Source organism: Mustela lutreola, chromosome 7 (assembly GCF_030435805.1).
Source record: "Mustela lutreola isolate mMusLut2 chromosome 7, mMusLut2.pri, whole genome shotgun sequence".
NCBI classification, from domain to species: Eukaryota; Metazoa; Chordata; class Mammalia; order Carnivora; family Mustelidae; genus Mustela; species Mustela lutreola.
The window spans coordinates 4039511-4109205 of NC_081296.1; the positions used below are offsets into that span (position 1 = coordinate 4039511).

Sequence of the window (69695 nt, forward strand, 5' to 3'; positions counted from 1 at the left end):
CATCCCCCCGCACCCCCCGGAAAAAACTGGCAGCTTTTATTTTCTGCTCTGAACCTTCCAGCCCTTGTCTGTACCCAGACGTATTTTTCCTGCAGCAAGGGTGACATACAGGATCCTTTCTGTGGTTGTAAATACAATGTATAATAAACCCGATTCTCTTTCAGAGGTCTTACTAACCGTCTTTTAGTGGCTGAAGGTCATGGCCTGCAGGCAGGTGACCCCAAACTCCTTCCCTTAACCCTAGAAACTCTTTCCTGAGGTAGATGAAGCTGCTGTGGGCATCACTATGGACAGCTTTTGGGAAATGTTTCTCTTGGCTTCCTCCTCCAACGTTTTAGAAATCGGTCTTAGACTTCTCAGCTGAGCCCAGACTCTGGCAGCTGGGAGTGACGTCTCCAGTCTTTGGCCCGCTTCCTGCCTGCGCATCTGGGAAGGAGGGCCTCCTCCTTGAGGGGACAGGCTTCTTGGCCAAAAATCCTGGCCTGCGAGGGTCGGCTGCCTGTCCCTGGATGCTCCCAGTGTGCCATCTCAGCGCCCGTGTCCAGGGGCTGCCGGTCTCATCTTCCAGGGGGACCAGAGTTTGCGGGCAGTGGCGACCGTCTCTGATGGGGTCGTTTCCTTCAGCTTTGTGGGACTGCAGAGACATGGCCCAGAGCCTCGTGCAGTCTGACCTTCAAGGCAAATCTGGGGAAGGGGAGGACAACCCACGATGGAAATAAGCCAAGACACTGGGGGTTGTAAAATGAGAAAGGCGAGAATAATTCTAAAAACGTACCTCTGCCTGCCCTACCCTTCCCATGGCGGGACAGACTCTGGGCACGGCGGCTGGCCCGTGGGGACACCGTGGGTTTGCGAGGGTCCAAATCCAGGTTTGTGCAGGCCGAGAGCCCATTCGTGGACAATGGACATCCCCACCCCCCAGTCTGGGGTGGCTTGGGACACCGGGGAACCTGGGATACCCTGTCTTCCTGGGACTCTGTAAGGTGCCCCTGTGGGCACAGGGCAGCCAGGCCGCACACATGTAGCCCTGACGCCTTCCGTGGGCTCGCCCGGCCGGTCCTCCTGCAGAGAGGCTGCTGTGCCCCCGGTGCAAACTCGCTTCTACACAGGGCTGCTTGCGCCTTTTCTGCCTACTCCAGACACCAGAGTCTGGGCTACAAATACCTTTGGTCCATACGGCGCAGCCGAATCTCTAATAATAATGAGAAGGTGAGATGCACAATTTGGGGGATTGTGAACGCGGGCGTCCGTCTAGTACAGTGCAGACGGGTCCCAGGGACCACAGCCGCGCGGGTCTCCTTAGCCACCAGTCAGTAGTTGCTCCTTCCGGGCACGGCTTTTCTCAGCCAGAGCACCTAGTGTTCCTGCCGGCGTCGTCTACGTGGGAGTCCCGGAGGCGGGATTCTCCCCCAAGGCTGGAGGCTTCCTGCTGGAACAGTGCGGTGGTGGTGGCGTCTGGCCGTGGGCGGTCTAGGCCACCTGCAAGGCCGGCTTCCCCTTCCCTCCTCCGGGTGCCCTCCCCTGGAGGCTGCAGCTGCACTTAGGAATTCTCTGCTTGCCGTGAAGCTCGCACAGCAGCACGGGGACGCTCCCTCTCCTGCACGGCGCGGGGTTCCCCCCATTTTCAGAAGCGTGGAGCAGGGACACCGTGGGGCCACGGAAAAGGAGCTCGGTCACCAGGGTTAAAAGTGGTTCTGGTAGATATAAATGCATGTGTTGGCCAGGGTCGGGGGGCATGGCGAGGGGTTCCGGTGTTGGACATCTGCCTTCGGCTCAGGCCATGACCCCGGGGTCCTGGGGTCGAGTCCCACGTCGGGCTCCCTGCTCAGTGGGGAGCCTGAGTCTCCCGCTCTCTGCTGCTCCCCCCGCTCATGCTCTCTCTCTCTCTCTGACAAATAATTAAATAATAAAATCTTAAAACGATAAAATAAATGCCTGTGCCGGACCGCTGCAGAAGAGTTTTGCATGTGGGTTTGGCAGTGCTGGGGGCGCCGCTGGTCTGCACGTTCTGTGGAAATGAAGACGCACGGTGGTCCGCCGTGGAATTCTCACACACTCTGTGTTAGTGTCGCCCGAGTTACTGAGGTCTGGCTGTGAAGCCCGGGGCTGAGGCAGGGATCCCGAGGGGTAGGACCCGTCACCGGCTCTCCTTGGACGTCAAGGGTGGGGCAGCTGGGGGCTGCGACGGGAACATGGGGTGGGAAGCCTGGCTTTGGAGGTCACGCAGCTGCACTGGAGTATAAATACAGGATTTCAGAGGGAAAGGTCAGAAAGAGCCTCTCCCCAGATTCTTCATTTGCCCGAGAAGAGATGGAATCAGGGAGGTGAAACTGTTTGTCCAAAGTCAGCAGAAAAGCCGGGTCAGAGGCCCAAACAGATGTTATTTAGATACGATGTTTAGGTTGAAGCTGGCTCTTCAACCTCCTGGTCGCCTCGGGAGCATCCCTGGGTGCTGTCGGTCTCAGATCTGGGAGGGGCCCTGAGAGTCGGACACAGAAGCGGGGGCACCAGGTGGGTGCTGGTGCAGAAAGGGGGGCTGGCCCGAGGCTACTGTCGGGAGGTGGGGGAGGCTGGGGCAGCGGGGAGCCTGACCCACTGGGGGGACCATGTAGACCTTCTCCTCTGCCCACAGGCAGCAGGAATGTTTTCCTCCAGTGGGAATAGCAGACCAGGAAGGCCGGCAGCCCCTGGGAGGGCAGAGGACGCTGGTGTCCAGAGGCCCTCGAGCCCGGTCAGCTGAGCCAGTCCAGCAGGCACAGTGCGCTCCGTGGGGACAGGTCCTTCCCCTTCTCCCAGGCAGGTCAGGTGACTGGGAGTCTCAGCTAGCTGGACGGGCACCCAGTTCAGAGCCAGCAAACATTCCAGGAAAGCCAACCCCTGCAAAAGATAGGAGGTTCAAAGCAAGGAAGACACAGCCCTGAGGTGACCCACCCGGCCAGGCTGTGGCTTCAGATCTGCTATAGATTCTTGTCCTCCCCTCTGTGGGGAGGGCCATAACGTGGGGACAGGCTGGCTGGGGCTCAGAGGCAGAGCAGCCCAGCATCCGGGTGGTATCTGGATAACACGGAGGCCCGGGGGTGGGGCAGGGTGGCTCCTGCAGCCGATGAGCCTCGAAGCCACGTGACTCAGGATCGTCTCCACGGATAAGCAACCGGAGGGGAGACCCCTCTCAGGTGGGGCCCGGGCGGCCTCGGATCCTGCCCGCACACCTGCGTCCGTTGCCGAGAGGGGGCTCCCCTGTGTGGGTCCACAGCTTCCCTTCCCCCTCACCAAGAGTGGGTGCGCTTCTGACACGAGAAAGAAAAGCAGAACGAAAACCCTGTAAATAAGAGCAAGATCTTAAATAAACCCCCAAAACGAGCGGAACAGTAGGATGAAAAGCATAGAGGCACGAGTGACCGTAAGGCTGAACTGAGGGGTCCCTCGGACCACGGGGAAGGGGGAGGAGCGCACAGAGGGAGACATTCGGGGACACGAGGGATCCATGCAGAGGTGAGGGCACCATCGGGGATTGGTGTGAGGAGTGGAGAATGCAAATAACGGGCCAGGGGAGCAGGATCTGGAAGCCAGGACAGCCCTTCCTACACGGGGCAGACATTCCTGCTCCAGCTGGAAGGCAGATTAACAAGCGAGCCCCCCAAGAGCCGCTGGCCGGGTGGCAGCGAACCGTCGAAGCTGCAAGGGCACAGACAGAAAACCGTAAGGACCCCCAGAAACAAAGACAGAGTGTTTGTGTCTGAACGACAGTCGGATTTGCCGCAGCAGCACCGGGTGAGAAGGACTGTAACGTGCTGGGAGAGGAGGGGAGATTTTGGTGCCGGAACTTTCTATCCAATAGAGCATCATCTGGCTGGGAGAATGAAATGCAGGCGTTTGTGTAAGAACGCAGGTCAACGAGCCTCCCATCCACTCCAGAAAGAATAGTTACAGGATATATTCCAGCAGGAATCTGGAAGATCCTCACAGGAAAGGAAAAAAAGAAAAAGAATCGAGCATGAACATTTATTTGCACATTAATTGTGTAATTAAGGATAATTTTTGTAAGACAGCTTTTAAAAGATAGTTTTAGTTACATTGGAAATCTCAAATACGTTTAACAGGAAAGGAAACAACTGTACATTTGATGCTAAAAGCCTCGGTAATGAAACTTGGAAGCAAAATGTTTCTGAAACACAGGCACGAAAGTGCCGGTCGGTCTTCCACGGGCTGCCCACTCTGTACCCATCTGTCCCGCGGGCATGGACTGCTGGTGAGCACCTGCGGGCACAGACAGAGGGGGTCGTGTGGAGGAGAGTGGGGGGCCCGCGGGGAAACGCGCTGGAGATTGGGGGGCGGGGGCCTGGCTGGCGTGAGTCCGCCTTGTCTCTGGAAAGGAGCCCCGGTGACAACACCCAGTTACAAGTTTCGCTCAAGGGGTTTAAGCAGAGAGGTTGTCTCCATCCCAACTCCAAAATATCTTATTTATTTTTCAGGAAAGGTATTCATAAATCGGGTTCTGTTCGCAGGCAAACTAGAAGGAGATGCTGACGCAGAGTTAGGTGTTCCAGCAACATTTTGTCTTGGGGAATGAATGCCTCTATGCTACCGCTCATGCGGTAACCGCCAGCCAGACATTTCAGGTATCAGACCAGCTAACCAAGAGCTCTCAAGGGATTTTGTGAAGTGTAACCAGTTATGTAAACCTAAGTATTGTTACTGTGCAAGCACCATTTGAAAATAAAGTACTTTTATTCCTACTATATGTACGTTTAGGCGTACATACACGCACAGGTGTATGCATGTGTGTCCGTGTGTTAGTAACGTGTACTGGTGGCGATACACGGACACATGCATGTAAGCACGTGCTCACGTGTGCTTGCCGGGGGCATGGGGAGGAAGGTGCAATGGGGGAGCTCAGTGAATTTTCTGTGTGATGCTGTCATGCTGGCCCATTCTCCTACGGCCCTCTGGGCCCCCCGAAGGAGTGGCCGATAGCAAGGCTGGGAGAGCTAAGCGCTGCGCCGGCCAGGGAGTGGTGGGCTGGCAGCCGGAGCGTCCATCAATATCCAGAGTCCATGGTCCCGTCAGTGCACGACTGAGTAGAGAAATCGGTGCAGGAGAATAGACAAGTTTCTTCGTCATGTGGGAGAATTCAAAGTGTGGGCCGCACAGGGTGACCTCTTCCAAGGAATAGGGCTCCGAAACGGGGGAAGTAGAGTGACTTTGTGGTGGACAGATCTGACAAATGTGACCGTGGCAGGTGCCCCGAGCGGCACCGGTGGCGAAGCGTGCCGTGTCCCCGTGGTCTGATGCGATGGGAAGGGCAGGTCACCTCTGTGGTGTCCTCCCCCAACCCCAGAGCCCCAGTACAGCCAGGAGGAAAATACCTGCCACCCGCCCTGAGGGACGGTTTACACCATCCCTGACCCTCAATCCTCAAACTGTCAAGGTCATCTCAAGCAAGGGAGGTCTGAGAAGCTGTCCCATCCCAGAGGAGCCCAAGGGGACACAGCGAGGAAACGTGACCCGGTGTCTGGATGGGGTCCTGGGATAGCTCAAGACCGGGGCACAAACCATGGAACCCGGGATGACGTCGGCCCTCCTTGGTAAGGGCGCACGGGTCATTAAGTGGGACCCGTGAGCCGAATCTGTGTAAAGACGTGAACAGTAGCCGAGATCAGGTCTGGGGTCCGGGGACCCTGTGCGTACCATCCCCGCAAATCTCTGTGACTCGAAAACTGTTCTTTAAAGGAAACTTAGTAGAAAATATAGAGCTCAAAAAAAAAAAAAAGCCTGTTTCACTTGTGGCTTTCTTTTATACTCACTCAGATAATAAAAATGCAAGTAAGTTACTACATAAATACACAAGGAAACAAGCAAGAAGCCCCGTATGAGCTGCCGGCGGTGTCTCCCCCTCCCAGTGTCCCGGGTATTTGGGGCCTGGGCTCCCATGGAGGACGTGCGGGCTGGTGCCCGTGCGGCCTGCAGTGACCCTCCCGTGGGCGTCTCAGCGTCGGGAGCGAACCATGGGATGAGTTGTTTGCTGATGAGGGCCTGGGGACCGGCCATCCCGGCACCTGGATTCACGGAGACTTCTGCACCCCGTGCTTCACGGAACAGGGACGCCAATACGACCTTCGGATTGTGCTGTCTGCGGTTCATAGGAAATTTTCCCATCCGATGCTCCCGATCACCGCGGACGTGGGCGGAGGCTGTGGGCTACCCTGCTGGTCCCCTAACCCACCCCCTGCTCCAGCGGTGGTTGCCGCGCAAGGACAGACAGTGCACGGGCCGAGGCCACCCGGGGCAACACGGCCCCTCTCGGCAGCTGCCCCCGACCCACTGTACTGCCCTGGCCCCCGGCTCCAAACCCTGCTCGTGGACTCTGCCTGCAGCCACCAGCTTGGTCGGACTGGCAGGCTCCCCCCTTGGGGACATGGGACCACGATTAGCACTTGACTCTTAGCCTTGCTCGCTCCCCCAGTTTTAGCATCCTGAGTTGGGGTCCCCATCCCGCCTCCGCCGGCCTCATGGAGCCTCCCCCCGGGGAGGGCTGGGCATTTCTCGGACCACTCAGTGTGAATGACCAATTGTTGATTTCTGTTCCCACCCCCCCAATTTCCATTTGTTTGAATTAATACTTTTACACAATAAAATCAAAATAAATTATTGGGGAGAAAATAAGGAAGGAGGCAGGGGAGGAAGAGGGGAGGGGGAGGGGAGGGTCCTTTGAGCAGCCAGACGAAAAGACCAAATCACTTACGAAAAGAAGAAGTACAACCGCCTCCGACTTCCTCAGAAAATGTCGGTTCTGAAAGGCAGCAAAGTGAGATACTCCACAAGAGAAAACATCTGAGGAGTCCGTAGGCAACGCTCGGAGCTGTCGCTCGGTGGCAAGGCGAGAGAGGCGGTTTACTACGGGAGAACACAAGGTCTATGGTTTCCACGAAGCTTTCTTAAGAGACTTCTGGAGGGTGGACTTTCCCTGCACAAGAGATGCACAGAGTGAGTCACTACTAACCAGCACAGCTCGGGGTGGAAGGAGTCGGTTTATGGGACAGCAGGGTGACGGCCAGCGCAGGCGGGGGGACGGCGCTGCGGGGTCCGAGCGCGCAGGGCGTACGTCCTGGGGACACGCGTATTCCGTTTCCAGTAACACCTGTGGATGGGAGACAGGATTGGGGCCAACGACATGATGTAAAGCCGACGATCACGTCATGAAGATACGCACGTCTCCCCCCACTTCGCAGAAGCTGGCGTGACCCGTTTCAGGTTGAAGAAAGACATACCTTCCTGCCTGTTCTTGCTAACTGGGGAAACCCTCTTGTTTTTTTCGAGAAAGGCTGAAAGCAAAACAAACCAAAAACAACGAAAATAGTGTTCTGTGCTGGTTTTGCTGCCTACAGAGCCACCACCCCACCCCCAGCCAAGGAGCGGCCCCCACTGGCTGCAAGTGCCCCACCAGCCACCAGCGCCCCCTCTAGATGCGAGCACCCCAAGCCCCAAGCACCCCCACCAGCCACCAGTGCCCCCAGCCACGAATGTCCCCCAAGTCCCAAGGGTCCCCACCAAACCCTGAGCACACTCCAAGTTTGAACGGCCCCCAAGGCCTCCCCAGCTATGAGCACCCCCCAGCCACAAGTGCCCCGAAGGCTTGCTCATACCCCCCTCCCCACACCCCTACCCGAGAGCCGCACGCAGCACAGCAAGTCCAGCACCAGAGTCGGGAGCCCGTGAGCATTCGAGCTGCATCTAAGCTCAGTCCTTTAGGAAGATGTGTCCTGAGGTATCAGAAAAGCCTAAGAGAGGGTCTTTTTTGGGTCTGGGAATGCTTGAAGCTTTTCTCAGATAAATGGATGGGGATTGCATTTTTGCTAATTGTCAAATTGTCCAAAAAATGGAAAACATACAAATAACTTTTTCTGATCTGTTGGGAGTGTGCATTGTTATAACCTCACTGGAGAGTAAATTTTTAATATCAATAAATTTGGTTGCATATACATTTTGACTCATCAGTTCTACTTTTCAGGATTGATCTTACAGATGTTTACTCTTAAGTGTGTGTAATAACACGTATGAGGTATAGCAATTGCATTATTTTTATAATAGCAAAACTTTGTCAATGACCTACATATCCATTCGTGGGGACTCATTAAACATATCATGGTAATTTGTGGAGTGGAATATTATGCAACCACAAAAAAGAACAGGCCAACCACATGCAAATCTACATATATCTCAAAAATAAATTTTATCTGAAATAAAAAATAAGCAGTCTTACAAACACTGATAAGAGTGATCTCCAAAATATCTTGTAGATGATGAAAAAAATTCGTAGGGTAATGTGGGTAGAATGTTGCTGTTTTGCAGAAGAAATCCTGACACACTTTTGCTTTTATAGTCTGTCTCTGGAGGAACCGGGACGGCAGGTGTCTCTAGATCGGGTAACTGGTTGACCTCTTTAAGCTACTGTTACATTTTCTACATTGTATATGCTACTAACTCAAAACAACACAATGAGCAATTGATTGAACCATGAACAGAGTGGCACTCCTGTGACCTGGGCTGGTCTGGCCTCCCGAGCATCCCCAGGCTGTCCTGTCCTCACTGACCACCTGAGCTAGAAGGGCTTTCTGGGCCCTCGTCCTTCCCATGGACAGTGAGACTCGGGAGCCAAGCCCCACTCGACTCTGTGGCATAAAGACGCTCCCCCAGGCTCGAGAGCCAGACGGCCCCGGGCAGCTCCGGCTCCGGTCCTTATCAGCTGTGTGATCGCAGAGAAGTGACTGACCCTCTTGGCTCTCTGATTTCCCGTTCATACAACGGGACCAGCAGCAGTGGCCCTGTAGGATTTCTGTAAAGCTTAAGCAAGCTAAGCCTCAGAACACACGCCTGGTGTGGCGGGAGTTCTTTACGCTTGGCAACGTCTCCGCTTTTGGGCGCGGCTCCCAGGGCCTGGCCATCGTGGCGCTCGGTGTCCCCACAGAACAAGCAGAGGCGTCCTTCCCCGTCATCCGGTGCTAGCAAGGCTGTCTGCTTTCTGCTTACCTGGTAGATGGTTCCGGGTGATTCAGCCCAACATGCTGATACAATAAAGGAGAGGGTTATTTCTGCAGAAACCTGCAGGCGTGCCCGTTCGCCAATGCTGAATATTTTTGTTTATCTTAGGGGTCCAGAAATCCTGGGAGCTCAGAACGAGAGGCCAGGCTTCTCTGGTTGCCAAAGTGCCCGCACGGCACGGGCAATCACCAGGCAGCCTCAATGCGCATCGGTGGGCACTCTTCTCCCGAGCCTCCGCGAACTCTTCCTTGTCCGGCGGTATCCCGCGGGCACACTGAACAGAGATCCGCCTCCTGTCGGAATCCCGTCTCAATGGGAATGTGCTAGATCAGGGTGAGGGAATGCCCACCTCCTGAATGGCCTTGGCGAGGTCATTGCCCTCTCAGGGTTGAGGCTTGGTTCTCTGATCTGTCCAGTTTAAATTGTCCAGTGATGGCGGGAAGACACATGCAGAAACCACACCCCCACTCCAGGGCACCTTGTGGGTGTTGGGAAGTTAGCGTCGAGCTTGGGCTGGAGCTTCCCAGGGTGAACTGCCGGGAGACAGAGATGACTCTGCAAACGCATGGAGAGAACCTACTGTGTGCCAGCCCTCGCCTAGAAAAGGTTTGTGTTATGCCATGTTTGTAAGGACACCCAAGTTGTTGGGTGTTTCCTGAGCCCCTACCGTGTTCTGGGCCGTGTCAGGGGTTGGGCTCCACAGGATCTTCTCCATTTGCTTCCCGAGTCCCTTGAGTGCTGTTGAGAGAACTGGGAAGGTCTAGTTCCTTCTGCTGGGGGCTCATGCATCATCTTCTAAGGTCAGCAATGCCCCCTGGGGATCCTATAGGCACCATCGCATAGTTATGGTCTGAAGAGGAATCATGGTTTTTCTGCAATAAAGTGCAGAACAACAAGAAATTCGGATGAACGTGTCCCCCCAACGGCAGTGCCCAGGACTTACGGACTCCCCATCAGCTGGTCCCGGTAGCACCCCTCATGCCTCTCACACCCCTTGCGATGAAACTGAAGAACTCAGAGCACGACAAAGCTCCTACTCCCCGCTTTCTCCCCCTGGATCTCCTCCAGCAGCGCATTCCAGAGCCCCCGTCATTGAGAGGCAAGTGCTGAGGTGTCCCTTGGTTTGCAGACTCTCCTGTATGCATCCCAGGGTCCTGACCGCCACGCCAGGGCGACAAAGTTCTCCAGGGACAACCTGATGCGAACTCCTTCTACATGAGGAGGAGGAAGCCAGACCTGGAGGGTACAGCACCGTGGCCAGGTGCCCGAGCCCGGGGGGAGGGCGGCAGGATGAGACACCGCCCCCCTCCCGCCGTCACCCGCAGCTCCCCTGTCGTCCACCATGGCCTGTACCTGCCGAGAAAGGAGAGGGGGTTGCAGGATGTGGCCTTGCCTGGTGAGCTCAGCTTTGGTGACCCTGGACACTCTGAGCTGGGTCTCATCCTCATCTCCTGTCCAGGATGTCCAGGCCATGGGGATATCCACACGGGAAACCAGCCTCTCGCTGCCGGTCAGGAACCTGGGTTGCCAGCACCAGAGCCTGACTCTGGTCTACAGAGAGGCCAAGGGAATTTGCTGGAAGCATCCCAGGAGCTGACTGAGTCTGTGGGGAGGCCAGAGAGCCAGGCTTGGAAAGTGCACGGGCAGAAGCCGGTGGGGAGGGCCTGGCATCCCCGTCAAGGTCATGCCAGAGGAAGGGCTCCATGAGAGCCCCCAGTGTTCCCACACGGGGCCTGGATGCCACCGCCACACGTGATGAGACACTTTCCCAACTGTCACCGGAGTCTTCGGCTTCAGGCTCTGCCAGGGTTTGGGAGGAGAGGGGACAGTGAAGTTTCAAAATGGCAGCTTTCTCCAATATAAGCGGAGCATTTAGAATCTGGGCAGCCGCAGAATAACAATGTCCTTTGCACCTGCTGAGCATGGTCCCGCATCCCCGGCGGCGTCTGCCTGGAGACGGCCACGCGCACAGTGGAGGAGCAGAGGTCGCGGGTTCACATGCACCGGGGAAGGGTCCCACCTGGAGCCCGGCTTTCCGGAGGGGACCACGGGGCTGCTGGGCTCATCTCCGCCCCAAGAGACCCCTAGTTTCCAGCCTCGCCCAGAGACACTCCCCCAACACACAGCATTTCTGCGACGGGGGCCGTAGCCCTCCGCGGACACCAAGTGAGGACTCCCAAGAGCTTGGTCCGGTTCCGATCCGGTCCTAGATCAGAGCCAGACGAGTCTACAGTCCCTCCCGGGGCGCACGTTCACACTGGGCAGCCTGCGAGGGCAGCCTCCACCCTCGGAATGCATCCACAGCCGAGGGGTTATGGACGTGGAGAGGTGTGGACCCCACCTCACCCTGAATTTGCCCCCCGGAACCTATTACTGTGCCGGAAGTCCCCACACTGAGGAAATTCCTCCAGAAGAGGCAGCGTGTCACAAAGGCTTTCCTTGGGAGGTCGAGGGTAGAGGCCGCTGTTCTCCTACAGTTTGAAGACCAGAGTCCGATGGTCTCTGACATTTGCTTCCGCTTGGTAGAGACGTCTGGATGAGTCCGGGATGAGAGCCCAGACGAGCGAGGTGGTGTGGCTTGGGATCCAGAAAGCCCCAGTGCGGGCTGAGACTTGTAAGTGCTCCCTGGCAGGTGACCGCCGGGGGCGCACGGAAGCAGCACAGTGCAGAGTCTTGGACCGCTCCAGGAGAGTGAGGGACAGCACCCGTGCCGGGCCATGGCGCTGTCCCTTCGAGCCGCTCACCGCTCACCGTTTGTCAAGTCAGCAAAACGACGCCTCCCCCGAAAGGAGACTGAGCCCGGGCTCGCAGCGGGCTCGCAGCGCAGAGGAGGGAACAGGTCCCCGCGCTTCCCGTCCTTGTTCACGGATGCGGTAAAGCTTTGGCCGCCCAAGAGGACATCCTCACTCCTCCCTCCCTCTCTCTGGTTCTTCCCATCCCCCACCCTCCATCCTTCCTCCCTCTCTTCCTCTCTTTCTTTCTTTTTTTTTTCCTCCCTCCTGTCATCTTCGAAAGCCACAACCGAATGCCTGTCACGATGCTCACACTGTGCGTTTGCTGTGTTCCCAGCGGCCCCGCGCAGGTTCCCACCCCAGCTCCAGACGGCGAGACTGAGGGCAGCCGAGGTTATAACGCGGTGTGAAGTGCACGCGGACAGCCGGCGGGGGGCGGGAGACCAGTGCCTCCGGCTGCCGCGCTACCCGCCGTGTCCTTCCTAACGCTTCAGGAGGCCCAGACGCACCCGAGGGGCCCGAGTTATGATGGACCCGAAAGTGCCCTCCGTGGGCGTTCACGGCCTTCTGCCTGCGCCTGTCACTGCGGGGCGTTCCGGTCCCCACCGGTGTGCCCCCTGCCCCCGTGGAGCGAGGATAGCAAACGCAGGGACCTGATAAAGTAGATGGGAAGGGAGAGAAGCAGAGATGCGGCGGGGGCAGCTCTGGGGGAGACAGAGACAGGGTCGGAAGCAGTTGAGGTCAGAAGGGATGACGAAGGGCAGAAAACGATGCTGTCCCTGAGAGACTCGGACAAAGGACCTGATGACGGACGCATCTCTTTGGGCTGCTGCACCACATTTCATCGAAGGGGCCATGTTGCCGAGACTGGGTCCCATGGCGCCCCAGAGGCTCCCCAGAGGTCTGTTAGCGTTTCGCACTCGGATTCTACATGATGGAAACCAGCCGTGTGTTTCAGCCCGGATATTAGACTTAAGCAAAACCCAGCGTTTCAAGTGTTAAAGGACGGAAGAGAAGCTGGGTGCTTTGTCTGTGTTCGCTCGCTGGTGCGTACCGCTTCGCAGATGTCTGCCATCGGATCTTCCGGTTCCAAATTCATGCCTTTCTGCCCACTCTGCACTGGGTTCTGTCCCGTTTATGAATGGTATTACGAGGTAGGATGGGGGGGGGGTCTGGGAAGGATGCCGTCGAACGGGGGCTGGGGGCTGCTTCTGTTCTTGCCTCCCTGGTCTGGTGCTCGTCTTCCACCTCAACCTCTGTCTCCTGTTCTCCAGACCAAAAAAACAAAAACAAAGACAAAAAAACTACCACCAACAAAAAACTTAGCTTATCCCGGGAGTATAATCCATGAATTTCTATCATTTCCCCCCAGTCTTTCTGTGTTGGGTGCATAGATCAGTGGGCATGATCTGGTGGCACTTTGGGCGCAGGGATGGTGGACAGAAATGACTCTGGAGGGCGCGGGCTCTGTCCCGAGGGGCCGGGACGGGGCGGCTCCAATGACATCCTCTATGAGTGCAGAAAAGTCAAGAGAGTCCCAGAAGGACTGCCACTTCCCAGAGAAGGACACCGGCACCCGTGTCTCTCCTGGGGACGGGGAGTAGCCACACAGAAAGTGGGCGGAATTTGTCCCAAGGCTTCGAGGAGGGCTTCTGGGACAGGCTGAGGGAAGACCTGGGAGACACATACGTTGAGTTCTCTGGGACTTTGACCAGCAAGAGGAAACTTCTGGCCAGAACCCAGTGATGTTAGCATCCGAGGCCTATACTCTGCATGTTTGTTTTAGGCGGTTTTAAATTTAAAACATTGTTTTCCAAAATGGTTTCTCAGAAGAAAAAAATTAAATAACCCTCTGACGGCCTCAGCTGAACAAAGAGGGAAAGAGCGGATCTGGGGTCGTTCCGAGCTTTGGGAAGCTCAGGTCTTCCTCCCAGGACCTCTGTGCCGGCCCTTGGTGGAGAAACCATAGGGAGAGTGAGGAAGTAGAACTTAGAGCCGGGGAAGGCAGACGCCTCAGGACTTCTGTCTGACTGCTCTGCAGGGGGCCACCGTGCTCATTTTGGGGAGAAATCCATCTGCTGTTGCTGAACTCTCAACCTGTGCTCTGAGGGCAAAGGTTTGGGGGTCTCTGGGGGGGGGGGCTTCAGGGCTCTCCAGCTACCACCAGACTCCTCACCTTGACCCCTTTATTCTTTGGGGTTATGCCTTTGTTTGTCACAAACCACATCCAGACAAAAGACAGAGGCTGTGCCATTCAGGAACTGAGTCCCTGAGCGAGGGGGGGAGGAAGGGGGCGCACTTGACTCCCAACGCCCCGGTCCAGTCCTTTCCTGTCCTCTGCAGTCTGGTTTGCACCTGCCTGGTGAAAAGATACTGAAGGCAAATGCGTTTAACTGCTAAAGCAGAGAGGAGCTCTGGGAAGAATCAAGCTCTCCGCACACAGCACTGGGGTCAGGCAGGATTTAAAGTATCTGGTTCTTAGGGGGCTCACTTTCCAGGCCGCGCAGGGAGGGTGTCTGTGCGGGAGCTCTGCGACCCCCACCTCCCTCCGCATGCACCCCCCAACCCCCCCCCCCCCACCCGCCCCGCTGTGGCTCAGACCACAGGTAGCAAAGGCCTTGAGGGCATCTTGGCTGTGCTCCGGGGAGAGCCACCGACTGCAGCCCAGGGAGAGGGCCCCGTCCGGCGCCCCACGGAGGTACCCACACCCGGTGGGGGTGGGGGGACTTGCATTCCTTTTGAAAAGGGATTCCATAGGTCTGAAAGGAAGACTTTCTTGTGCTGTTCTCGCCAAGGGGGCCCAGAACGCTGTAAGATGGGAGCCCGCCCGGCGGCAGACACAGGTCTGTGTAGACGGTGGCACGAGAGGCAGCCGCCACGTCTCAGCCCCGCTGACTGCAGCGCGCACGGTGACTTGCCAAAGGCCGCCAGCGCTGATCGATGTGCCCAGTCTGACTCTTGCAAACCCGCGCGGGTTTCGTTGGGCTTGGGGTGTGTGCAACTGTGAGTGTGTGTGTTTGTGCGTGTTTGGGGAGGGGGTAGTCACATGACCTCCAGTCTCCAATCTGGGTACCAATTAAGCCGAGACCCGCCAAGAGGGAAAATCGATGAGCCAAGGGACCACTTTGCCGGGGCCTTGCCAAAGACTGCGGAGCCGGAGGCCCGGAAAGGGCGAGCCCAGTGCACCCGGAGGAGAAGCGAGGACACTGTTCGCCCCGGCTCGGCCACTGGGGGCCGCAGTCACCTTCAGCTCCCGGGAGCCAGGAGACGCGAACCCCGCTAGCGGCTCCCGCCGCCGGGCCGCCTCCAGCGCGCAGCCTCGGCTCGCTCTCCCCCGGCGCCGCGGCCGCGATCCAGGACCCAGCGACGTCGCCGTCCCCGAGCTCTGGCTGCGCCCCCACGCCCGCTCTAGCTCGCCGCAGCCTCCAGCCGCGCCCCTGCCCGGGCCCGCCCCTCCGTCCCCGGGGTGCGCGCAGTCCCCGCCCGTGCGCCCCGCCTGCTGCGCGCCCCGGGCGGGCGACCGCGAGCCGCGAGCCCGGCTCTCTGCCGCCGGCTGCCCGGCCCGCGCGGCTCTCTGCCCCCAGCCCGTGACGCGGCGCGCCGGCCGAGACAAAAGACCGCGGCCGGGGCCGCCTGGGGCCATGCGATCCCGAGCCGGCCGCCCCCTGCCCCGGTGCAGCCCGCGCGCCCGCCCCGGCCGCCGCGCGCCCGCCCCGGCCCTGCCCGCAGCCGGGTGGGCGCTGCGAGGCTGAGGGCGGACCCCCGGGCTGAGTGGCGGGAGCTGCAGCCGCCCCGCCCCCAGGCGCGGACCCCTTACTGCCCCAGGAGCCCGGCCGGGGGCTCGGAACCTTCCCGAGGCGCGGCGTTGGAGGCCGAGCGCAGCGCCGCGGGAGAGCAGAGGAAGCCCCGCGGGGGCCTCGGAGGTAACTTCGGAGAGCCCGGGACGAGCGGGGCAGGGGCGCACGGGAGCGGGTCTGTGTCCGGGAGACGTGGGTCCGCGAGTGCCTGCGGTGGGGCCACCGCGCGCGGGGGGTAGATGGGGACGGCGGGCGCGCCCCCCTTCTTCGGCGGGGCTCCCAGCTCTGCGGGCCGCGGGGCGCTTGGCGCGGCGCCCTGGGCTTGGTGGAAAAGGTGTTGGGGTGGGGGTGGGGACTGCCGGGCTTCACCAAACCTGGCGGTGAGGTCAGGGATCCGGGAAGGGACCGTGCAGTTTGGGGCAAGTTTTCACGGCTGAAAATTCTCTTCTGGAAAACGATATTTGGAGGGTTAAATATGTGAGCTGGGTGGGCAAAAAGCCTGACACATCAGAGGCGCAAAGTAAGACGGAAAGCCGGACAAGACCCAGGTGGACCAGCCCGGGCACCTGATCCTTACATTGACGTTTCCAGTCACGTAGAGGTAGAAAGCGATCGTTGTTCCTCCCGGGGAGATGAGAGGTTCAACTTCACCTGCCAGAAAGCACAGGAGCCAGGCCTGGGTGGCGGGCAGTGCGCCCTCACATACCGTCTGATCCGTGCGTATGCAGAGCAAGGACACGAGTGTCCCCGCGGGATCCGATCCAGCCAGAGTAATCATCTGTCTGTTCCCTGGGGGTGCCCGGAGCTTCCCGTGGCATCCGGGAAGCTTGACTGTGACCGCGCTCTGTCAGCACTGCTCCCGGGGAAGAGTGTAGCTGTTCAACTGCTGTTCACACGTTCACCGAAGCTGAGGGAAAAAGCCAGAGTCTGGGCTGTAAACAATAGAGGTCTGTCTTAAAGAGCTTTCAGCCCATTTCCCTTGCGGAGGGGGTGATTTCATCAGGAGGGGACTGAGTGCCGCTGCCCCCAGGGGCTGTGACCTGGAGCTTCTGGGCAGGGCTCTGCTGTGATTTTAGGTGTCATGTGAAGACTTGCCACGAGCCCGGCAGCAGCTCCTGGGGCCCTTAGGCTCCCCTTCCTCCTGCAAACAAGCCGCTGCTATCCCCTCTCTGGATGGAGAGGGTCAGTAAAAGCCCCTGCCCACCCCCCCCCCCCTTTCTGGAATCCACTGGGCCTCCCCTGCGGGTGGGAGCCAGCCGAGGGCTGTGGCCACAGATGGCTTTTGGAATGAGCTCTGGGCCCCTGGCTCCTTGTGAGCCTGGCCGCAGTGTTCTGAGCAGCCGAAACGCGAGAAGACAGTAAGAGAGCCTCGGGCTCCTGGCACTGTAGAGGGACTTGCCCGACCCCGTTAATGGGCTTCCTTCTTGTGTAGCAGAGGAGAGCAGAGGCAGGAGCAAACTTACAGATTGTTCGTAGCTTCCTGGAGCCTGGAGGGAAAGCCGTAGCTGTCTGGTAAATAGTCTGATTTTCACCGTGTGTGTCTGAGGTTTGTATAGATCAGGGACTTTATGAAAACACACATCAGTTGCCAGGGAAAGATGAGATCAAACAGTTTCTTTGCATTTCTGATGATTTGGTGAGGAAGTGTTGTAGAGCACTTAATACTTGGAGGACAGACAAAGTGTTCTTTGTTGCTGGTATGTTCTTTCTGAGTTTAACATACATAATGTCTTCTTTCCCTGGCTGGCACTAGAGGCAACACTGATGAGACTTTGCGGCTTCTAAAAGCCTTTGGATTTATTAACTCCCTGATACTCCGTCCGAGGGCAAGGCCCCGTCGAGGCCAGGCCGCCTGTCCTGTCTCGATCCACAGCACACAGAACGGGTCTGGGGGTTCAGGGGTCCCCACATCAGCCCTGTCTCGAGTCTTGACAAATGTGAAGCAGAGACCAGTGTTGCAACGAGGGCTCTGCGCCTGCAGGGCAGGCGTCTGCAGGGTGGCGGGGCTGGGAGAAGGGGAGGGCCCTGCTCCCCACTCCAGCCAGGGGCTGATGGGCATTCTCAAACTAGCTGGGGGAACCTTCCAGATTCCTCTGCAAATCTGTGGCTAAAGCAGCCCCGCGGATTAGCTCTTCCCACTGACATTTGGATCGCAGTTCTGGGAGCTTACCTGCAGACTCAGTGTCCACTGACATGAAAGAGAAAATAAGGGAAAGAAGAGGAACAGCATTACGGAGTTTAGAGATGCGCCAAGGCAGCTAGGGCCAGACTCTACTCCCGCCGCCTCTCACTCTTCGAATGACCTTGGGGAGCTCCTTCACTCCCCTGCTCTCCTGTTCTCCTGTGTCGGAAAGGAGAGCGCACCAGATCAGATCATGGATGTCCCCCCTCTGTTTCTCTTTTAAAATTGAACTTTATATGACTGTTACGTATACGGAACAGATTAAAGAGTGGGAAGCCACCCGACGGCGGCTCCCTCCCAGCCTGACTCCAGAGGGCCCTTCTGGAACCGCTAGCGGCTCCCCAGAACACACTTTGAGGGTCCCGAAAGGCTTCTCTCTAGAACCTGGCACGTCTCCTCCCGAGTGTTGGAAGCAGACACTGTGGTGATTCCGTCCTGTGTTGTAAGTGTTTCCCTGGCTCCGGCTCCTTCCAGATGGCTGGCGGTGTCCCCAGCACGTGAGTCCCAGAGGACCCTAACTGTTGCAAGCCCTAAATTTCCCGGGTCTACCCTGTGCCCAGTGGGTGAGCGGCTGCTTGTGGGTCCTTGCTGGATGGATGAGCAGATAAGGAGCTATTTTGATGGAACTGTGACCGATGGATGGCTGGGCTCCGGAGCCGCATGAATCATGAGGGGGACTTGGATTTACCCGTTGCTCTCTCCAGTGTCTAGGACACCTCATGGCGCATTGTAAGAAAACCTTTCCTGTAGTCGGAGCTGCTAAGGAGCTTTTTCGAGTTCCAGCATCGGGGGTGGGGTCCTGCACACGCACACACGTGGTTCCTTCTGACGGCAGCTGCTGGAGGAGCCATAGGGCTCACGTCCTGGTTCCTCAAACTTGAAAGCTCTTTGAAAAAGGGCCTGGGAGCTCTGCTCTTGGGGTTGTATGGAGTCTTCATTACAGAGTCATGATTGGCTAAGTCGTGGGCCATTGGCTCAAGCTCCAGTCCCTGTCCCCTCCCTGGAGACTGGGGAGTGCCAACCCTCTAATTACGTGGTTGGGCCCCCTTTAAGGTGTGGAAGGGAGCTCACCCGTTTCCCCCTTTCCCTCCACTCCAGTGACAGGGAGAGCTCTGGGAGGTGGCTGCCCCCTCAGTCTGAGTCCCCGATCAGAGATGACCAGGAGCATAGACCCCAGCTTACTCACGGTGGACTCGTGGCCTGGAGAAGAAGTCAGCTGTTGGGGTTTTGAGCCACTGCAGTCTGGGGACTGTTTGTCGCTGCAGCAGAACCTGACCTATCCTGGCAGGTGACGGCCTTGGGTTGACGCTGCCTTTGGATCAGGACCCATCAGGGGGCGGGTGGTTGCTGAGACGGCGTTTTATGGGGAACTGCCCTGGGGTGTGGACACCGGGCTGAGGACATGGTCACCGTGAGCTGGTTGGAGAGTGTATACCCTCGTTGTTCTTCTAGAGAAGGACCACGATGACCAAAAGCCCAGGGCTTGAGCCATAATGTGCTGGTTTAATGGTTCAGGGGAAGAAAGTGAGTCTGATTAATGTGTTCCCCGATCAGGGAGGCTAGAGGCCAGGTAATAAGGGAAGCTCTTTTGTGACATTGGAATTAGAGCAAAGGGTTCTGTGGGATGAGCTGAAAGACCAGTGACACGTGGCTGTGGCCTGCTGATGTGTCCTTCCTCATCCGGGGTGGGAGGTTGCCCTCCAGCTGGGCTACGCGCGTGTGCTCGTGCCTCACTGAATGCCAGCCTGAGGGCGTGCGCTGCGGCCGTGCTCACTGTGGGATGTTTCTGGGGCTCTGGGGTTTGTTCGTGCACGCCCTCCAACGAGAGCTTTTCCGACAGCCTTCTCCCCTGGTGGGACAGTGGGGACCGCGCTGAGCCCGCCCACATCCACTTCGCCTCTGTGTGTGTCCCGTCTGCTGTGTCCTTCCCTCCTGCTGCTCCCGTTCTGTGCTGGGGGCCCTCGTGACCCCCCCGTGGCTGACGGGCAGGGACGGCTCCATGGAGCCTCTGTGAACATTGGGATTTTGAGAAAAGAAAGGTTTTTGGAGGAAGCTACACACGCAAGGGTTCTGGTGACTTGCAGAGACTTCAGCAAACAGCTGAGAAAACAAGCTGAGAAGGTCAGCAGGGCAGTAGGGACGGGGGGGGGGGGGCGTCCTGTGAGGACGAGGGGCTGCAGCTCTCCTGGAAGCCTGTGGGGCCTCAGCAGCGCTGAGAAGCGACCAGGAGACGCGGGGTGCGGGCGGTGTGTGGAGCTGAGGGAAGTGGGAAGTCATTCCTCAGTGTGAGGGGCAGGGGCAGGGGGTGGGTAGGGGGACAGTGAGGGGACAGGGGGCGGGCGATGAGTGGGGTGGCCAGTGGGCTGGGTGGGCATGAAGAACAGGTGTGGGCAGTGGGCTGTGAGCCGTTCCCCTCTGTCCCCATCGCCGTGGCCCTTCTGCTGGTCTGCTTCTCCCCCTGGGTTGGGAGACCCTGGGGGGGGGGGCGGGACAGCCCCCGTCACCATGTTGCCCTGGGACTGGCACGGCGTCTGGCACAGTCTGGATAGATCGGTGCGCACTGTCGGTGAGGGAGGGACTGATCGGCCTGGCGTGTGACTCACAAGGTTCTCTGTGGGGATGCGGAAGGCCTGATTCTCCAGCGGCCACAGGAAGAAAAGCATCGCGATTCGGTATCCCCACAAGCTCGGTCTGAGTCCATTGTGTGGCGTGGCCACTGGAAAGATCGTCAGGTCCAGGCTGAGGGAAAGACCTGTGCTCTGCACGCCAGGATAAAAAAGCTCCTCGAGAAGCACATGTGCCAGTCGGGAATTATTTAAAGAAGAACCACGGGTCCGCGGCACCGAGGTGCGACCTGTCCAGAATTCGCAAGCAGCTGCCAACCAACCCAGAGCCTCCTGGGATCTTCATGAATATGGACTTCCCGGCTTTGCCCTGTTGGAACGTCTGGGCTGAGAACCAAGCCTGGGTTTACCCCACATTTACAAGTGCCGTGGCCAGTCACGGGAGGAAGGGGCACGGAGAATTGAGCCAACACTGTGAGTCACAGAATGTTTCCTGCAGCCACATCCCATCAACAGGGAAGGTGCGGTGGCTGCGGTGGCCTTGGAGCCAGGGGTGAGGGGGTGGGGGGGTGGGAGGAGCCACCCGCATATCCCTGGAGGGCTGCCTTCTCCCCTGCCTTCCCCAGGGCCCTGACTTCTGCCTGGCCCCTGGGCCCCTAGGGAAGGGGGAGAGGCTGCCTTCTCTCCGGGGGGCCACCACGCCCACTGGCTCGGGGCAGGGGTGCCGTGAGCTCCAGGAACGGGGAGAGGGATGAGGCCGTGTGGCCGGCCATGGTTCCGGGATTTTAGGATGTGTTCTGGATTACGGCCCCGGGGAGCGCTTAGTCCCGCGCCAGCAGTAGTCTCATTCCCCTCGCGTGCCTGTCAGTAGAGGTTCCCTCTCTATTTTAGGTTGGACTTTATCAACTGGGGCAAAGCATTCGCCTTTGGAGAGGATGGCAGGCTTCCAGGGACGTCTGCCGCACGTGTGAGCGAGTGGAGGGGGTGAGCCTTCCCTCCCTCCTGGTGCTGGGGGGGCCGCTGTTTCAGGCCCGCTGCTCCAGGTCCCGGTCGGAGGCCCCGTAAGGAAGAACCCCCAACGCTGCCCTTGGGCTAGCCCCCCAGACCCCTGACCACATTATGTCACATGGCAGAGGGGGCTTTGCAGACGTGAGGCAGTTGAGGACCTCGGGAAGGGGGTCATCCCGGCCGTCTGGGTGGCCGGGGATCATCACGACAGCCCGTAAATGGGGAGGCGAAGGCAGACGACTCGCTGAGGGAGCCGTAGCCACTGGAGCGGGGCTGGGAGCCTCGTAACTGGTGGCTTTGGAGATGGAAGAAGGGGCTGAGGGGCAAGGAAAGCCGCGTGCAGGAACCAGGAAGAGGGAAGGAAAGGGATTCGTCCCTAGAGCGCCAGGGAGGAACGCCGCCCCGCCGATACCTGGGTTTCAGCCCCGTGTGGCCCGCTGGGGGCTTGTCTCCTCTCTCAGATGGCAGATCAGGGCGGGCGGCGAGCCTCTGTGCTTGGCGTGATGTCGCAGCTGCAGGGGAAGCGGATACAGGACGACGTCCGAGATGATCTGTGTCTGCCACGGAAGTGCAGGGAGGCTGACCCGGAGGCAGAGCTTGATCTGACTTCTGAAGGGTCTGCACCGATCATCACGTTGGTCGGCGTTTCTCAAATCCCAGAGTTCTGCCCTCTTGTAATGGCTGAACCCATGGAGCCAGGTTTGGGAAACACGGCAACAAAAGTTCAACATCATCGCCAAAGCACTCAGGCTCGGGAAATGCAGCGCTAGACCCGGCTGTCAGGAGGCCACACACGAGATCTGGGATGTGTGTTTAGACTTATTGCTGGGCTGGAAACAAACAGTTAACTCAAATTAAAACAAAACACAGAAGTCATCTGGTCCAGGGCCTCACCTCTCCCTGGATGGTCAAAGGGAGGAGGCTGGTTTGGGGATGATTTCAGGAGAAGAGAGGGAAAGATAAGGGACTTCCTACTCATTATTAATATTTTGCCCTAAAATGAAACATGAATGATGCCTGAGCGTTAGGAAGCTATCTTTTGGAGACATTTTGATAAAGAAAATAATCATTTTGGAGCAAACTATTATATCAGAGATCATACAGTAATACATATTTCTTTGCACACCATATTTTATAGAATGCCTCCATGGCCAGCCAAACATGCCACTCATGCTTCTGCCCCAGGGCCTTTGCACGGGCTGTTTCCTCCACCTTTCCACCTCATGGAAAGAAAGGAGGCACGTGATTTGTTTCAGACATACCTGGGGACTTCGTTCAGACACAGTCTTTCCTCTGAGGACTTCTCTGACCATCTTTTTAAAATTGCGACCCCCATCTGCCCTGTTCTGTCCTCCTGTCTTTCCCTCCATAATGCTTTCTACCTCTACTCTCCTACACATTGTACATTTATTTTGCTTATTATCTATCTCCCCACCTAGAATATAAGCTTACTAGGGTATTCTCATTTTGTTTTAATCTGCTCTGTATCCTGCTGTATTTCTACCTGTTAAACTAGGGCCTGGCATGTGCCAGTTACAAAATGAGTATCTTTTGAATGAAGAAAATGAATGTCTCATTTGAGCCTCTTAGTGATCCCAGGAGGAGGAAGTGATACCTTCCCTTTCTAGACGAGAAGGCCAAAGATCAGAGGTGATAATTTACTCCCCAATTTCCATTTCTGGGATCTGCCTGTATATCTTTTCCTCTTCATTTTTCATTAGAAAATGAGATACGCAGAACATTTAAGAAACACAGACCTGAAACAAGGAGAAAACCCACCCAGGGACGGTCATTACTAGTTAGGGTGTGTAGAAGATACTATATATAGACGATTTTTATAACGCATTACAATATGTCATTTAGTAGCATGCTTTTTAACTTACAAATATGCCATTAACATTAAATGTGTCAATAATAAATATTTGCAACATGATTTATTCATGGCTGCATGGTATTTCAGCATACTGATGTGCCGTAATCTTACATGACCAGTTGGATACAGAGTTTATTGGTGAAAGTTTCTTCTTAGGAGCAATATTGAAGAGAAAATATTTGTAGCATTTTTTTTTTCTTTTTATACTTATCCAGTGTTTCCCTTGGAGCTGTACTTAGGAGTATGGATTTTTAAATTTCAAATTAGGTATAGGGGCGCCTGGGTGGCTCAGTCGGTTAAAGCTGCTGCCTTCAACTCAGGCCATGGTCCCAGGGTCCTGGGATCGAGCCCCACATTGGGCTCTCTGCTCAACATGGAGCCTGCTTCCCTTCCTCTCTCTGCCTGCCTTTCTGCCTGCTTGTGATCTCTGTCTGTCAAATAAGTAAATAAAATCTTAAAAAAAATAAAATAAAATTAGGTATATTTTCATTTTAGGTGTTAAGTTTTATTTTAAACTTTACTGCTGATTACTTCCTATAGCAGTCACACGGGTGTGTTCCTCTCCAACGACAGATACATGGGGCGCCTTCTTTTCCACTGTCGACCTCTCCCTTGATAGCAGTACGAGCCTTCCTAACCATTACCAATCCAGCAAGCAAAAATCCCATGCCTAATACCACTTCCACACCTCATAAAGAGAATATCATTTTAGATACTTTCTTTAGATTTATGAATTATAAGTTAGTCAAATTGCTGTTTTAGTTTGCTTTACTGATTATGATGTACACTATTTTCTTTGCCTTTCTTTTTTTGTAAATTCAGTATTTTGGGGGCTGTTCCTTCTTTCCTATTAGTATTCAGAGATTTCAGTAAGAAGCTAAAAGGTTCTGCATTCCAGTTTTTTCCCCCAACTTTTGTGACCTTTATTAGTGTTGTAAGAAAGTGATTTCCATTTATCCCAGCTGATCAGTCTTTTTCTCCATGATTTCTTCTTCTTCTTCTTCTTTTTTTTTTTTTTTTTAAAGATTTTATTTATTTGACAGAGAGAGACATCACAAGCAGGGATAGAGAGGCAGGCAGAGAGAGGAGGAAGCAGGCTCCCGGCTGAGCAGAGAGCCTGAAGTGGGACTTGATCCCAGGACCCTGAGACTATGACCTGAGCTGAAGGCAGAGGTTTAACCCACCGAGCCACCCAGGTGCCCCTTATCCATGATTTCTATTTCTGCAATTTCTGAATCTTGTATGTACAATGCTTACATGACCTCACATTATCTGAATCCTGACTCAAATTTCCTTCTTTTTATTTCATTGGCAATTTCCTTTTGGCATGGCAAAGACTGAGAGCGAACTTAATTTTTCACCAATTAGTGAACCAATCATTCCCATAATACTTAACTATTGATGCATTTGCATTCTGCAGAATACACTGTTGTTTTCTCATCGACTCGAAAGGCTACCTTCATCATGTGTGCAGTCCTTACCTTTCCAGTCCGCTGCGTGTCTGTCTTGTCTCTGGTGAGTTAGCCATCACATTGTAAATGCAGGAGCTTTGTAGCAAGTTTTAATATTTGGCTATCCAAATAGATTGACATTTGACCAGAACACTTCACTAAGTATCTCAAAGCAAATACCTTGATAGGGTTCCCTCCAGCACACAGGACCTCTCACTGCAGAAAGGCAAAGACAATGAAGCATGGACAACAAGCAAAACACCATCTTCTCGATTTTCTTAGTTACTCACCTTGACAGCCACATTTATAAGAATTTTCTTTGGGGGGGGGTGCCTGGGAGGCTCAGTCGGTTGAGTCTCTTGACTCTTGATCTCAGCTCAGGTCTTGATCTCAGGGTCTTGAGTTCAGGACCCACACTGGGCGCTACACTAGGTGTGGAGCCTCCTTAAATTTGTGTTCTATTCTTTTGCCTCCCTTTTGACAGGCGTAAGTGGAAACTTGTTTTCCCAGTTTTTAAAATGTACTTTACCTTTTAATTAGTACATCTTTTTCAAAGTGAATGAAAGGGGGCTCCTGGGTGGCTCAGTTGGTTGAGCGTCTGCCTTCAGCTCAGGTCATGATCCCGAAGTCCTGGGATCGAGCCCCACATCTGGCTCCCTGCTCAGCGGGGAACCTGCTTCTCCCTCTTCCTCTGCCTGATGCTCCCCCTGCTGTGCTCACTCGCTCTCTCTTTCTGTCCGTCAAATGAAACACTGAACATAACCCAACTTGGGAGTTCACATTTGATCATTTTTGCTTCCCTGCTTTTTTTTTTTTAAGGGAAGAGTATGTGAAAGTTCATGTTCTACCTGCTGCTCCTTGTGTTTCCCTCACCTGCTCCTCACCGCGCTAGAGGGAGGACTCCCTCCCTAGGGTTATGGGGATGGCCATGCACTGAACACCTGATGTTGGACAGATGAAATCGACGGCAGTTTATATATCATGTATTCATAGCCCAGAGGAGGAGAACACGGGGCACACAGGGTTTGAACTTGGCTCCATGTGAGGCAGGCATTATGGGACAAGAGGGTGAAGGGACCCCTGGATCCTGTGGGATGTTTTGATTGGCTTGTTTGTGATTGGTTTGTATTGTGATTGTTCCTACTACTCAGGAACAGGTAGGAGCTGTGCCTGACCCCCTTGATAAGGAGAGCTGATTGGCTAATGGGTCTTCTCTGCAGGAGCAGAGTGTGGAGGCCCTCCTGGTTTGACCAGATGTCAAGGCAGCACAGAATGCCGGGCCTTCATTTTAGGTCTTAGACCACATCTTCCTTCCTCCCCTCTCTTTCTCCAAAGGAAGCCATCATTTCAAACCTGGCATGTTTCATTTCCATATATGTTTTCATACTATCCTTTTTATCTAAACATGCCAAAACAATCTCTATATTTTTTTTCAAGTGACATCAACGATAGGATACATCCATTTGCAACTTTCCTTTCCATGCATTTTTGCGTTTTTTTAAGTTTATCCTTAAATTTATTATAAATAAATTCATTCACATTAGCTGCTGTATAATATTGGTGATATGATAAACCCATATTTATCTCTTTCCCACTTTACTTCTTTACTATTAAAAAATGTTTTTAATAAGCAGTTTTGCCGGGGCAGCTGGGTGGCTCAGTGAGTTAAAGCCTCTGCCTTTGGCTCAGGTCATGATCTCAGGGTCCTGGGATCGAGCCCTGCATCGGGCTCTTGCTCCGCAGGGAGCCTGCTTCTTCCTCTCCCTCTGCCTACCTCTCTGCCTAATTGTGATCTCTGTCAAATACATAAATAAAATCTTAAAAAAAAAATAAGCAGTTTTGCCACCTTGTAAACCCATGTGAATGTTTATCTTGCTAGATAACCAGAGGTAGATTTGGAGGGCAATAGGATTTGCCAATCTCGAGCTATATCTGTATTGCCAGATTTCTTACTCTTTGCCAGGTACTCGTGCATATAACTCAGTCATGTGACATTGGTACTAGTATCCTCCCCATTTTCAGCTGAGGAAACTGAGGTGCAGAGACTCCTAGTGCTCAAGTCACCCAGCTAGTAAGTGGAAGAGCTTGGATTTAAATTTGGGCAATTTGGCTCCAGAGTCTATGGTCTTTAACTAGTGTACCATTCTGCCTATAACAAATGTTAGCTGTATTCTGATTTGGTTTTGATGGCTATGCCTTGTTTTATCTTTATACTTACAACCTTTCTGTGACAGCATGTTTAGGTATATTTCTCATAGGTGGCATTTGACTGCAATATTTTTTTAAAATCCAATATGAGAGTCACAGTCTTTTGAACTGTTAACTGTAGCCCATTTACATTTATTGTGATTTGATGTATTTGGAAATGTTTCTGTCATCTTGTGATTTTTGCTTATCTTAGTTTTTCATTTCTTCTTTATTTCTCTTATTCCTGATTTTCTATTAATTGATTGAGATTTTATTTATTTGGTTTTCTCTATACTAGTTTAGAAGTTCTACATTAAGTTCTATAATTTCTTCCTGTTCTATTGTTGGCTATCCATAAACTGTTTTGTAATATACATTTTTTTGAGTTAACATCTAAATTTATTTAACATCCTTTTCCTACTCCTGAGAATACCTGGTAATGCTCAAGAAGTTTTAACCCTGATTACCATCCCCCATTCATTGTAGCTAAAAAAAAAAACAGTCACTAATATGGTTTTATACAATTGCTACATGTTTAGAATTAATTATATGTTTATTACTTTCTTTTTTCTAAATTTGCTTTTTTTCCCCCAAAGGAGCTTCTTTTCCCTTACTTTCACAGTAAGAAATGTGTCTTCAGTTTTAATTTTAATTTATGAATAGTGGGGTTTTTTTCAGGTGATATAATTATGAGCTGTAAGTCACTTTTCCTTAACACTTTAAGAATTTTGTGTCCATGTCTTTTAGTTTTTCTTTTTAACTCTAAAAGGACCAAGAATTCTGGACATCTTTTCACAGAATATACACAAAATGTGGATTTTATACATAGATCTCAGTTTATCTAAAAAAATGCCCCAAATTACAATCTCATCTTTATAAAACAGAATTGTCCCTTTTAGGTTTTTTTTTTTGTAAAGATTTATTTATTTCAGAGAGAGGGAAAGCAAGAACATGAGTGGGAATGGTAGAGGGAAAGGGAGAGAGAATCCCAAGTAAACTCTGTTCTAAGCACAGAGCTGGATAGGGGCCTTGATCTCATGACCCGAGATCATGACCTTAGCTGAAACCAAGAGTTGGACGCTTAACTGACTGTGTCATCCAGTTGCCCCTGTCCCCTCTCCTTTTTTTTTTTTTTTAAATTATTCCTGAAACACCCGTTTTTTGTTTTATTCTTTTCTCGGTAATTCATTCCCTCTCCTGACGGCCTCACCCACTTTCAGGCTTTCTCTCTGCTTCTGGTATTCTTCAGTTTCAATATGGTGTGCTTTGCTCTTTAAGGGTACATTTATTTTTATAGGTCTTATTTGCAGTTTCTATTTGGATTTGAGGACTCGCGTTTCCAATTTGCGAACATTTCTAGACATTGTTATTTTGATCATTGACTTTACACCATCCTCTCTTATCTCTCCTGGAATTCTTGTTAGGCATTTGTTAAAAGTTCTCCTGTGCTCTATGTCTTTTAACCCTGATTTCATATTTTTAAAATCTTTGTATTTCTCTATGCTGCATACTGATAGATTTCCTTAGATTTGTCTTCCAGTTCACTGTTTTTCTCGTTACTTATGCTATATGTTATTTAATTTGTGATTTGTGATATTGTGATTTTTATTTCAGTGACTATTTTTATATTTCGAGGGGTACCGTTTGGTTCTTTTCCAGGTTTCTATGTTCTTTTTTCACAACGTCCTCTTTCATTTGGATTTCCAAATATTTTAAAATATCTTTCCTTGTTTAAAATATACTTACAGCTTTTTTAAGATTGCCGTTCCATTTTGTGACATTCTTTTTTTTTTTTTTTTTTTAAAGATTTTTTTTTTATTTATTTATCAGAGAGAGAGGGGGAGAGAGTGAGCACAGGCAGACAGAGTGGCAGCAGAGGCAGAGGGAGAAGCAGGCTCCCTGCCGAGCAAGGAGCCCGATGTGGGACTCGATCCCGGGACGCTGGGATCATGACCTGAGCCGAAGGCAGCCGCTTAACCAACTGAGCCACCCAGGTGCCCCTTTGTGACATTCTTAAAGTCCTAATGGTCCTGATTATTTTGTGTCTGATGACTCTCACTCCCTGTTGAATATTTTCTCTTGTGCATTGTAATTTTTTGAACCTTTACTCAGGGTCAGTGCATGTGGCTTCTTACCTCCGCAGGGTGCCGTGGATTGACCAGAGCAGTTTCGCATTTGCCTTGCTTGCATCCAGGGGTGTCACCAGTGTGAAACTGATATCATATTAATTTCTCAGCTCGAGAGTTCTTGAACCCTGTGGTAGCATAAATTTTGGCCCCAAAGCATTTAAGGCGTATCCCTGCTTTACAATTCAAGGAGTAATCTTTTCCTCTATTTAACTCAGAGGCCAACAAGCTTCCTTGTTTCCTGAGCTCATGAACAGATTTTTTCTGTATTTCCTATTTTCACGCAGAGTTAGAGAATAGTCCTTCAGGGGTCCCAGCCCCAGGCAGACATCCGTGTTCCCACTCGCCATCTGGTGGAGGCCTCTTGTCTCCTAACTCAGTGGGAACCACCTGCCCACCTTCCCCACAGCAGCCACATTACCAATGTTCCCGCTCACCCCATGATCTTCAATCCTTTCTCTGTTTCTGGCACCTGGACATTCACCTGGCTCTCTCCCAAACTTAGCTCCACACGTTTAAAAAAAATGTATTTTATCCAGCATTTGTAGGTGTTCATAATGGAAGGTTTCTCACATTTTCTAAGCTTGCCTTCTCACCAGACCTGGAAATTGCTTCATAATGTCCTGGTTTCTTAGGCAAGGGCTTTGCACCACGGTTGAGCTTGGGGTGGGGGACTCGTCTGGGCAAACAGAAGGGTAGCTCCTCCCAGCGCTGGTCGCCGTCTTCAACAGACGGTGTGGAGGAGAGCTGCCTGCGAGAGGGAAAGGGGTCTCCATCCAGCGGGACGTTGTGTTGTAGGCGACGCAAGGAAATGCAGACTTTCCAGATCACACATCTCAGAATGCTCACTTGCTGCCTCCCTTTTACAGTTTCCCTCAATCTGTACTGAAGTCACGGCAGTGAACACTGTCCTGGAAGCAGACAACATCCAAACCACAAGCCGGCCAGCACTCGGGCGGGAGCCACACGGGGGCTGCCGAGGAACTGTGCGGCAGCGTGTGAGCCGGACCGCCGCGGCCACATTTCATCGCTGCCATCATATTGGCTTCTGAACAATCAGGATATGACGGCCCGTGGGAAAGCCTGAATGAGAACCCTTCGTAACAGTTTTGCTGATCCGAGTGAAGGTTTGTGTCATTCGTTCCCACCAGATCTGAGGGTTGTTGGCAGAAAGGAGACGGAGTCTGTAAGGCAGGTGAGGACAGCTGAGTCCGCCCAGAGCTTCCCACAGCAACCCCACGAGCCCCCAGCACACCCCCGCTCTTCTGCTCTGTTTCGGTTGGCAGCAGAGGTCAGCACCAGGAGCTCTGACAAATGCGTGAGGCTGTGAGGGGTGAACCTTCACTCCAGCCGCAAGGACCAGAGGGCAGCAACATCCATCACGGCCAGAGGGGGATGCGTGAAGGGGCGGGGAAAACATCAGACGTCTGGGGCCTGCGCTTCCCAGAGCCACAGACTGGAGGCCGCCTTGGATGGGAGTGGGGAGAGCCTAGAGCAGGCTGTGCAGATCGGGAGGCGTTCAAGGGGCAGATGGTGTGGATCTGCCTGCGCATCCCGTGGGCTAAGAGCTCACCCCAAGCTGCACGCCTGGTGTTCTCCGCTCCCACTAGCGCCAGAATCAAGTCCAGATGCCCCCCCAGCAGCCCAGCACCCACCTGCTCCGAATCCCTGCTTGTGCGGCTCCTCCTCCCTCTCTCCGTCTCCCCAAGCGGACTCTGCCCCACCACCCCTTCGAGCCTCCCGCCCTCTGCCTGGAACCCCTGCGCTGTCCCCTCCCTGGCCATTCGTAAGCCCCCAGATCTCACTGTCAATAAAAGCAGAGTCAGGTGAACCAGATCCCACTCTCCCCAGGATACACGGGGCCGCGCCCTTCCTAATGCCGCTTTTGGGCTGGGATGGAGATTTTCAGCCAGGGAAGTGGTATAGGGCGTGGCGAGGTTCTCCCAGGGGGGCAGCGTCCTGTGGTCCCGGGAGCCGCAGGGGTCGGCTCGCTGCGGCATGGGGTTCCCTGTGGCCGCCCTGTGTCCCCCATGCATGCTTCCTGTGGATCAGGGCAACCGTAGAAGTGCTTGTTGGAAGAATCCAGCAGCAAACATCCCAGTACCGTGTGCCCCGCTCACCCTTCCCTCCGTGCGTTCATTCGACGCCGCTCGGATTCCAGTGTCCCTTCATTTACTTGATGCCCCAGTGCAACAGGCTGTCCCCGCCTCTCACCGATGCTTCCACAGGGCGGGCTTAGTGGCCAGGCAGGCCTGGGCAGGAACAGGACCCCTCAGAGCTGTTGTCTCTTCCGCATGGGAAAATCCAAACCGTGGGCCCTACATGTCCTTGCAGACACGTGTCGGGGAGCTCAAGCCTGAGCCAGGAGCCCCTGGGGAGGCTCCCTCGGGAGGGACGGAGAACCCATTGCCAGGAGCACCGAACTCTAACCCGGAGAAAAGACACCATTCCCCGGGGAAACGGGCTGAGCCGACCTCAGAATCAGCAAGTCGGCCCATCTGAGTGCCTTTCCAAGCAGGTGTGCCGAGGGGCGGTGTGTGTGTGTGGCGGTGCTGTGGGCAGACCTGGTCCGTGTGTATTGATGCGCTCTACTGCTCTTGTGATGTTTCGTGGAACTCTGGGTTTAGTGTGTTTAACTTGTCCATCAGGATGGGTTACCATTGCTTTCCCTCCGTTTCGAAGTAAGGCTTACTATCGTTATTACGGTGTGCAGATGACAAGTAGCACATGTCAGAATTTTAGAAAGGACGGGAAGTCTCAAGGAGCACGTGACGGTACCCAGGCCACACGAGAACACGGTGGGTGGGAGGGGGGCTGGGAACGCTCCGGGTCTTCCGGGGGTTAGGGTTACTGCACGAGCAGGCACATTCATCAGAGCTTCAGCAAACGCACACTCAGGGTTCGTGCATGAGGATCTGATCCTCAAAGGAACACCGTGAGCGATGATCGACCTCGGGTTAACGATGCACGTGACGGAATGTTCAGATGCCCGCACTCTACTTCAAAGTGCAGTAGAAGAAACAAGAAGGCTTGATGAAGGGTAGATAGATCGGCCTGAGAGGGACAGAATATCGTGAAACGTTAGCGGTGCAATCCAGAGGGCGAGTACACGGGTATTTGCTAGAAAAATTCTTCCAGCTTTGTTCTACGTTTGAAAATTTGCATCATAAAATACTGAAGAACAAAGATTCTTCTTCAGGAAAAATCCATATTTATCACCCAAACATAACCACTGCTAATATTTCAGTGTACATTGTTTTCTTTCATTTTCATCTCTAAGAATATATAACTTCCTGTAATTAAGAGCTTCTGGCTTAAAACATTTATTTTCCTGTTTTTCCCCCTCTCAGTACTGCAGCATGGTTTTTCGGTGTGTGTCCCCAAAAGTCCTCCATGTGTCATCTTTCAAGGAAGGTGTAATGGACGTGCAAGAAAACTCACACGTGTGAGCGCGTGGTCTCCTGAGTCAGTCGGGGAAGCCCCCTGCACCGCTCACAGCCAGCCCCGAGGCCGTGGGTGTGTTTTCTAGAATGTGATCAGAGTTGAGTCCTACGGGACACAGCCGGCGACTCTGGCTTCTTCAGCTCGAGCGTCACGCCTGTGGGCGCCGTCCACATCCTTGTCTGTACACTAGTTCATGCCTTTTTTTCTTTTTAAGATTCATTTATTTGAAAGAGAGACAGCGAGAGAGCGGGGGTGGGGCAGGCAGAGGGAGAGACCCCCCAAGCAGACTCCCCACTGAGCACGGAGCCCCACATGGGACTCGATTTCATGACCCTCAGACCGGGACCTGAGCAGAAACCCGGAGTCATTGGCTTCACGGACTGAGTTGCCCAGATGCCCCAATGAGTTCCTTTTTATGGACGGGTCACATTCCATCGTAAGGATGTGTGTGGCTATCGTCGTAATGCCTGTGGAAAGTCGTCCTGTATGATAGTTTTGTTCACGCATCCCTCGGTTATTGGAGTATTAAAGATGGTTTATTTTTTTCACTGTTATAAATGCCATCGCAGCGAACATCTTTATCCATAAATCATTGTCATCGATTCCCGGGAAGGGAATTACAAAGTCGTGTGTTTTAAATATTTTCAAAGCTGATAATACATTTTTCAATTAAGAGGGCTCTCCCTGCATGTCTCTGTGTGGTTCGTAACAAGCTTGGCTCCCAGCCCCACCGTGTTTGTGACCTCCCTCCGATTTTTGATGTTGTCCCTGTAGAACGGACTGGAAGACCGCGACGGCAGGAGCCTGTGACGTCCGAAGTCATGGAGACCAACCAGGACACCTCCCTCTTCCTGATGAAGATCTTGGAGGAGCTGGACAGCAAGCAAAACACCGTTTCCTACCAGGATCTGTGCAAGTCCCTGTGCGCCCGCTTTGACCTCTCCCAGCTCGCCAAGCTGAGAAGCGTGCTCTTCTATACCGCTTGCCTCGACCCCAACTTCCCGGCCACGCTGTTCAAAGACAAGATGAAATGTACCGTGAACAACCAGCAGTCCAAGAAGATCATGGTGGCCGCGGACATCGTGACCATATTCAACCTGATCCAAATGAACGGGGGCGTCGCCAAGGAGAAGCTGCCCACCGGCCGGCAGAAGGTGCGCAAGAAGGAGGCGTCCTTCGAGTCGTGCCGCTCTGACACGGAGGTCTGCACTGCCGCCGCGTGTGAGCCGGTCGGCTGTGAGCTGAGCGAGAGGCCCTTCCACCGGGGCTACCCTGCCCGGCAGTCCTCCCAGGGCCGGAAGGCTGACCGCCAGGACTGCCCGCAGTTCGTGCCCACCTCGGAGCCCAACTTCCTGCTGGGCGTGAGCAGAGAGCTGAAGGGCCGGGCGGCCTCCCTAGACCGGCTGCAGACCCTCGCCCCACCCTACTCGGTGGCCAGCCCCCAGCCCTGCGAGATGCAGAGAACCTACTTCCCCATGAACATCGAGAACGAGTCCATTTCGGACCAGGACTCCCTGCCCGTCAGCCAGGGCATCAAGGAAACCTTCATTTCCAGCGAAGAGCCGTTCATGGTGCCGTCTTGTGTCCAGAAAAGGAACATCTTTAAAGAGGATTTCCATAATCTGATGACCGTGTCCCCCACGTTGGTTGGCCCCGCTAATAAGGCGGAGGCCCAGCACGGGGAGCCCCAGGGCCGGAAGGAGCCCCACAAGACTGCCTTCTTCAACCACAGCTTCGAGGTGCCCTACAGCAGCCAGTACCTGAATCCCATGTACTCCCCTGTGCCCGACAAAAGGCGCGCAAAGCACGAGAGCTTGGACGACCTTCAAGCCTCCACGTACTTCGGACCCACGCCGGTGATGGGGATGCAGGATGTCAGGCGCTGTGCCGGGAGGCCGGGCAAGCAGATCCCCTGGCCGGCCAAAAGCTGGAGCCTGAACACCGAGGAAGTCCCTGACTTTGAACGGTCCTTTTTTAACAGAAACCCCTCTGAGGAGAAGCTGCGCTACCCTAATCCCAGCAGCCAGAGCCCCGGTTTCCCTACCCCAGACAGGTGCCCCACTTACCTGGTGCCGAAGGACCAACAGCCCATCCTGCCCGTTGGCTACATGGCGAAACCGAATGCGCTCAGGTCTAAAGAGCTCTCGTCCCCGGTTGAGCTGGAGAAGCACGAGTCGGTCAAGAAGTTCAAAGACAAGAGCACCGGCTGCACCAGCGGGCAGCTCAGCTCGGACACCAGCAGCGTGGGCACCCAGACGGAGCAGCACGTGCTGGAGGCCAAGAAACGCAAAGACCTGTGCGCCTCGGGGCAGACCACATACGGCGACAGGCACGCCACCAAGCAGTCCGACGACGACTCGGAAATCATCAGCGACGACATCAGCGACATCTTTCGGTTTCTGGATGACATGAGCGTCAGCGGCTCCACGGGCGTGATGCCGTCTTCCTGCTACAACAGCACGGGGTCCCTGTCTCAGCTTCACAAGTCCGACGGCGACAGTTCCCCCGAGCACAACCTAACCAAAACTGCCAATGGGCTTCCCGGCAGCAAAGGAGAAAAGGGCAACCGGCCTAACAACAGCCACCCCTCGGACGAGGAGCTGAAAACCAGCGTGTGCAGACTGGTGCTCCGCATCGGTGAGATTGAGCGGAAGCTCGAGTCACTGTCGGGGGTCCGCGAGGAAATCTCCCAGGTCCTGGGCAAGCTAAACAAGCTGGATCAGAAAATGCAACAGCCTGAGAAGGTGAGTGTGCAGATCGACCTGAATTCCTTGACAAGCGAGGCTCCGTCGGACGACAGTGCCTCTCCGCGCATGTTCCGCGCGCCCGGCGGCCCCCGGGGACCCAAGCTGGAGAACGCGGCTGACTGGTACTGCTCGGACGCCAGCGGCAGCAACAGCGAGAGCCTTCGCGTCAAGGCCTTAAAGAAGAACCTCTTCACCCGGCCGTCCTCCAGGTCCCTGACGGAGGAGAACAGCGCTACGGAATCCAAAATCGCCAGCACCTCCAACTCACCCAGAGACTGGCGCACCATCACCCACGCCAGCCGCGGGGGCCTCGGGGAGGAGGGCAGCAAGGACAGAGGCCCCGGGGAGAGCAAGGACTGGCACCGCAAGGCCAAAGAGGTAATCTTACCCGCGCCCATGAGGCCGGGCCCGCACACCTTCCCCGTCCCCGTGCGCAGAGCACGGGTCGGGAAGGAGGGCTTCCCTCCGTGCGCTGGCTCTCCTTCCAGATTTGTGGGCTTTCCGCGTTGGCACGGGTGGGACGGCTCGGGCGGGTTGTCTGTCCCGCCGGCTCGAGGAGCGCGGGCTGCCAGGCTGCCCGTGGGCGAAAGTGGGGTCTGGATGCAGGATGGGTGGCCGAGGTCAAGTCCTCGTGATGGGGGACGTGGTGCAGAGGCGGGCGTTGCCCAGGGCACACCCTGTTCCTTCTGGGATAGCGGGGTGCAGGCAGAGGGAACGGGGTTGCCTTCCCGGCGTGCGGGGTCCCGGGTCCCTTCCCTGGGCCTCGTGGATTCACGGTGCTCCTCTTGGAAAGTTTGTCTTTCCATGGTAAGATGGGTAGAGGGTGAGTAGGAAAAGCCAGACAAATAAGGAAATTGTTCCCGGCGCCGGCGCCGGTCCCCGAGGACAGCAGCTCCCCATTCGGCCCTTTCGTCTGTGTGGGCTGGAGGGAGCTCAGGTGTAGGTGCTCGCGTCCCCTGCAGTGGGGTGACAGGTGTCGGGGTCATTCCCCACCCCCGCCCCAGCTCCAGGGACCGTGTGCTGCCTTCTCAGACCCCTCCCCTGATTCTGAAGGTCGGGGACACACCCGAGGGCCCGGGGTCCAAGAGGAAGTGACGGCGGCGTGGGCTGCCGACACACAGAGCCCGGTGGGAGGCCGGGACCCTCCCATGGTGCCAAGAAGGAGAAACTCCGAAGACAGGCTCTCGGCGGGTTTTCAGTGTCCGAAGTCAGGGGAAAAGAGTAAATAAAAGCAGTGATTTTTTTTTTTTTTTCTGATCCCAGAGAATCATCGGTGTCCATGCTGGTGGCTGCTCTGTCCGTCCGCAGCTGCGGACGGCTGGCGGGGCTGGAGAGGGGCCGGTGGAGGCTCGCTGGCCCGGTCCCGGGCAGGGGCGCACACGCGCTCGCGCCGCCCGTCCCTCCCTGCCCCACCGCCCCTCACGGTCCGGTTCTCCCCTTTTCTGCACCAGGAGCACAGCTGCCCGTGGTTGGGGGTCGTGAGGGTGTGGGGGTTGGTCAAGTGTGGGCCTCGGCCAGGCCGGCCGCATCGCGGCTGCTCCCGGGGAGCGGCGTCTGCGTGGGAAGCGGTTCTGCCCGCGGCTGGCCTCGGGGCCCGGGGAGGTCTAGCAGGAGGGAAACCCTGCAGCCCCCGTGCCGTCTGTCTGGACCTCTCTGTGCCCCACCCCCCGCAGGCGGACAGACAGTACGACATCCCCCCCCAGCACCGACTGCCCAAGCAGCCCAAAGACAGCTTCCTGGTGGCGCAGGTGTTCAGCCCGCGTCCCCACCCCGCCTCCCTCAAAGCCCACCTGAAGAGCAACCCCCTGTACACGGACATGCGGCTGACTCAGCTGGCCGAGGTGAAGCGGGGCCAGCCCTCCTGGACCATCGAGGAGTACACGAGGAACGCGGGCGACAAGGGCAAGCTGACCGCCCTGGACCTGCAGGTGAGCCTCGCGCTGTCCCCACCGGGCGTGCGGGCGGGGGAGGGGCGGCGGGGGAGGAGCCCGTCCCCGCCCGGCCCGCGCAGGAAGGACCCGGGATGGCCAGGGCCAGCCCGTCCCGGCACCCTTCAGCTCCCCGGGCCGCCGCCACGGAATTCGGAGCTTTACCGGGCCGCAGAGCGGAGATGGTAACCAGGGGAGCGTGACGTGGTGTGACTGGCGCCCTCGCTCGGGCCGCACCATTGCTCACCGCACGTTTAAGGCTTTGCGCCCAGTGAAGCTCCTCGTCTTTGCACACGAGACCTGAGCCGAACTGTTTAGTGAGATGCACGCTGATCTCTCCTTCCACACGTAGCTCGTGGGATAAGCACATTTGTGGGAGCCGAGCTATGGACTCTGTTTCCATACGGAGCCGTCCCCAGGTAAGGAGCGCCCCGCGAGCTCTGCGAAGGCCGTCGTGGCCGGCGGGCATGTGTCTGGTCCCCACACGCGGGGCTGGGGCCCGGGCCCCTCGCACGTGGGTGGGCAGCTCCACCCGCTCCCGCTGGCCCCACATCTGACTGTGTCCGTGTCACTGCGGGACCCGGAGGCGCGTGTCCCCACCTGCATATTAGCTCTGTGGGTGGTGGGGCCGGACCTCTGGGTCCCAGGATGACCGTGTCACTGAGGGGCAGTGGGAGAGACGCCAGGAGGGGCTGGCCCGGGCCCGAGGCAGGGGGTGGGGGGGCGCGGTGTGGCCGGAATGGACTCCACGGGTCCACGGCAGTGTGGGGCTCCGGTCCAGGGCTCCATTGCCATGAGACCCAGGACATTCACGCCTCTGCTTGAGCGTCCCTCCCCTCGGCTGTCCGGTGGGCACACGGCGCTGTCTCCCTTGCAGAGTCATGGTGAGGAATTTTGGAAAGAAGGTACTTAAAGCACCGCCATTAAGTGGGCACTGAAACGGATTTCGGGGCCAGTCCGTGATGCTGAGACCCGTCAGTCCCCCTCGCAGGGGCTTTTCACGGCAAGCTGCAAGCTCAAGGCACAGGGACAACTGTGGTCACCTCCAGCTTCCCAGTGAGGAGATGGAGAAGCTCAGCCCAACAGTGGCCTGGGCCCTTTCTCCCGCATGTCCTTTCCTGTTGATGGGAGTGTCCAGGAGCCTCCGGCCCCTGTCGTGACTGCTGTGCAGTGACATTTGTTCATACTGGGCCCTAAGGGACAGCAGTTAGGGGACGCTCCCGGAGCTCGGGTCATGTGCGAACAGCGTTAGCGTGGGGATGGTCTTCACGGGGTCCCCTCGTGGGCACATGAGAATCCCTGTCGGTAAGGCCTACTGGAGGGCAGAGAAAGGGTGTGGGCTGGGTTTTCCTGGTTTTCCCTGCTGGAGTCTGGTCACAACAAGGTTCCTCACCTGCATCCCTGGAAACCTCAGTGTCACCGTTTCATCTGTTGTCACTAGAGTTTCCGCTTGCTAGAAAAACTCGTGAAAAATAGTTTATTTCATAGGCTGTCCCCCAGCCCATCAAACACACGTACAAGAAAAGAAGCTGATATCCTTGTGTTTGAGCCGGAGGGAAGAAGATACCGGAAGTGGGGTGTGTTCACAGCTTCCCTCCTTGGCAGGTTCGGGAAGGAGGGGGACTGGTGTGGCTCACGTGGCCAGAGCTCGTCCTCAAGGTACACGGCAGGAACAGGTGCACCAGCCCTCGCGGGTAGCCCCCCACCACTGCGGACCAGTCTCCCAGCCAGATGCGCCCACCCTGGATCCGTCTGTCCCATCTGCTGTCTGTGTGATGGCTGAGGGGGTTGGTGGCCGAAGCCACACAGCCCAAGGGCCCACGGAGGGCAGAGCTTGGTGGGGAAGGAGCTCTGGCTGAAGCGTGCAGATGGGCGTGTGTCCAAACAATGGGAGTGGGCAGCTCGGAGAGGCTGCCGTCCCGGGGACCCTGGTGGAGCACGCTGTAGGGGGCTCTTGCCAAGACGAAGCATCCTGAGCTCAAGGAGAGGGTCCTCTTGCCCAGGATGGACATTGGAGTGGCTAGCGCTGCTTCCCACCCCGCAGGGGACAGGAGCCCGTGGATGTTCTGTCTTAGTGGGGAAGGGAGTCTGGGGAGTTCTAAGGACCCTTCAGCCCTGTCCTTGCCATGATGTAGTGTTGTACAGAAGGCACTAGAACAGGGTTGCAAAGGAGGCTGGTGACCAGTCTGGGCCTTGAGGACTCTGGTGTCTGTCACAGCTGCCGGACTCCGCCCCTGCCCCCTGAAAGTGGCTGCCCCCTCCCTGCGAACGGCCGGGCATGGCTGGGATTCCACGAAGCGTTATTGTGGGCGGAGAGATCTGAATTTCATATAATGTTCACATAGTGTGAAATAGTCCTCTTGACTTTTGTCAACCACTGGAATGTGTAGGGACTGTTCTCAGCCTGGGGGTTGTCCACGGGCAGGTGGCGGGGGCTGGACGTGGGGCCGCAGCTGTCCACTCGGCTGGCCCGCCTGTGGGGGGGTGGCCTGCAGGTGCGGAGAGCAGGAGCAGAGGCCGGGCAGCCTCTGGGGAGCCGGCGCCAGTGACAGGACGTCGTCACCCGGGGGTCTGAAGCTGAGGCAAGGGAGCTGCTCTGCAATCCACCGAGACCCACGGCTCGGGAGCTGGTGCCTGGTAGGGACCAAGAGGCCCCTCATCCCCTGACCGGGCGCCCCCGGGTGGTCCCGGGAGCCAGGCTCCTGGGGCAAAGAGCATGGCGGGAAAGAACAGGGCTCCTCTGCAAGGTCAGGTGATGATGAGTGAAACGGGTTCGAATCACCAGCGCTCTCCCAAAGCCACAGTCCGACTCAGGTTTAGAGTGGTTTGGAGGGGTTTGTTTTGTGATCTCATGTGCGTGAGACAGACTCTCGTGTGCCCGGGTTTTGAGTATGAAGCAAGCCGAGGCCATCTTCAAAACGGATGTTTTGTTTGCATTTCAGAGAGCGAGGGGCCCGCACTTGGAATCTTAACGTGTTTGCTTTCATGTGACACTGTGTTATCAAATACTTGCTGCCAAATGAGAACGCTGCCTTTTGTGACGGGGGGTCGTAACCATCCCCGGGAGTGGGGCCCTCGGCAGGACAGGCTCGTTCTGGTGTTTTTCCTGTGGATGGTGCCCCCATCTCGGGGAGCCAGGAGACAGGTTCCATGCGGCTTCTGCCCGTGGGGACGCAGCCCCAGGCCCGGGGATGGCCTGCGCACGTCTGTAGACCCTGACCCTGCGCAGGGGCCTGACCTGCTCCGACAAATGTTTGACATGGAAAGAGTTTCTATTTGGTTCGAGCTGCTTATCGGGAGGCACTTTGAGTTTTCAGTGGAGGCTTCAGGGAGGAGCTGGGAACGGAATCAGAGTGAGAGGACAGCCGTGCCGCAAAGGGCCCTGCTCCCGGGGGGCTGCTGGGGAGACCCCTGGTCAGGGGTGGTCGCTGTTCCTCCAGCCGCGGGGACAGCCTGCCCGAGGCCGCAGCCCTGTGTGCTGGCTGCTGCGGAGGAGACCCGTGGTTTCCCCACGTCGGGGCCGTCGGCACACAGGCAGCAAGGGTGGGGCACGTGCCCGCCGCCGCCATGCCAAGGGGCCTGGGCCCTCAGCAGCCCATCCCAGCCTGGCCCGGCGACGGCGGCAGATGTCACGGTCAGCCCGGACAGCCAGCGGCGGGCCGCACGGGGGACCTTCGGGAACTGGTGTTGGTGTCTCTAACCGCTTCTCCTCACTTCCAGACACAAGAATCTTTAAACCCAAACAACCTGGAGTACTGGATGGAAGACATTTACACGCCCGGCTACGACTCCCTGCTCAAGCGCAAGGAGGCCGAGTTCAGACGGGCCAAGGTCTGCAAGATCGCCGCCCTGGTCGCGGCCGCCGCCTGCACCGTCATCCTCGTCATCGTCGTGCCCATCTGCACCATGAAGTCCTGAGCGCAGGGCCGCTGGCGGCGCACAGCCCGCGACGGCCGGCGGCACCCCCGGTGGCGGGAGGGCTCGGGGCCGGTGCGGCCACGGCTTGCCGGTCTCTGCCAGGGCGAGCAGGGTCTGGGACGGGTGCATTCTCCGGAGACACCCGCCTCCTGTTGGCTTTGACTCGGTGACGTGCGGATGCTTTTGGGAGCCGTGCGATGTCTTCTCCTACCGAAAGAACGCTCTGCGCCACCGGTGGACACAAACTGAATTCCAAGCAAAAAACAGAACAGAACAGAACAGAACAGATGATAGTTGAGGGGGGTGGGTTACAGGAAAGCTATTTAATACCTGCCCGCGGGGGAGGCTACGGGAGATCACGAGTCGAGAAGGAAGACAGTTCTGTTTTCCGTCGCGTCCAGTCTACGGCAGGTGCAGTCATGGGGGTCGTGGCCGCGGAGGAGGTTTCTTCTCTGCTGACTTTCATCAAGGGCTACTGACTTTCCATTCTCGCCCTTCGGTCGTCATTACGATCTTCACGGAACATTCCGGACCGTCCTCCTTGTGCTCAGTGCAGGGAGGAGCTGGACTGCCTTGACCAGGCATGGCCCGGAGTGCGCTGCCTCTGCCTGAGAGGCTGCGGTGCTCAGGCCGGGAGACCTTCCTGTCCCCGCCCAAGGCCTGGGGGAGCCGCTCGCCCCCGGCGTAAGGCCAGGCTTTGAGAGTCCCAGGCCACCCCCCACCCCCAGAAGGGCCTCCCATGCCTGCTTTGGCTCCGCTCCCTGGTCTTCTGTCTCCTGGAAGAGCTTGGAACGTTTCTTTGTGCCTTGAAGAGCAGAGAGGCTGGCTGGACTCGCCCATTTTAACCATAAGCTGTGGCTTCCGTGTGCCCCAATCCCAGCCATTACCGGGGGCTTTCACAGGATCTGGCAGGTTCGCCAATCATACGACAAAGGTACCCGGGTGTTCTCACGCACCACGACCCCAACTCGTGTTCTTGTCAGCAGTGCAAAAAAAAAAAAAAAAAAAAAAAAAAAAAAGAAAGAAAAAAGAAAAAAAAAAGGAAAAATCTCTATTTAACCGTTTATCTATTTATCTATCTATCTATATGTCTATATGTCTATCTAAATACCTAGTCTGGGGTTACGGTGTCCTCTGTTAAACAGCGCGAGAGCACGGTTTCTCCAGCGTGAAGGAAGCGGCTGTGACTCGATCGGATTTTGGTCTTTGCTCCCACCTGTCGAATGGTGCTTTGACCCAACCGGACAGAAAGAATCCTTTCCAGCAGCTGATCCTAATGTCTGATTACAGGTCGGAGAAAGGTGATCGACAGATACTAGCCAGCTTAACCTTTCTGAGAACAAGGTGGGAGCGAGAGGGTTCTCTTGGACGGCAGAGGAAGCTCCCTAAGGAGAGGTTAGGGGCGCGTCTCAGATTTTAAAGCAATAGGATTCCGGCATCCATCCCAGAAACCTCCGTGTAATGCTTCTCTTGCTCTGTCTGACCCTGTAGTGCCCCGCACAGGGCGTCCGAATGTCTCCCGCCGTCGGCGAGTAAAGCCAGGGTGCTTCCGTCGGGAGTAAGCCTTCGTCGTTAGGGGTCTCCACGCAACCTGTTTCTAGTCTCTGGTGGATGGACTTTCTTCTAGGTGACTGGGATGAAGCCTTAGTATGAAGAACTGAGGATTTATAATTGAAAAATTTAAAAATATATCTCTATCTCTCTCTATGTTACTGTCTGTGGTCAGAATGTTAGTCTCCTAGTGCCGTTCCTGGTTGGGCACACTAAATAAGGTCGTTTCTTTCTTCCGGAAGGGAATGCACAATTTGCACCCACAAGATTCGGGCGTCCCCGGACCAGCTCTCCCATGCACAGGGCAGCGGGGGGTGGGGTGGGGGTTCCGGGACAGGTGGTCCCTGTTATCATAGATTAAACCAGGAGAGCCCCAGAGACAGGGAGTTCCCAAGGTCTCCCTGGGATCTACAGAGAAGTGGAGATAAGATAACATCCCGAGATCAGAGAAACTTGGTCAGATCCCCCTGCCCCCCAGCTCTCCCTGCCAGGTAGGACCACAGGGGCTGGACCAGACCCCTGTTGTCACTACTTTTGGGTGAACCTGTTCCTAATGGGCCCTGCTTGAGCCAGTGTCTGGCTACCACGGGGGGGCGCGTGACCGTGAGCCCCACCGCATGTGTGGAGGAGACTGGACTCTCTAGATTGTTCTTCTACCCTTCTCCTATCTGAGCAGGTGGCGAGAAATTTCGTCTTGCTCTTAGTCCAGTGTAGCCTTAGAGTTCAAGCTGACGCCATTGCCACATAATGGACAACACCCAGACCTGCCAGTGCACTGGGAACCCAGACGGCCCCAACGGCAAGTTGTTTCCTATGCGGATGGGTTATCCGCAGCCTGATAGGAGGGAGCACGCGATCAAGTTAAGGATCCTTGCTGTGGCTTGAAGCTGGTGCATGCTTGGGGTCCTGGGGACCGGGGAAGAGAAGACGTAGCTCATGGTTGGGTCTTGTCTCTTCACTGACCCCAAGCCCGTGCCAGCCTTCTCTCCCTGGGCCCCAGACTCCTCCATCCCTGTATTTGCAGAACAGGGCAAGGCCAGAAACAGGCTGGGAAGGAGACCCCTCCCCCTCCCTCTAACATTGCCTCTCCTTCCCTGCTGCTGTGATCTCCTGGTGGGTGACGGACAGGTGGACTGGCCGGCCTCCCGGCCACCTTCTACAGTGCTCTCTGGCATTTTCCCACGAAGTACAATTTCTTACACCCGCGCCTCAAATCCACTTCATTTCTCTTGCTTTTAAAAGAGGAACCATCAGAGGAGGTTGCTTAAGGGACGACGTCGAACTCGGGTCCCCTCAGCCCGTGGTTCAGTTCAGGATCGTTCCATTTCTCTTCGCTAGTCTGGTCCGCTTTGATCGCAGCCTCACAGAAAAGGAAAAAGGTTCCCAGCTCGGTTTTCTGATGTCACGCCACGAGCCCCTTCTGCAAACTGCAAACACGGTAAACAAATCAGATTCCGACGGCCCGTGACTAGCGGATCATGAACCGTTAGGGCGCGGTTGTGTGACCGACACCCACAAGGGAGTCCCCTTAGTAGGTGTGGGAACTCACCGCCCCGAGTCCCCAGACCCTTCTCGGGATCCAGGCAGGGCTGCTTCTGTTTACACTGGATCAATGTAAGAGCAAGGCACCTCCTTTTCTTTGTTTTAAACAAGAAATCAGTTCTGCCGACAGTCAATGATGCTGTTCAGCGGTATAAGAATCTGTGAATGTTGAAGTTCAACCTGCTCCGTGTCATAGCCAACCTACAAGAATGCTGTGGTCAGTTGTGTGAACACCACACCAGTACGTACTGTATACCGTACTACGGACATTTGTGTTGAAAGGCAGAGACACTACTGATTGCTGGTACAGTTGGGGGAAAGGGTATTAGATATTTATTGACTCAACGAGAAATGCAACCAAATTCCTTATTTATGCCTTATGAGTAAAAGGGTGTGGAGCGTGAGGTGAAGGTTTACGTGCGAGCCTCAAGGAATGGTATTTTCGAGGGCAGGGGTCGTCTTTTCTACGTTGGCTCTGTACAGCTGTCAGCACACTCTTGGTGCTTGATCAATGTTATATAATACCAATAACTAAGCACATTTTTAGATCCTTTTTCCAATGGCTTGTGTAAAATTTGGGCAACGTACCATGGTTGGTTGGAAGCTCTTTGTGTAAAGTCTGCCTCTCCAAATATAATCAAAAATAAACTGAAAAATTATACGATCTCTTGCTGTGAGATTTTGTTCTAGGCAGGAACGGTTAAGCGTTGAGTTTGACACACACGTTGTGGGCGTCCGACTTGGTGATTTTGCGCAAATGGAAACACCAGGCATATACTGAGCACAGATGAGAAGGCAGGACACCCAGACACTCCAGAAGCCTCCCTCATGCCCCCTTCCTGTTAAACAAGTGTCCTCACTTCCAAGGATCTGTACAACGTGGGCCGTTTCCTGGGAGGCTGAGCTCAGGAGTGTAACCGCCGTCCCTCACCACAACGCTGTTACAGGAAGGGTGACTCCCGTGGGAGCTGCACCTTCCATGCCGTGGAGTCTTTATCCCATTCCTGGAAGCCTGGACCTCCTGCTCCCCGTCACCCACCTGCCCACCCGTCCCCTGCCTGCCCCTCTGGCAACCACCAGTGTGTTCTCTGTATTCACGGGTCTGTCCCTGCTTCCTCTTTGTGTGCCAAGCGAAGTAAGTCAGAGTGAGAGAAGTAAGTTAGAGAAAGAGAAATGCCATAGGATTTCGTGCATAGGTGGATCTAAAAAGACAAGTGAACACATACTTCATGTTCTTCTGCGTCTCTCTTCCTCACCCAGCGCACTGCTGTGGGAAACGTCGTGTTGCTGGGGGGGTGGGTAGCCTTCCCACTTTGTTGCATCACCGATGGAGAACCTGGCACAATTTATCTATCCATTCTACAGTGGATGGGCATTTGGGTAGCTTCTGGTTTTGGGCTATGAACACTCTTTTTAAAAAATATTTTATTTATTTATTTGCCAGAGATAGAGTGAGAATGAGAGCAAGCGAGTGAGCAAGAGAGGGGGAGTAGCAGTGGGAGAGAGAGAAGCAGACTCCCCACTGAGCAAGGACCCTCCCCCCATGTGGGACTCAATCCCAGGACCCGGGGATCATGACTTGAGCTGAACACAGACACTTAACAGACGGAGCCACCCAGGTGTCCCAGGGCCACGAAGACTCTTATCTGTGCTTTTGGCAGATGCCTGTGTGCATTTCCGGGGCGGGCATGTCTAAGAGTAAAAATGCTGAACCGCAAGGTAGGCGCATGCTTTGTTGTAAGGTTCAGGCCCCAACATTGTCTCCGTGCTTCCTCCAGCTGACCCTCCCCGTGCAGCAGGCCTGTGAGCTCCCAGTACTCTCCGTCATGCAGGTGTGTCGTGGGACCTCGCTGTGTCTTCAGTTTACATTTTCCCGAGGGTGAACGACACTTACTTCCTTCTGTACGCTCACTGGCCCTTTGGGTGTCCTAGTTTGTGAAGTGCCTGTTCACGTTTTTTCCCCAGTTTTCTGTTTGGCATGTTGTCTTTTTCTTCATGATTCGTTGGGCATCTGTATACATTCTGGATACGAGTTACGTCACAGATACTATTTTCTCTTCTGGGCGCTGCATCTTTATTCTCCCAATGGTGTCTTTCTGACCACGGAGGTCCTCTGCTTTGATAGAGAAAGGTATCATTCTCTTTGTGACGACGGACAATTTGAGTCCATTTAAGAAATTTTTAGACTCTGAGGTCGTGAAGTTGCCGTGTTTTCTTCTTGAACCCCTGTTGTCTTACCTTTCATGGTTAGGTCTGTCCGTCTTCCCGAACTCGTATTTACACTTGGTGTGAGATGCACGAGTATGGTGTGTGTTTCCCCACGGGGGTATCTTTATGAGAAAGACCATCTTTCCCTGCTTGACACACGTCGGTTGAAGGTATGGCTTTTTTGGGCTTGCTATCCTGCTGCAGGTCTGTCCGTCTGTGTTTGTGTGAGCACAGCCTCAGCATGACTTTTTCCATGCCAGCGACGTGAGGACATCCCTCACGCTGGATAAATGCATCATCGCTGACCTGGGCAGAGGCCCCAGCACACCTCTCGCCTGTGAAATCGTATCGCGGAGGACGCCGAGGAGAAGACCGTTCATCCGGTTCCTTCATCTCATTGTGCCACTCAATGTCACCGAGGTCCCTGCCCGAGTCATTAAAGAAAAGTGATTGGACACAAGTCAGAGCACATTGCAAAAAGCAATTAATGTCTCGACATTGGCGCACGGAGAGAAGTCTCTGATGCGAGCTTGGACAAGGTGAGGGCGTGGGCTAAGGAACGCTTCTCAGTTCCCCAATAAGACACCAATTTGGACCTAAATCCTAGATTTGCATACAGAGTAACTGGACCTGGACTGCATTTTGCCAGAGTGCTCTGAGCAACAGTGCATGAGTAATCGTGTAGGGAGAACATTTATCTCCCCGTGGGAACAAGCCAGTGTGCACTGGGCTGTCATAAGGCATCTTAGCCGTCATTAACTTAAATTTTTCCCTCCAAGTACCAGCGAGAGTCGATTCTTGGTTACTTTTCTTTCTGCCGTCGAAGGTACTTCTAAACACACGCACGGCCCCCAGTCATCTAGATTCCGGGCTTTGTCCGCGGGGAGCCAGACGCACTGGGGTTTAGTCGTAGCCCGTTGTGGATGATACCGGGATTCGTCCCCGTAATGGGAAGGAGGGGAGGAGGCAGCCTGACTTTAGACGGAAGAGGTACCACGTGGTATCTGATAGCATGTATTCAGATACACCCGTCTCTGAAAACGGGAGCGGAACGTCCGCGTGTCCGTCTGGAGCCCGGCACTGCCGGCCAAGCCGCGAACGCGCCGTTTCTCCGCCCTCTCCAGTCTGACTGCAACTCACAGCAGTTTCTGGAGATTCCTGAAAGATTCGTTAAATCCCAACATTAAATTGTTGTTGGAGGGGCGCCTGGGTGGCTCAGTGGGTTAAGCCTCTGCCTTCGGCTCAGGTCACGATCCCAGGGTCCTGGGATCGAGCCCCACATCGGGCTCTCTGCTCAGCAGGGAGCCTGCTTCCTCCTCTCTCTCTGCCTGCCTCTCTGCCTACTTGTGATCTCTGTCAGATAAATAAAAGAAAAAATCTTTAAAAAAAAAATTGTTGTTGGAAGTCTACGGTGTGCGTGCAGTTAATTGCTAACAGTTTCCTTTCATTCGTCAAGGAAAGCAGCTAATAAACGATGCCTGACACGTCACCAGACAGTCCCCTGCGAAGGGAAGAAACGTGCACGGTGTTTTCGTGCTGGCTGTTCACAGTCCTGTCCCGCGTCGTAGTGATCCCCGCGTGACGGCAGGAGTCCCAGCGAGGAAGGCTCTCCCTGCTCATTCTCTCTGGGACCAGTGCTGCTGGAAGTGGATGTCTCCGCCAGCCCAAGTTAACATTTTATGACCGATCAGCTTTAGGATCAAAGCTCAGCTCTACCGTTAGCGAGGTAGACGTGACGCAGGTCTTCCCGGCCCAGCCTCTTACCTACCCCTTGCTCCACTCACTTACTTAATTGAACGATATTTATTAAGCAACTCGAATGGGCAAGGCCGTGGCTTGGGACTGAAATATTGTCCCCAGAAGCAACAATGTCTTGAACATACTAGATGCTTAATAAAAAAGACTCATTGAATGACGAGTGATGAAATGAACGCTCGACGCCTGAGAGCTGACGTCTTAGAACTTCTGTTCTAATGAAAGTATACGTAGCACCAAGTGAGCAAAGACGTGGTTTCAAACAGCAAGAGGCGTAACGAAGGACGATTTCCCCTTCAGAGGGGACTGGAGGCTCTGTGGTAGGGCAGCCGCTGAAGGCTCCTGGGAGAATATGGTGTGCAACATCTCAGGATGAGCGCATCTGGCAGAAGGAGCCGGTTGTGCAAAGGTCCTGAGGTGGGAATGAAGCAAGCTCGCCGCGTGGCTCGAATTAGCACAGGAGGAGTGAGATCAGGGAAGCAAGCAGGGCTGGGTTAGGTGAGGCCCTCAAGCACAGGAAAGAGGTTGGGTTTTATTCTCAGTATAACGTGAAGCTGCCGGAAGGCAGTAAACAGAGAGATCCACCCATCATCTACGATCCACTTCGTATTTTTAAGAGATTGCTCTGGCTGCAGTGTGGAGAGTGGGCCGAAGGGAGGCAGGTGGCGGCAGCAGGGTGGCGGGCCCAGAGGGGCTGGTATCAGTAGCAGAGAGATGGCTGAGCCGGGCCGGGGCAAGGCCGTTAGTTGAACGTTACTGACCTTTATTTGTGGGCAGAGCCAACTGGCCCTTCTGGTGAGAGAGAGGGGGACAGGCTGATGCGGGAGGTCTTGGGGCTTGAAGAACAGAGTGTGTTATTGGAGAGTTTGGGCAGGACCATTTCGGGACGGGCACCTGCATCTCGGGCCCTGCCGTGGACACCCTGCCTTCGAGGTCTCTTGCCTCTGGTCCCCACCGGCTTGGCTGCTGCCTGCCACCCCCCGCATCTGCTACTAGACTGTCTTGTGCCCTAGATACCCCACTGTGTCTTGTTGCAAACCCCTACCCCTTCCCTGCCTGGACGCTTCCCCATGGGCCTCCGCTCGGGGCCGTTCTCTCCGGACAGTCCCCATATCTGTCGGCTCAGGCCATGACGTGCTGCACCAACAAGCCGTCCCCACAGCTCACGACAACAGAGCTGCGTTTCCCTCGGGGCATGGTCACCCTGTGTCCCTGCAGCTGGATTTCACGCCTTCATCGTCGCGGGGCCCCGGCCGTGTGGGCAGCCCCGTGTCTGGGACACAGCTGTCTGCTGACGGAGAGAAAGAAAGACGGTGGGGGTTCCTGCCCCAGAGTCACAGGGAAGCCCCGTGTGCGCGCGAGTCACGCGGCCCCTCCCGGGGTCGGCCAGTGGGAAACAGACCCCTGTCCAGGGAGCGGCTAAGCAGGGAGGAGCCTGGCAGGGACGGGCCGAGGTCAGGTTCAACCTCACGTGACACAGGACTGGTTACGTAGGAGTGTGTTCGAAGGGCAGATTCTCAGCAACCCCCCCCCCCCCCGATCTACTGAAGCAGAAAATCCTGGAGGTGGGGGCAGGACGCAGGTGCAGGGGCGTGATTTGCCGGCCCTCTTGGTGGTTCCAGTGCCTGCTCAGGTTTGAGACCCACAGACCTCGTGCACCTTCTCTGACTCTGCTACTGACAAGGTCAAGGGGGCACACCCCCACTTCCATCACCGCCGTATTCGGCAGACCCAGCCTTCTCGCTAGCAAGACTGCCACATAGTAGGTGCATAATAAATGCTGATGGAACCGTGTGGCACTCACCACCCTCGCCCGGCTGCGGGGGTCCCCGGTCCGTCATGCTCTTGGGACTGGCATTCTGTGCAGGGTCAAGGAGATCCCGGATTCCGGGAGGTCACCCTCCGCAGTCTGGACCGTCCGTCTACACCAGTCCTCGCCCCGCCGGCCGGCTCGAGTCTGCTTCTTGCAACACTCACAGGGCGGACTTGGTCTCCGCGCCCAGGTGTGTGCTCCGATAGGTCGGCTTGGACCAGTAGGTCCAACAGCTCAACCCCGAGCTCCCACTCCAGGACTCTTAACTCCAGGCACCGGCCCGAGAACGCGGGCCCCGGCTGCGGCGGGTGGAGAGGAGTCGGGAGGGCGAACCGCTCCATTAAGACGCAGGAGGGTGGGCTCTGGGATGGTCGGTTCGCGTCTAGAAGTGTGCTCTCGAGGGTGAGTCCCCGACCCCCTCCAGGAACCGGCTGCTCTGGGAGGGAAGAGGAGGGAGCATTGCTCTGGAGAGAGACACTGAGGATCCGTAAGCAACATGGGCAGGACCTAAACGCAAATCTTGGAGGGACCGGGGGTTCTCACTCTAAACCCGAGGCAGCGTGGACTTTGAACTGGGGGAGACCCGTGGAGCTGGTGCCTCGACAGAGCTGCTCAGTGGGTTCCCTGGGGGTCTAATTCCATGGGCCGGATGCAGCGCGCCCCAGGTCCATGATGACCCCGGGAAAGCAGGGCCAGGGGGTCAGAGGAAGATGCGGAAGAAGGACGGGTCTTCGCGCTCGGCGACTAAATCCTACATGTTCCATTTCTGCTGGAAACTTTCAGCTGCTCGGGGTTGCTGGGGACGGAAGCGATCACCCCGGTCTTCGGGGGTTTGAGAGAGTGAAAAGCAAACCCCATACAAAGCATCAGGCTCACGGCAATTGCTCAACGAATGTTAGTTGCCTTCCTGCAGCCTGAGGGGCGAGGGTGGGCACACATAGAGTCTAGGCCCCACTGCGCAGCCCTGGACAGGTGGGAAGCCAGGGTCAGAACCACCGGACAGCCCTGCCATCCCACAGGTTTGCAGGCCAGTGAGGGACCTGCCTGGTGGGCTCATGCCAATGTCCTGAGGCCACCAAAGCCTGTAGCAGGAGCTCACAGGGACGTCCGCAGGGAAAGAAGGGGACAGCTGTTCAAGGAGCTGTGAAGAGACTTTCAGGCACCTAGCTGGGGTCGACAGTCCCAAAGAGAGAGGGGTTCTGACATCAAGATGCTGTCATCAGGGAGCAGGAGAGAACTAAGGATGTGGCCACTGAGCCAACGAGGGGCATGGGCGGCCGGCTGGACCCTCACTTTGCCTTGTGTCAGCACCTGCTTGCCCACCTGTCTGCTTGACCCGTGGAGCCCCTGCTCCGTGCTGGTTCTGCTCATCAGGGGATAATTAGCCCAGCTTTCACCTCCTGGGATGAGGGCCCACTGCTGGGGCCAGACACGAGATACATACATCCCTGGGAGATGCACGCGCAGGCGGCCGGGGTAGCCCGAGGGGGTGGCTGGACAGCCGGGGCACGGGGACGGTCTCAAGGAAGGGTGGCTCTGGCGTCTACTTTGTGAGTGATGAGTCCCTCCGAAGAGGGTGTGACACGGCTGTGGGAGCAGAGGGAGCGGCGTGGGGCGGCACATGGACGCGCAAACGCGCGGGGCGTGCTCCAGGGCCAGCCCCTTCCTGCGGGAGTGCAGGGGCAGGAATAAGAGAGCGCCGCTGGCCGCATTTCACATCGAGGAAGCCGAGCCCATGGGTCAAGTGCTCCCTCAGGGCCGAGCAGGGAGTGAGCGCGGAATGGAGACGTAAGCCCGGGCGCTCGGCACCCCACTCCCGTGTTCTGGGAGTTCTGGAACAGTCTTCCTGCGGCGGCCTGTCTGCAGGTTGGTGTCGGGAGCTTGGAGTGATTTCCAGGGTGGTTTCAGCAACAGAACTTTGTGTTCTTTGAACAAAAGAAAGAGTCAAGACACAGATGCGGGCGTGTGAAGGTCTCGGTGTACAGAGGAGGCATGTCACACCTCCAGGGATTTAGCAGCAGAAAGTCGGAACCAGACTCTGTTACGCCCTTCGCCGAAGGCAGTGTGCGTGGGGGCTGGAGGGCTCGGTGTTAAAAACCATGAGACCCCGAAGGGCCTGGCAGGAAACACATGTGAACAGAAAGGGTTTTTCTCCATCGGGCATCAGGCTGGGGTCAACTTCGCCGAGCAGGACCCCGTCCCGTCAGCGGGGCGTAGACATGACCCCGCAGTCAAGATGGAGAAACCGGCCCTAAGCTTGCCCTTCTGCCGTCAGCCGGTCGAGAACCGGACGGAGTGTGAAGGAGACGAAATTGCTTCCAGGCGTCAGACACGGGGCGTCCAGGAGGGTGAGGTCGGCAAGCAGGGCACCCCCAGTTTCTGCCTGGAGGGATGTTCTGGACCGTGGGGAGCAGCCTCGGCTCCCCCCGCCCCACCTCTCACCCGGGACTATTCCAGCACTGCCCCTGAAGGTGCCGGAGCCTTCCGTCCCGCTGGGTCCTCGCTCCGTGTCCGTGTCACCAGCCCCGCAGCAGCTCCTTCACACCCGCCCCCCCGGCCTCTCCCCTCCATACTGGCCTCCACGTTCCTGCTCCCGTCTCTGCCTCTCTTCCGCGCCCCTCCTCCTTCCGGCTGTGGGGTCCCGGGCTGGGCCCCGCGGCCCCGGCTTCAAACGCCACCCGAGGGCGGACGGGCCCGTTCATGTCCTGGCTGCCGGTCCTTCCCCCGAGCTCCAGCGCGGAGAGACCAATGTCCGCTGACGCCTCCGTGGGTGTGTGACGGCACCGCACCCTTCACGCACCCCCCGGCGACCCGCTAGGTCATGCTCTCGCCAGGCCCCTCCCGGGGTTCCCGCGGCGTCCCCAGCGGTCCCTGCAGCCAAGAGTGGAGCCGCATCAGCGAGTCCGTCCGCCCCGCGTTCGCCTGCGGACCTCGGTTCACTCGCACATCCTGCTCGCCTGCCTGTGCCTCGCCGCCCCTCACACCCGACCAACTCCACACCCTTCGCTCCAGCGCTGCTGCCCTCCCCTTGCCCTGGAGCTCATCCTCCGTAAGGAGCTGAAGGGATCCACCCAACCGGTCCAAACCGGGTTGCGTCACCTTCGCTGGCTCCCGCGGCATGTGGACCAAACAGGGTCTGTGGTCCCCCCGGCGCGCTCACCTCCCACCGAGCCCCGGGTCCCCGTGCTGCCCAAGCACCCCATGTCCGTCCCCACTCGGGGCATTCGCTGGCAGAAATGTCCTTCCTTGTCCCCACGTCACCGAGCCGGAGGGGTCCGCCAGCCTCCTCACCACCGGAGGGGTCCGCCAGCCTCCTCACCACCGCCCGTCCCTGCTGTTCACGTTACTAGGTGTCAGAGCACCTTGTCTTGGTTCGGTAGCAGACGGACCCACTTACTTGTACGCCACGTGGAAACCACCTAGCGCTGCTTCTCCGGCGCGCACCCCAGGGCTGAACCCCGCGGCCTTTGGGGAGCATTTGTGGAAAGGACGGAGCATTTCCCGAGACTGGCATTAAAGGCGAGAACACATACGGAGCCGTGCAAAGGACGTGTCGCCTACGAGAGGAAAAACATTATTAATGTGGGTTTGGGACGCTCCACACAGTGAAAAACGCCGGTGGATAAACTCCTGTAGATTAGCTGCCCCGTTCTCCCGCAGCAACGAAAAATAGCGTAAAACAGGACATTTAGAAATGACACACGTAAGGACCGTCATAAGCTTTTGCTTGAACAGAGCACAAAATCCACGAAATGCGAGCGTTCACACGGTGGTTTGGGTGTCTCTGCATTTGCGAGGCTAAGATTCTGGAGCCGAGAAGGCGGCTCGGGTGAGGTTCTGCAGGGGCAGACGATGGGACAGACACCGGTTGGCCGGGGACCCCATGCGAGAGCACGTGCGTCCGCGGCCTGGAGGGTAGAGCCGTCCCGGAGCAGCGGAGGCGGACCGTCCCCCCGGGGCTCTGGAGCTGCTGTCGCCCCTGGAAGTAAGGGTGTGGGTCTTCCAGCTCCTGCTTCTGCCTGGAACAGTGTCGGGGCAGCTGGCTTCGTGGGGGAGGGGAGCTTGCTTCAGCTGAAGGCAATGGTGCGAGCCGCTCCCCTGATGCTGGGGCCACTGACGCTGGCAGGTGGAGGGGTCGGCCATCCAGGGTGGGAGAGGGGCCCCGGGCAGCTCAGCACAGTGCCCACCCAGACCCCCAGCTCCCATCCCGGCTGGCTCTGGGGATCAGCACAGCCTCCAACGGCACCAGGGCCCCGTCCGCACGCCGCTTGCAGAGCGCTGAGCTGGGCCCTCAGGAGAGGGGCTCTGGTCACCTCAAGGACCTGCCTGGCCCCTCACCCTGCAGGGAGCCACGTGAGAACTGGGGGGGTCTCTTCCCGGGGCCGACGTGAGTCTCACGTTGCCCCGGTGCCTCTGCCTGACGGAGAGTTGGGCTGTAGCAAGCGAACGGGGAGGGACCAGCAAGGAAGGGCGTTCCTCGCGTCCAACACAGAGAAGCAAGAGACCCAGGAGAAGAAGTACGACTATGTGTAGACGGGTTCCTGCGGTGTAGACAAGCACAGAGCAAATCGCTGGGGGAGCATGTGGGGTCCCCTCTCGGGTCCGGGAGGCACAGCTAACGCAGGACAGCTTTGTTTCCGGGTCTCCGCGGCTGGGAGAGCATCCTTCTTGTGTGACGTGTGCTGGCCACTAGTGATTTGTGACCCAGAGAGGGTCTGACCTGAACGCAGAGACCCAGGAAGGGGGACCGCAGCGCGGGGTTTCAGGAACCTGTGGTTCGCAGGCCGCCATGCTGCTCTGTGTCAGTTTAATTCTTTCTTCTCAGTGTGGTGGCGAAAGCGAGTTTCATCTCCACAGTCACCTTTTAAGTTATTAAAATAATATTTCAAAACTATTACAGTAACTCCTCGTGCTCGGGCTCCACTCCGAGGTTTTAACCCTGTAGTTTCAAGTAAGGAAGCCAAATGTGGAAATCGTGTCCAGTTGGCAGCGAGAAGTCACCGATGCCCAAAACTGTCCCCCCCGGACTGAGCTCTGAGGATGCCAGGCTGTCCACGGTGTTTGCATGGCTGCTCCCTGAAACGGTTGGTACCAAGTGCCTGCTCCGTCCTGGACGGGGTTCTGGGGGTGAGGGCACAGCAGCGGAAAAAATGCACCATTTAGTGGGGGGACCCACGGACCCAAGCCGGACCGTGCCTGCCAGAGACGGACACAGCGGCTCCTCCCCGGGCTCCCACTCCTCTCGACTCCGTTACAGATGCAGAAACCGAGGCCAGAGACGTTACTAAGGACGCTGAAGTCACCCAGCTAGCAGGGTTTTGAACTTGGACCTCATTTTGGTTAAATCCCGCTCTGACTCTGAAGCCGACGTTCGGAACTGTGCCGTGCGGGCCGTGGTCAAAGGGAAGAGACCTCTGCTGGGGCTCTCTTTGCTCTTTTCCTCCCGCTCCCCCTCCCCCGCTGGACAGGGGTGGGGGTGGGCGGAACCCTGGGGTGCCCATCCTGAGCCTGGGCTGTCCTCACCCTCAGGCAGAGGCTCCCGCGTCCCACTCCGAACGAGAAGTCACAGAAGCAAGTCACCGCATCGGTAAGAGGCCTGCCCTGACACCCGCCGGGCTTCTCTGTGGTTTTCCTTCTCCTTCTCTTTTGCTCACAAGTGTGTTTATGTAAAGACAGAAAAGGAGCCGCACGATTTGTCACAGGCACACGGTCCGTCCCGGCCTCCAGGATGAACTGTAGCGGGCAGAGTTCATCCATCACTCCCATGACTGGCCTTGCGGGGCCTGGTCTGCAGAGGGCCCTGAGCCGGGCGCTGGAGCCTGCTGTGTGCATGCATGTGCAGTCTGTGTGTGCACGCGTGTAAACCCTGTGCTCCCGGTGCAGGTGGGGGAGGATGCTCACCGAGCTCTGAGCCACCTGCCCTGCCTCACCCGCTCCCTCAACCTGGGGGACGCGCCTTGTCCCCTCTGTGGCTGTCTCACTGCACAGAGCGCGTGGGGAGCAGGCCATGACAGGAGCCTCCCCAATCACCTTCCACATGGAGCTTCCGCGTCCCCGAAACATCCATCCACGTCCTTCCCAGATATGCGAGGCAGTTCTCTGACGCCCCCAAATCCTCTTTGTCCTTCCAGAGGGGACTGAGACCATTCATGTCCGCAGGCGTTTCCATCAGATTCTGTGGTCCCAGAGACCCTTCCCGAGCTCCCCCGAGCCTCTCACCGTGGAGCCCCATGCGTCCCCAAACAGGAGGCATCAAGACGATGGCCACAGCTTGAAGAAATCGAACCTACGATACCGGTTCATTTAGTGCTGCTGCTGCTGGGGACAGTGGATGGCCCCATGCGATGGAGACCAGCACGTGCTCTGAGATGATCTATCTGTGTGCCGCATGGTCACTCCCTGTCCCCAGCAGCACAGCGGCCAGAGCTGGAGTTCCCATGGAGATGTGTCTTGTTCAACCAGGTTAAACACTTGCCTTGTATCCAAGACGTATTTGCTCAGCGAGGCAAAGCCAAGGAGCCCGAGTGAATTGTCACCCCCCCACACACTAATACGGCGTCAGTTCCGAGGCAGAGAGGGTCGCGGTGAATTTCCAGAAGCTCAGCTTTGCCGGGATGCCTGGTGCGTGGAACTGGCCGGCTCTGGGCGGAAGCTTGACCATGCTACACGGGCAGCAATTCTGTGTGCTCGCCGGGATGAGGGTGTGAGCCGCCCGTCCCTGTCTCTGCACCAGGAGGAACAGGAGCCACGGACAGCAGGTGCCGGCTCTGGACAACCGCCACCACCCGCAGGCTCCCCTGGAGCCCAGGCCTCTCACGCCCCCTCTGCCATCTCTGAAACCACACCACACAGCACCCCTCGCTCCCACGGGACAGCTCCGTGTGCAGGGACCCGCGCTCGTCTTCACGGGACGAGGAATGCTGTCGAGGGAACTGAAATGACGCCCGGGGACGGGGCTTCTCCAGCTCTGATGCTCTTTCCAGTTCGGGGTTCTGGGTGCGTCTGAGATGCCCGGGGTTCGGACATGTGGGAGGAGGTGGACCCGTTGTTGGCCCAAGTGTGGACCACCGCCGGGACAATGCGCCTTGTCCCCCGCTGGGCACTGAAGGACGGAGATAAAACACCTGGAGCATCCCTGCCGGCCGGGAGCTGTCCGTCCAGGGCAACGGCTTGCTGGGGGGTCTGTGGGGGGGCGTCTGCTCGTCAGCTCTGTTCCTACATCACCTGCTGGAGCGCACACCTCCTGAAAGCCAAGATTGTGTCCTCTTACCTCTCACCAGGTCTGTCCCCAAACCTGGGGCGGGCGGGCGGGGCTTGGTGCCTGGAAACCACTCGCACACATCAGCTGGGCAGATTAACGGTTCAGAAGGGGTTCAGGTTTCAGCAGGAAGGACTGCAGGCGGAAGGGAGCCGGCGGCAGACACAATCCGTCCACCTCCGTGAGCGGGATCTGAGACCGTCACCTTGGCCGGCACCGAGTGTGGCTTGGGCACAGGAGCAAGCGTGCGCCCCATTCACGGGGGTGACAGATGCAAGACGCAGACAGAGCGGGGTCGTGTGGCCAGTGCTGGTGTAAGCATCAGACCTGGGGCCCAGGCGACTCACGGAGGGTCAGAGAGCCGTCTCCTGAAGGACTGGGAGCTTGTCCCTCCAGGAGGGACAGGACGCAGAGACCTGGGGCATGGGAGGTTGGTGGGAAAGCCGTGGGGAGACAAGCTGTGGTGTGGTCAGCGGGGGAGGAAGGCCCTGTAGACTGGCCCAGTGAGTCTGAGCGTTGTTTGCTGGGTGATGGGAGCCCCTGATGGTTACTGAGGGGGAGTGTCCTCACGCGAGCCCTGTGGGGACGGGGACAGTCCGGCCTGGACTAGGTGCCGATGCGCTCGGTCCCGTGTGGATCCTGGTGGCGACACCACCTGCGTTTGGAAGCCTTTGCAAAGACCCCCGTGCTTGGAAGATACCTGAGGCCCCGGACGCCGTCCCGTGCCTGCCCCCCAGCATTGGTGTTCCTGCCACTGTCTGCGGGAACAGACCTCCCTGAGTGCCGGAACATCCTCTCTTATGCCGACTTAGACTCGGTGGCCCGACAGGGTGCACGGAACCATCCCCCAGAAAAGCCCCGTAGCTGACCAAGGAGACGCCCCCAGCTGTCCCTCGGGAAGTCGGCTTCTGGTGTCCGCAGGGGTGGATTGTACGTGCCACCAGCCGGGCCCTGGGTGCGTCCGGGAAGGGGTTTTGGAGGGGACGAACATGCAATCCGGCAGACTGAGTCAAGGCTCTGTCCTCCTGCCGGACGGGACACGGTCTCCGCCTTCTGACTCCAGAGGCTGCCACTCTCGGGTCTTTGCGCAGTGGGCTGTGCACCCAGGGGCGTGGGCCCCGGAGCTCATCCGTTAGAACTCTCCGCCCCCACGGTGCATACGGCGTAAACGTAGGGATCCTGCAGGCTCCACTCCTCCGAAGAACCCTGACGCGCCCTTGGCTTCCCACCCTTGTTGCTTCCCTGCACGCTCGCCAGCGGCTGATACAAAGTGCGTGTCCCGCTCGCCCGACGTGCCCCAGGAGCTCTGATCCCGGCCGGGGGCGTCCACGCCCGCCTCTGTCACTGTGACCCGTGTCTCTCTAAGCGGTCACAGTGGGATCGACCTCTGACCCCCAGTTTCTCCCAGGACGCTCGGAGAGGGGCAGGACTGGGCCCAAGGTCACACGACAAAGCCAATGACGCGGCTGGCGACCCAAATGTCTGCGGAGAGAAACAGGGTTTCTAGCCCGGGTCCCCGCTGGATTGCACACCGTAACTGCTTCTAACCACAGAAGGAAAACCTGAAACACTAGGTCCTTGGAGTAGGTTGTCCCACCCGACAGCGACAGGAGACCCGCAGGGTGGCTGGTGGTTGTCTCCTTACCCCACCCCCCCACTTCCCTGCAACCCACAGGGGACTGGCAGCCACTGGCGTCACCACGGTCCTGCAGGCGGGAAAACCAGGGGTCCTCATGACTGATTGTCAGACCGTGTGCACAGATGTCGGAGGCTGGCCCGTCCGCTCCCGGAACCCACACTCTGCACCGTCGCTCCCTGTGGGCTTCCCCAGACCCGCCCCCACACTTGCTCCCCCCGCGTGGCCACGGCCCCCCGCCTCGCTGGTGCGTTCCCCATGCTGCGCCGGGCAGCTCGCCTCCTGGACGGGCTGTTGAACCCCATGGGCGTGTAATATGGCGAGATGAACCAGGTCAGGCTGCGACCAGATTCAGAAGTAGCCCCGGGGAGTTGGGAATACTGGTTCCTCCCCGCCAGGGCTCCTCTGCCCCTTGGGGAGGCAGAGAACCGGCTCCCTCACCACTGGGGGAAACCGAGCGTGTAACCCATGACCAGACCCTCACAAAGTCTACTTTCACGCCTGACGATGGAGATGATGCTCTACCCTCGCAGTGTTCCAGAAGCCCCCGCGCCCCCTGCAACGGCTCACCCCGTCGCCCCTCGTCAGTACTGGAGGTGCAGACCCTCTCCCGGACCCTGGCTCCAAGGCAGACAGCGTCCCGGGGCTGGGCTCCCGTCAGCGCCCATGTGGGCTGGTAAACCCACAGAAGACCGGAACGTTCCCCTGCTGCGCTCACTCCAGTTTGCCCAAGGAGAGCCCATGAGAAACACATGGGCTCACTGTGATGTCGGAGGGACGGTCAGCGCCGGGGTCGGCCCTCAACCCCGTGGTCCGGAGAAGTCACCTCCCTCCTCTGGACCGCGGTTTCTCTACCAAAACAGACAGGCCAATCAACAGCAACAACAAACGGTTCTCTAACATGAGAGCCCGCGGTTGTCGAGAGGATCTCTGGGGAGACTTCGAGTCCACCGCGAATCGTACGAGGCTGGACACTCATCCCTGAGACCCCGAGGTCGCGCAAGACCTATATTTTCTAGCCGTCGGGCTTGGGGAGGGAAATACCGTGATTTCACATCGTCCCCGAAGAACAGAGCTGCTAAAATGTGCAACTGCCTAGACCCACCGCCACACCCTCCCCGCCGCCCCCCAGTCCCCGCAGCCCGGAGACGGAAGACGTTCCCACACGCACCGGGACGGGGGGAGGCAGATACCCCCCGCTGCTGGGACCCAGACGCGCGCTTGCCTTTGTCCTCACCTCGGCCTGATTTCCAGGTCGCCACATTACAGATTTACATGGTGCGTCCTGAGGGGCCGGGGGAGAGGGAAAACAGAAGCCAGAACGGCAGGAGGGAGCCGTCATTCAGCACGCGGCCGCTGCTTTATTCATAGACACAGGGACACTGATTTATAAACGATCTTGAGGAGGTAAAGACTGCTGCCCGCATTTTGAAATTAATGTTTAATTACCTATGAAATCCTTAATTACACAAGCAACACAGTAACACGTTTCCCCTTCTGAGACAGGAAACACGGCCCCGAGGGAGGCGGACGTCCACTTGGGACCACCGGCGTCCTCGCCCACCCGTGACGCCGCGCTGGGTAGCGGGACCGCTGCCGGGACGGACTTGTTCACTGCACGTGACGTTCCATCCCACTCCTTGAGTCCCGCTGGAGGAAGGGACCGGTCTCCGTCCCTATCCCGACACATCGTCACTACCCACGTTCCGCTCTGAGCGTGACCACGGCAGAGACCGTCTTCGCCCGTGGGGGTGCGCTGCCCCGGGAGCGGCTGCCCTGTGAGGCACCCCCACTATTTGTGGGTTTAGTGCCAACCCTTTATGTTCCCAAACTCTTCTGGAACCTCCTTGTTTTAAATTACATGGCATTATTGATGAGAGACTCAGCACCTTTCCATGTATGTTTTCTGTTATTTCTTATTATATGATCAGTTTTACATTGTGTTCTTTGTAGAGTTTTTTTTTTTTTTCAATTATTTTTAGGAATGCTCATTTTTTCCCCTACTATTGGTTGCAAACATATTCTCCCAGGTGCAGACATTGTATCCATTTGCCCCTTAACATTTTAGTGTGTGTTTCCTAAGAATATGGGTATTCTTTTTTTTTTTAAGATTTTCTTTATTTATTTGACAGACAGAGATCACAAGCAGGCAGCGAGGCAGGCAGAGAGAGAGAGAGAGAGGAGGAAGCAGGCTCCCCACTGAGCAGAGAGCCCGATGCGGGGCTCGATCCCAGGACCCGGAGATCATGACCTGAGCCGAAGGCAGAGGCTTAACCCACTGAGCCACCCAGGCGCCCAAGAATAAAGTTATTCTTTTATGTAACCGAGTGCTGATGTTGAAATCAAAACCTTTCACACCGAGGATATCACTTTACCAAACCCACCGTCCACGTTCCAGTCATTTCCTTGTCCCCGTACTGTTCTTAACGCCATTCTTTCCCTCCAGGGCATGGGGCATCGGGGTGCACGAGCCCCTGGCTCCGGGGCTCCCCGACGGGCCAGGTCAGCCACGCGCCGCTGGCAGCATCAAAGGCAGGGAGACGGCGGGGGTGAGACAGGACAGGCGTTCGTTTCACAGAGTCAGGCCCCAGGAAGCCCGCGGACCAGCGCCTCACAGACCGTCCCCCAAGGGTGGAAAAGAGCTCCAGGCCTACAGGAGGAGGTCGTGGGCAGGTAGGCAGTGAAGGTCAGGTCCGTCACTGTCTCGGGGTCAGTCACGGGGTCTCACGGGCTCGGGGCCGTCCTGGCTGCTCGAGGGGGCGGTTTTTGTTCCCACCGTGGGATGCTCGGCCCTCAGGGTCTCCGGCCTGAGCCAAGGCCCCGCTGGAAAGAAGAACCCAGCTGCGAAATCTGAGGTCAGAATGGAGGCAGTGGACGCCCTTTCTCGACGCAGCGTTGACTCACCGGCCTTGGTCCCTGCCGATCTAGAACTGTCCATTCCACAGCCTTCCTTCTGCCACGACACGGATAATTCTGGGACACGAGTCCGTTCTCCGCACTCGCTGGTTATTCCCTCAACTGCATTGTGTCCGATGTTTTCTCCCGTCCAGTTGCAAGTCTTGCTGCAAATGCGGCGTCTGTTTCTCTCAGGGTCTCCTACCTGGAGGCCCACGGTGTGCACCAGCTGTTTTCGTAACGGCGATGGTGACCGCCGGCCCCGAGTGTGACGGTCAGCCCATCGCCGTTTCCCCTGACCTTCATCGGAATGTCCCTCAGACACAGCGATTCGTCCCCGATTCTTGCCTGGACCTGTCCTCACCACGACGGCTACAGAGCGGTGACTCCCCGCACTCACCAGCCGGCCTTCTCCTGCAAGGTCGAGCCCCTCCCCTCCACGGACTTGCCCACGCGCTCGCATCCCCGCCCTCTCCTGCGCCCCCTCCACCTATAAGGACACACTCCTGGATTCCTGTGTCACTGTGACTTGCGCCCGCTTTGGACTCCATCAGCTCCCTTGGGCGTCTGGAACAATCACCATGAACTTGGTACTTGGTGGCTTCTAAAACCACATTTACTATCCTACTGGAGTCAGAAGTGCAGAATCGCTTCCACGGAGCCCAAGTCCAGGTCCCGGCTGGGCCACGCCCCCTCTGGAGCCCGGGGAGACCCTTCCCTCCCAGATCCAGCTTCCGGAGCCCCCTTCGTAGCATGCCCTGGCTTCTGTCCCCGCCCTCCACCTTCAAAGCTGGCGGGTCGGCCCCCACTCACGGCCCCGTTCTGCCCTGTGTTCTCGTCTCTCTCTGCCTCACGCTGGTAAGGACACTCATGGTTCCTTTAGGGCTCCCTGGATGACCCTGGAGAATCTCTCCGTCTCAAGATCGTCACCTCGATGGCACCCGCCGGGTCCCCTGAGCCATCTCAAGTGACGTTCACAACGGGCAGGGATTAGGAGCCTCTTATCTTTGGAGGCTGCGGATCCCACGTCTCTTGTGGTCAAAGTCTGGTGCTCACATTACCGCAAGCGTTGGCCCGTGGGGGTCCCCTTCAAGCTGGTCCCTTCGTCCTTGTGACGAGCCCCACCACTCCGAGCGGTTATTCCCTTGCGCGCAGTGTTACTTTCCCGCCCAAGATATTTCTGGCTCATCTCGCACATTCTCCTTCCTGCCCTTGAATCAGTCGACCCTCCACGGGCCTCGTTCCGTGTAGTGGGAATGACATTTGCAAACCACAATCTGGGCTGTCGCGGGAGGTCATCGTTCCCGGCTCCTGACAGCGGAGAGAGCGGGCAGGCAGCACGTATGCGCACACTGTCCCCTGCCCTGCCCTTTGGTTGGGTTTCCCGGAAACGCATCCCCACTCTCGCCTTCCTTTGCGGGCTCTTCTTGAGAAGGGTCTTGACTGCCTGTCTTGTTACGCCCTGAACGCTCCGCACGGGGAGATCGCGGGGATATTTGTCGTTAAAGCCCGTCTTACTGACGCGGGCCTTGGAGGTGACCGTTGCAGGTAAAATTTCCAGAGCCCGCGATGGTGCCTTCCCATGTGCCGGCGTGAGCCCTCCCTGAGACCCTGGACTGCAGACTCGAGTACGAACACAGTTCTGTTGTTTTTCTTCTTCCAGGACCCAGCGGACCCCCGTGCCGGTCACTTTCTCTCCTCCCCACTTTCACGTCCCGCTTTAACTCCGTTTCATTCTGACGGCGACTTTTCTGTCTTGTCTTCATGCCCCTGATTAAGACTTAATTCGACTTTTTCCCCTTAGCCATCCTATGATTTGTTTTTTATTCTGAGATGGTTTTGCCTTGTGGTTCTCTCTCTCCTGCCTTCACCTTGCTTCTCTCTCCTCCTCTTTCTGACGGTTCTCTTTTTCATCTTTGCGTTCCTATTTCTGTGTGTTTTTTAATGACTCCAAAAGCTAGTTCGAGGAGGTCAGATGTCGTCTAAACCGTGTCACGCTGCCCTTCGACCCGACTTCCCGGCTTTGTGAGAAGAACGATTATTGGCTAAATGGTTATGATTCACATTTTTAATTTTCCTTTTTATCGTAGCTGGGTGTAGAGTTGGTTTGGTTTCTGCGTATGCTAGACGTTCAGTGACGAGGGCCCTGGTTCAACAGAACTTTCTTCTGTCTGTTCGGGGAAATGCAGCTGTAATCTGTGATGTGGAGGTGCCGAGATGGTTTTTCTTCCCTTCCTGCAGGGTCTTTGGTGGGTCCACCCCGACTCCCTCTTTCCCCTTCACTGCCACATCCCTTGGGGACATAGGCATCGCTCCTTCTCTGCAGGGCTGACCCTGTCCCTCAGCCGTGTGCGTCCCTTTGGTTCAGCCGACACTGTGAGCTGGGACGTATGTTCTCAGTGCTGGGGGGCTGAGCTCAGCATTTCTTTTTGGGGGTGATGTCCTCTGCTCACTTCTCACCGCCAAGGGCTCCCCGTCCCTCCTCACCCTGCTGTCCACGCTCTCGGATCTGCGTGCGTGGGGACTGCGTTGTCCCTCCGTGTTTGCTCCTGTCCTTTCAGACGTCCCGGTGTGGGCATGATTCTCTCTCTTCTAGAAGGCTGGCAGCCCGAATCAGGAGCCGACTTACTTGGCGCTCGAGGACCCATGTGTGCACGAGCCCGTTTTTGTGCCGTGAGTCTGTTTCTCTAGCGGAGCGTGAGCCCCACCCTGTGTGACCGCAGACTTGGGATACGTTTTGGGGCCTGGAGAGCTGAGTCGTCTCCCTCCTGTTCTTTCTCAAAACTAGCGCGGCTACACGTGTAGCTGAAATGCTCCTGTCAGTTTTAAAATCAGGGCTCACGTGAGTGCAACATTTCTCTCTGAGCGTGCCTAATACATAAGAAGTGATTTATAACTTTGCTTCCGCAGAAAGGAGCCATCCGTCCGGCACCGCGGGCTGCCCGAACACCCCCGTCCCTCCCCGGTCAACCGCAGCCTCCTCCTTCCTCATTACGATGAAGAACATTCCGTCCCCTGAGGGAGGGCTCCACCCTGCACCCCTGCCCCGGACCCGGATCCTTTTGTTGATTTACTCATGTTTACATCCCCATGGGTAACGCCACGCCCAGCATGCCAGCAGCCACCACCGCGGACCCGGGTCCCATGGACCACGGACGCCATGGTTTATAGCCCAGCCTCTCCCCCTCCAGCCCTTCCCCATCGCGACCTGGTCTCATGTCCCTCCCCAGGCTGGCTCTTGCCCACGTCTCTGGCCTCATCTCCCCCTTCTCTCCTTGTCTGTCCTGCTCCGGCCACAGGAGCCACGTCCAAGCCCTGCACACACGCATCTTCCCTCATTCCGGGGCTCTGCAAATGCTGGTCCCTTTCCCGGGCTCCTCTGCCCACCCCCAGATTCCACCTGACCTTCAGAGCCCAGTTCACATGACCTCCTCTTTAGGAAAGTCTCCTTGCCCCTGAAGCCCAGCGCCCCCCGCCCCCCGTGAGGTCCTATGCCAGCCCCGGTCGGCTGCCCCGGCCACACACCACACTGAGTTGAACTGGACTGTCTCCCGCACTGGACAATGAGCTCCCTGGAGGCAGGGGCTGGGCTCACCCACGATGCACCCGTGCCCATCCCAGTCCCTGCATCCGGTAAGTGCCCAGTTCCTGTCGGATTCCTGCTCTCCTTCCCTGGGAGGACACAAGCCTCCGGGAGAACGGCAGGCGAGCGGGGCGGGTGGGTTGCGGGGGGGGCTGCAAACCGCAGGCTGCTGCATGGGCCCACCAGGAGAAGGAACTCATGGGTCCTCCATGCGCAGATGCAACAAGGGGAGACGAGGTGCCAGCCTCGCGGGGGCGCCCCGGGTCCCCATCTGCAGACACTCCGGATGGAGCTCAGCAGATCACCGTCACCCACACTCGTTAGTCTTGACTGACTTTGCACATGTCTTTCTCATTGGCACAGAGAGTGACCTCCACTTCCAGGACACCTGGGATGAAGACCCACCAACTCCGGCCTCTACCAGACTGACCCACCTCGGCCAGACACCCCTTGTGCCTTTGCACCCTGGTGGCCCCAAGGACAAAGGCTTTCTCTGTTGTGCTGGTGTCCGTCCGGGCTCCCAGCAGACTTCCTGCCTTGCCGGCTTTCAGAACAACAGATTGGGCCTCGGATCCACGCGATTTCCTCAGGAAGAAACTCTCGGTCGTTACTGACGAATGAACGAATCTGTGTTCAGTGCGTCCTCTCCACCCATCTTGGCTTTGGCATCTGGACCGCGAGGCCCATTCCTATTTCCTAGAACGACACAGGTAAATAAAACTGTCCGGACCAATGGCAGATTATGAAACCGTGAGACTTAGTAACTCATCTGGGAATCGGTAAATTCCATTAAGTTATAGAATCTCAAAACGTTATTTTGAGGCTGACACCTGCTGCCGTGAGAGTCCCCCCCCCCCCACCCGCGGCTGAAAGAAGAAGAGGCAGGACGGAGGCCCAGACACCCCCTGCATTTCTCTGCCGTGTGCTGGGCCCGGACCCCAGCTAGAGGACGGCTCTCCCTCCCCGATCTCCTACGTTAAGGTTAATCTGAGTCAGAATTTCTGGGGTGTTTCGTGCTTGTGTGTTTGCGAAAGGTGCCCCCACTGGAACAGGGGTGCAGGGCTGCAGGGTCAGTCATCGGTTAGGAGTCAGGAAGGCTGTGGGAGCTGAGGTGTCGGGAGTTGGCCCCATGGCCCATCGCGGGGAAGGTGTCTTTGGGCTTTGAGATGAACACGTTAAGGGGCCTTGTCAGAGACGCTAAACGGAAAAGAGGACAGTTTGGAAAACACAGAATAAAACAAAGAGAAATGAATGAACAATTGGGTTCCTACACAAATACAAGCATGGATCATCTTTCCTTTCTTTGTGGCCCGGGGGGGTCGCAGGCAGGTATGCCACCTTCTTCACTAGCCCTGCTGTGAGATTGGATGGGGTGTCCCCAAACCTCCTCTGCCGTCCTCCAGAACAGCGCCGGCGCCGCTCACGTCCCGCATCTCACTGGGGACCAAGAAGGAGACGGGCAGAGAGCCTCCTGTGAGGAAAGACAGGTCCCAGGTCAGCACGAGATCCTCCGGCCCCGGCCCCTGGCTCGCTGGGTCCTCGCGGGCGTCCACGCACCCCCTCTTATTCTCATGCCCTTCCTTACCTCCCAGACCCATTTCACATGCCCCGGCCGGCAGAGCCTGACCTTCAGGGCAGGAGAAGGCCCAGCCGCAGAGAAGGGAGCAGCTCCCGGGCTCAAGGGCGGCTGATGGGAAGAGTGTTTTGGTCTCCTTGCTCGCTTGTTCTACCCGGAGGCCTGGGCGCTGGGGCGCTGACTCCGCCGCACCCGCTGGCCAGCCGGAGCGAGGCCGGGAGCAGGTGCACAGCCGGGCGTGGGCGGGGCTCCGGCCGCTGCTGCGAAAGAGCCCGGGGGGTGGCCAGGCACCTGCTCCCACAGCCTGCAGGCGGGAGGAAGCCGTCCCCGCCTGGCCGTGGTTATTCTCCATCGGGGGCACGCGTGAGGGCAGACAGAGGACTCAGGAGAACAAGGAAACGGAGGCTCCGGCAACGGCGCGTCGGTCCCGAAGACCCGCAGCCTCTGCCACAAACACGCGCCGGCTCCACGCGCTCCTCCCGAGACGAGCCCCGCGGACACGAAAGCTGATCCCCGTTGGTGTCCCGCCGGGCGCGCGGCCCACCTGGCTGCCCCTCTCGGCTCGCATCGCCGCTCTCCAGAGACTGGTTTCAGCGCAACAGCGGTTCGCGCCCCGCCTCGGCGCTCCCGGGTGGCCTCCTCCTGGCCGGCGCAGCCGGAGGGCGACGGAGTGGGGCGGCCTCCCGTGGAGGCCCCGCTTCCGCGCTGCACAGACCTGAGAGCCGCTCAGACCCTCGGCGGCTCCGACCGGAGCGTGGAGCGTCGGCTTCCAGGGCCCGGGATCCGTCTGACTTGAAGCAGCCCCGGAAATCGTGCCCAACGACGGCATCATGTGAGTCCGACCCTCGACGCGAGTCCTCGGGGCTCCGGGGTGTCTCCCCCGTCCGGGACCCGCGGACCCCACCAGCCGCGCGGAACGTCTGCGTGACTTTGAGCGACAGCAGGTCTCACCGCAGACGAAGTACCGTAACGAGGACGCGGGACAGACACAGCGGCTGAGATCCTAGGAGCTGAAACGCAGGGAGGGTGCGGGGGCAGGGTGTGGGGGCGGGGTGCGGGGCGGGGTGCGGGGCGGGGTGCGGGGCGGCCCACGCGGCAGCAGCGCCCTCCTCGCCGTCTCTGGGCCCCCAGCCGGCTCGCTCCGCTGCTGGGGCTGGAGCGGGCGCAGGGGGAAGGGGCAGCCGCAGGCAGGCGCGGCCGTTGGGGCACACATTTCTGTGCTCCAGGACGCAGGAGACTGGGGCTGCCTTCCTCCCAGCTGGGCTGGAGAAAATCTCAGAGCAGGACTGTGATTGGCCGGCCTTGAACCACTCGCCTGCCCATTGGACCATCCGTCCAAGGAGCGGGAGATCGGATTGGCTCAGCTTGACGGGGTGGGCGGGGTTCTGCGACTGCGGGAAGTGCCGCAGCCCACGGGGCCGGGGCGGGGGAGGGGGACGGTTGCCTCCGCGGCAGACTCTGCAGCCAGGTGGCTGCCCGGTGACCTGGACTCAGGTGTGCAGGAGCCACTCTTCAAAGGTGGGTCTCGGAGTGGCGGGTGTTGGTAAAAGAGGCTTCTGCTCAGAATGGCCCCCACCTTGTGGCAGGGTGGGAAGGAGCTAGTGTTCGGGGCACAGGTGCTTTTTAGGGAAGCAGAAGGATTCCTCTGTAAGGAAACGGTTTCAGAGGCTGTAAAAGCCTCACTAGGTCACACACTATTTTCTAAGGAAGGCACGAGGGGAAGGACGTCTTTTAACTCCACAAAGGAGGGGGAAGGAGCTCTGCCATGTAGACCAAGTGTCGAGGCAGAAATAATCCATTCCCGGGACCTGGGGGCCACATGTAAGCTAACGCGGTTCTCTGTCATTTTACACCTATTAAATTGGAGGACACTTCTTCACGATGATACCCGACCTCGGCCGGGTGCCAGCGAAGCAGGCGCGTTTGCGGAATGCCCGAGGGACTACAGACGGGGAAGCAACTTGACGTGAGGCCCTCACAGCCATTAAAACGCTTGGCTTCTCTGACCCAGCAATCCCTCCCCGGGATTTCTCCTCGAGAAATACAACAAAATAAGGCAAAATACGGATGCTCACCCCAGCTAATTCCTCCTGGAGAATTTTGAGGGCCAGGGTCTGTCTTATTTATCACTGTGTCCCCAACGCAGTCTCTATGGGGCACGACACAGAGCTGGCATCCCAGAGCTTGTTAAAATCATGAATGAAGACGCACGGCCACAAAAGCATAATTTTTTACCTCAATCATGAAAGATCGGTTCAGTGTGAGAGGATGTCGTCCTCGGAATGCAGTATTATAGTGTGGGAGAAGCTTATTTTAAGGGCCCAGGGAAAGAAAGAAACAGAAGGCATATAGTATTGTTCCCACGCTCTGCTTACAAGTGTGTACATTTTATTTATGCATCCGGATCCGGAGTAGAAAGCAAACAAGAAGGCAAGCAATTACTGGTTGCTTTCCAGGGGCTGAATTCTTTATTACGCAGTCCTTTAATATTTATGCGATAGCAGGTTTTAAAATAATTGATATGTTTACAAAATGTAACTTTTATGGCAGAATGGCCAAGGAGACCAACTATGTGAACAAAAGCCTTGGCAGACAGGCGTGTGGACGTGTTCAATAAAATATTAATCAAAGGTAAACATTTTCTGGTTGTGAGGTTGTGATTTATAATATGAAATATCTATTTGGTCTGCGTCCCTGTTCCCAGCACAGAGCTCCTAAAACCCGTAAATTCCCAAGGAGGAAGGGCACTAGGAGCTCCCTTGTTCTAACACTTGGTCTTGACCTTGGTTCCTGACACTCCTAGATCTCTTGTGATTTCCTGGGTGACACGAGTGTCCTTTGTTCTAACGAGGTGACTCTGGGGAGCTCCTAGGTGGGGTCCG

General features: G+C 56.7%; 1 protein-coding gene across 3 annotated transcripts; it reads left to right on the plus strand.

Annotated features, from left to right (window-relative positions):
- Positions 1-15325: 15325 nt before the first annotated feature.
- Positions 15326-42005, plus strand: MINAR1 (membrane integral NOTCH2 associated receptor 1). 3 transcript variants are annotated; one of them, XR_009355196.1, is made up of 6 exons: positions 15326-15694; positions 29829-30086; positions 33178-35528; positions 36824-37078; positions 37431-37497; positions 40799-40899. XR_009355196.1 is itself a non-coding variant. In XM_059179806.1 (5 exons), the coding sequence occupies exons 2-5, from the start codon at positions 30047-30049 to the stop codon at positions 40994-40996; spliced, it is 2844 nt and encodes a 947-aa protein (XP_059035789.1). In that variant the 5' UTR covers positions 15326-15694; positions 29829-30046; the 3' UTR covers positions 40997-42005. The 3 variants fall into 3 exon arrangements, 2 of the variants coding, with proteins under 2 accessions (XP_059035789.1, XP_059035790.1); XM_059179806.1 differs by lacking the exon at positions 37431-37497 and having other exon boundaries at positions 40799-42005; XM_059179807.1 differs by lacking the exons at positions 15326-15694; positions 29829-30086; positions 37431-37497 and adding an exon at positions 31300-31477 and having other exon boundaries at positions 40799-42005.
- The last annotated feature ends 27690 nt before the right edge of the window (positions 42006-69695 follow it).

Coding starts and splice junctions, on each gene's coding strand:
- MINAR1 (XM_059179806.1), top strand. CDS start 30,047: ATGAGAACCCTTCGTAACAGTTTTGCTGATCCGAGTGAAG. Junction 30,087..33,177: donor TTTTGCTGATCCGAGTGAAG/GTTTGTGTCATT, acceptor TTGTCCCTGTAG/AACGGACTGGAAGACCGCGA. Junction 37,079..40,798: donor TGACCGCCCTGGACCTGCAG/GTGAGCCTCGCG, acceptor CCTCACTTCCAG/ACACAAGAATCTTTAAACCC.